At 36.6% G+C, this 72,089-nt stretch overlaps 1 protein-coding gene across 1 annotated transcript; it reads left to right on the plus strand.

Moving 5' to 3' along the window:
- Nucleotides 1-27,591: 27,591 nt before the first annotated feature.
- On the plus strand, nt 27,592-51,523 carry LOC149933934 (salivary peroxidase/catechol oxidase-like). The gene is made up of 14 exons (XM_090153367.1): nt 27,592-27,715; nt 27,910-28,377; nt 28,420-28,657; nt 38,863-39,041; nt 41,209-41,400; nt 43,976-44,140; nt 45,154-45,252; nt 45,938-46,042; nt 46,815-47,032; nt 48,934-49,191; nt 49,671-49,870; nt 49,974-50,158; nt 50,540-50,630; nt 51,367-51,523. The coding sequence occupies exons 1-14, from the start codon at nt 27,592-27,594 to the stop codon at nt 51,521-51,523; spliced, it is 2,679 nt and encodes an 892-aa protein (XP_090009493.1).
- The last annotated feature ends 20,566 nt before the right edge of the window (nt 51,524-72,089 follow it).

The following is a 72,089-nucleotide window of genomic DNA, read 5'->3' on the forward strand; positions in this document are numbered from 1 at the left end:
TGTTAATAAATTATGTTTAATAAACACAGTAAGTAAAGAGAAGGAAAGATCAGAAATGAAATGAAAGCAACATAGAAAACCAATTGCTAGTCAATACTGCGTTTTGTTTCTTTGAATTAAAATTAAATCAATGTTGGACCTTTTCTTTAACTTCTTCTATAAAATATTTCAGTATTCAAATCGCTTCATAAGTTTATTAAATAAAGTGAAGAGAAGATGAGTTAACGTTAACAAATAAGGTTGTTTAAAAGGGTTGGGAGATAAACAAAAACTACAAATATATGTCTTCAGTGCAACTACGTAAAATAAAATAAAATGTTTTTTATTCATTTACGAAAGATTCTTGACGTCGAATGGTGTATTGTTGTGATTGCAAGAAATAATATTTATGTCATGATTGGGAATGACCGATAACACGAAAACCAAGTAAGAGATGGCGCCACCGAAAACACTAGCAACGAAAGTTTTATCGATGGCAATACAATTTAGAAAACTTAAATGTATAAATACCGTGTTAATTTTGAGCAACAAATATATGTATTTCGAATGGATACACGGCGAACTGACAACGTTAGCAACTGTTCCGAATCTTTTGTTGATCCCACATATAAGAATAGAATTAATATCACTGATTAAAGCGACTGAAAACACCATAACGCTCGCACTGACGAATGGCAAAACTAATTGAAAAACATGAAACAGGGTTTCAAATAATGTAAAATCATCTTTAACTAAAACCGTAAAATTAAAACAAAAGGTAACGATCCATTCAGCAATCCATAACAAAATTATCCATCTAAATATCTCATCCATCTCTTTCACTTTTGAAAACAAGACGGTGTGTCTTCTACTAAAGTCGGTTTCGTCGCAAAGTCCGAGTTGGTAGGAGTTAGCCAAATCCACAGCGCCTAATCTTACGTACGCTGCAGTAAATGCCAACATAGTTTGCAACAAGTATTTTAGTAACATTATGTATAAGAACAGCAACTGATCCATAGCTATTACAACGTAAATGATGAAGAAGTGTTTGCTCAAAAATTCGTTGTTAAAAAAAAATTGTTTCAAATATTTCTGAGCTGAATCCCAATTATAAAAACCACTCGAGGGTAATATGAGTAAAATCGGGTTTAACACCACCGTCGCTACGGCGAAGAAGTTTCGAATCGTCATTCTGGGATTTTTCTCGATTTGCATTTCGTTTCGCAGCGATGAAAGAAGCTCGGAACAAAATTCCACCAAACGAAGATGAAATACCGACAAGTTAAACACTAAAACGGGGATCGCAACTTCGGTAAGAAGCAAAAGTTGGTACACTAAGGAGACGTTTTTGTTGGGGTGCAACGCGCCGCATATCGACATATGAAGAATGTAAAGAAAGTAAACATTGACAGCCATTAAAGTCAAGGCGGTAGATTTGCGTATTTTCTTTATCGAATTAAATCGGGCACAGTAGCTGGCCAAACCAAAGAATTTCAAACAATTTAAGACAAATCTTGATATATTGCAGTTGCCCAAGTGCTTCCTTATCCAACTAGATCGGATTTTTCTACCAACTTCCGGTGGCATACTTTATTACAAAACTGAAATAAAAGTAGATAACTATTTACTAAATTATTTATTTCATCAGAAAATGATAGATATTTTAAATTATGTTAATTTAAATATTTTGTAATTTGAGTCGCTTAAATTTCCTTAACGGGTGCGGGAGAATCCCTTGTAAGAAAACCGCTAGTACTAAAAACTCAAATTTGGGTAAATTCACAATTTTTTTTAAGAAAAACAAAACAATTACAATGTGAAATAGGAAATGTTTGCAGCGAGACCCTTCAGATGCGTGTTCATGTCACGTTTTTAGTAGTTCTGAGCAAGAGGGTTAAATTTTTCATCTTTTTGTAGTATTCGTTTCCCTTTCCTTGGACCATCTTTACCCTTACCCCCCCCCCCTCCCACTCAAAAGTGGTGATACGCGTCTGTTGCATACCCGATTTCATCCCTCTGGTATGTTTGTTTAAAATTTTAACACTATCTAAATCTACCAAACGGAGCTCAATTTTTTCCGGCTATGGTACGAGATATTCAAGGTTAAAGTGTATTAATTCGAAGACAAAGGGAAATAGATTTGCTAAATTTATACGAATGGTGTGACCTCGTTTCGGTGTGGGGTTGCTTGAGACACGAATACAGTAAAACAATAGTAATGGGACGGTTCTTTTGAAGAATATGCCTTCGAGGTGGTATTAAATTAATCCTTTTATTCTGATTAAATTAAACGGTCCTATTATCATTGCTTTACATTAATCATAATTCAATAACAGTTGGTGGTTTCTCGTCAATAGATATAAAATATAACATTACATTTAATTTTCATCGGATGTCTACGATCAATTTAGAAAAATTTCGATAACCCTTAAATTAAAAAAAACACATATAAAATGTGCAAAATTGCAAATGCATTTTTACATTTTGTAAGTCATTACTTCAAATAAAACATCTATTCTATTGACACCACCGACGGAAGTGAAAAATATTTTCGAATTTAGGTAATTGTACACATGTTTCCTAATAGTACTTACACGTAGGATTAGTTATTCTTGTGTTACCGAGAATGAAGTATTTTACCCAATACTGACGGTTTAGCTATACCTGTGTTTGGCGACCGCTTTAGTGTTATCCAGAATCTCAGGCAGCCACACCCTATTGAAATGAAAGAAAATCGATTTCCCAATACTTGGCTTTGTTATGCCTCTTAAGCACACACAAATTTTTGTAAACATAACAGATCTGAAAGAAAAAGGCCAAACGAAACATTATTACACGAATGCAAAAGTATATTTGATCCAACTGATGAATTTTAAGCTATCGTTGTCATCTTCTGTAAGGCATTGCAAAAATTAAAATCGTTTATCTAGGAAAGGAAAAAGTAATATCAGTTAATTTATTTTATTTCGATTTAATTAAATTCTAAATTTACTGAGGATCTATCGATATTGCTATGGCTCTATAATTAGATTTTTAAATGAAAATAAATAAAAAATAAGCTCGCTTTAATAAATAATTTAAGTTTAATATCCTGGGACCCAACAGATATTTTGGGACAAGAGTGGTTTCATGAAGAACGAATTACTAAAAGTTTGCGGGATCTAAACTCTAATACAAAAAGGAAATGTGAAACAGCTTTCCAGGAAGGAAGACCAAATCCAATTCTAATATTTTTATGATAGTTCGGCGATTCCAAGACTTGGCTAATGAATTTTAAATGTTTTTCAAGAATTAAAATTATTCAACTTATACAATAGATGGCGGAAATGAGTCAAATAACAATAAAATAAATTATAAATGAATTATGTTAGCACTTATTAATGATCACTTAAATCCATACTAAGAGTATTTTTTATTTCTATTTGTACGGTCGATTGTTAAGAGTCCTTGATATTTCATCCTGTTCGCATAAGTTAATAATAAAAAGCTTACCAGAAATTTTTTTAAATAATTATCTCGTGCTTGATTTTATCGATTTATACACAAAAGCAACAACCGAATATTTCTCACAAGGGTTGTGATTTGCGTAGACATTAAAATAGAAAGAGTGCTTCATGTTTTATGTGAGGCCTTCAGAATCAAGAGACATTAAACCATTACCTTGGAAGAATGAAAATAAAATGGAAAGCTATCGCAACGCAAATAGTTAATTAACCTTTTTTTCCGTTTCGATGTAAGAAAGTAGCCAATATCTCGGCCAGTTGATCGACTCGAACTGCAACTTTTCGTTAAAAGCGAACGTGCCGTTGCGATAAGTAGGCTCGATAAACGGCATTCCGAGTCTAGACAATAATAATCCCTTAACCATCTTTTCATTTCTATGTAAGAAAAAGGCAATATCGTCACCATCGAATGGACTCGAACCGCATAACCTTTCGGTTGACAGCCAAACACGCTAGCCATTGGGCCAAGAAGGCACGGGCCTTATAGTTTTGATATTAAAAAAAAATTCAATATATATATCTTTTTATTTCGAAGCAAGAAAGGTGCTAGTATCTTCGCCTTAAATCGACTCGAGCCACAACCTTTTGGTTAACAGAGGAACGCGCTAGCCATTGCGCCATGTAGGATCTTTAAAAGCTTCTTCGAGTCTATAAAATAGTCAATTAATCATCTTTTTATTAACAATAATAATAATAATCAGTTAGGCTAATACCTAAGGCACCACCTAAGGCCCAAGTCATCTAGCGACTTCTAATGCCTTTAAACAGTTGGCCGGGTAACTATGTGTTAGACGATGGTGGCAAGCCCTTCATACCACAACAACTCCCTACACCAACGGATAGATTTGATCCAAGGTTCGTAAATCATGCATGCACTAAATTTTATCCACACACTTTTGGTAAGAAGCAAAACTATCCACCTTTTAGCTAACTGTGCTACGTTCTTGCCATTGTTCCCTCTAGGGAAATGTTAGCTATTTAAAAAAAATTGGTGGGTGTGGCACTTTTAAATAAAAGTTCAAATTCTACAATAATTTTATCCACGGATACGTTTTTTAACCTTTAGCATTTCACTTCATTTTACCGTCAAATTTAATTTCCTTTTTTAACTTATTGTTATAATGTGCGATCAATTTAGCTTCCAGAATAAATTTCCGAACATTATATTTTGACGGATGAAACAGTTTTTAGATATTTTAATTGATTGCCACGAGTAATTTATCATTGATGCCTTTGCTATTGGGTACCACCAGTGACGATAGGGGATAAACACGCGTAGCCACTCAGCCAACCTGGATTCAGTTTTATTATTTCCCACAAACGGAAAATTGCGCTGCTTTCTAGATGAATTTTGGGGATTTCCTTTCTATATTAAAGGTGGATCAACGAATTTTCAATTTTTTTCCCATAGATTTAACAGAAGCTGGATGCTTTACTCTAGTTAAGTTAACAACAAGCCATAGCGCAAACAGACGATTTTTATTAGAATCATACTACTTTAAGTAGAACTATCTCGAGTCTACAAGTAGCAAATTTATAGTTCACTGCTTTAAAACCATTTCGTTCGACTGATCCAATGAAGGCTTTGTTCCAGGTGGAGCCCTAGGCAGATTTTAAGGGGCCCTTCTGTTGGTGGGGGCACATATAGGCCATTGCCTAATAGGCTTAGTCCTAAATCCGGCACTGAACTTCGTCGTGGCTCAGATGTTTCTGCTCAGTGTGCTTTTCTCTATATTCGCCAGTTGCGCTATGCAAAAGGTAAAACCTTCGTATCAGACACACGCAAACAAACTTTAATACTAAATTTGAGTTTAAATAATCGAGTTAACTTAGTTATTTAAATCTACTACTACTTTTAATACATTGGTTCTATCAACAACATTTTCATGATAGGAATTTCTGAGTCATGACTTCGTTTATTATTTTTCCAAAGGTTTAGACTAATAAGCCTTTGGATTTAGTTTTATAGCAGGTAAGAAATATTTAAGGGTGTAGACCTTAAGTCGCTATGAATATCAACGCATTTGGTAGGAAACTAAGCTTTAACAGAGAAACTAAACGTAATAGCTTATTGAATGAACATTGGCTTTTTCGTTCCGAAGAGAATGCCTTTGCAACTGGGCTGTTTGTTTTCGACCAAACCAGTCAAAAACATTTTCAGTTACCCAATACCGTCATCCTTACCAATAAAGTATTACGATTGGATTAACTAGTATAAGTATAATCGGGTAAAGCTCTAACATTTCTTACGAATATAACCTGAAAAACACGCCCTCAGTGTTGATTATAGCACCATCTTGGGCTGCATTTTGAAATGTGTATGTGGGAAGTTTTAGTGCTAGGGGGAGCATTTCCAAGAAATCGCACGAAGGGGCCCATTCGTTTACATTTTTACTTAACTATATAAAGGGAAATGTTGAATACTCGTGAGAAAATGAAACCTGGGCATAGATAAGGAGGTTAAGCAAAATTATAGATACTTATCCATAAACGCCATTTTCATAGAACCAAAATTATGGAGCGTTTTTTATAGACCCACCGTATTTATAGATCCAAAAAAATCAAGGAGCCCCGAATTTATAAATTCAAAATTATGCAGCCCTCTAACTTCGCTTGCCTTTTTTACAAATATTACTCGTATTAACTTCGCCTCTCTCACCTACCTCATTTTATGGATACCTTCACTTACCTATTTTACGGATACCTAATGTGTATTCGAAAAATAATTATACAAATATTCTACTAAATCATTTTTTATTTCACTGTTTTACATGGTTTATTAAAATGGGGTCTAAAACATTATTAATTATGGAGATTCTTCTTTTAAAATGAAAATGAGTAATTAAGGAATAGTTTTTTCGATTTTCTACATCGAGGAAAAGAAAGTTACAGGAAGCTCTTTGAAATTTACGAGACGCTGAGGAAACAATTTTTTAGAATACATTGCCGCAGTAAGGGTTTTTGGCGAATTTGCAGTTAGGATAAAGTCTCCCGTGTTCCCGAAACGGATAGTCTTCCACCCCCCAATTCCTTGTTTTCACCTCCGCAATTAAAACATTTGACGCAGTCCACAAAGTTGGTTTAGAAAAATCCTGCGTTGGTGAAATCTTCAGGGGGCGGCTTATATAACGGGAAACCGTCGGCGAAAGTCTTCAACCTCTGGGCTGAATAGTGCATCGGACCTAGTTGCAGCTTGGCGTAATCGCACTCGGGAAACGAGATGTGAGAATGAATGGGGTTAAACCCCATCACCCAATCCGACACTAAACCAACTAAACCATCACAACAAGAGCACATTGTGATTGCCATATGGCCGATGAAAATGAACCCCGCCTGGGCCAGCTCGAGAGAGTCCATATATTCCACCAGGATTTTTTTAAAACTGGTGACTCGCTTCACCAGGGTATTCATTTTTATTTTTAGTGGAAGCTATAAAATTTATGCGTCACCTTCGTGAACTAGCGATCGAATGATTCCTATCGAACTAAAATCCCCGGAAAATCTCTACCTGGGGGAAAGACAAAACCCCCATGAATAAAGGAATACCTCAAACCATGAGAAAGTTGGAAAAAAGAGATTCCCACGGCCTCCAAAATCTATTATACAATTGTACAAAAATGTCTAGACTCTTGTCGTTTCTTTTTTCCCTCAAGAGTGTCGACTACTTCCTTTATAGAACAATATATTACGGCTTTCTTGGCAGTCGAGGAATAAGGTGATTGATTAGTTTCTACAATATCCTCATCTGCTATAAAATGACTTACGTTACCGCATTCTTCGCCTAATAGAAATTTACAATGCTGGAAATATTTCCTATGTTCACCGAAAGAACTGTCATCTTTTTCCCAAACCATGAGTTCCCCCTCGCGAGCGTAACATTTAACCGAATCTTTGTAATTAGTATAATAAAACCCAGCGCGAGCTCAGGCTCTACCATCTACGTTATTATCCGGGAACCCCGTATTAAACTAGTGAATTCTCTCGAGCCCATGGCGCATAGGATTCAGCTCTACCTCTTCCATCTCTTCGGAGTCTTTCACCCGTTCTAGGACGGGGACATTAGCCGTATTCTCGTCATTTACGAATTTACATAAGCGATACTTTTCTATATGTTTCACTAGCGGGACGTCGTTAGTCATCCAAACTTTGACAACCCCCTCGCAGGAGAAGCACATAACGTTATCACTGTGCCCGTTGTAAAAGAAACCCGCTTTCGCTAGCTCCCTCACGTTTAAGAACTTACAGGGAAAACCTCTGAAACTAGCGATTCTATTTTTCTCAAATGCATAGTTAACTAAAGCTGGGTAAAACGTTGTCTATCACCTTCGTCCGTGACTGATCGAATGATCCTTAGAACTGTGGCGGGGTAAATCCCTCTCTCTCGCTGAGGGGTGAACGACCTCCTAAAAAAGACTATATTTTCCCCCAAATTCCTCAGGATAAAAAAAGCTATTGTCAAGGACGTATTGGAATGTCTAGATTCCCCACGCCGCCTAAGACTTCGACTATTTCGTCTAAACAATCGAAAATTAATCGTTTTTCGGGGATGCCTGAATAATCCCCTTGGTTTATTTCTACAATATCCTTAGCAGCTATAAAATGTCGTACGTTACCGCATTCTTCTCTTAAAAAAAATTTACAGTGAGGAAAATTTTCCCAATGTTCCTCTATAGGGCTCTCATCTTTCGTCCAGTCCATGAGTTCCCCTCCGCAGGAAACACAGTTAACGCAATCTCTAAAATTAATATAATAAAAACCAACTTTGGATAACCACGTAGCTTCTGTTAAACGATTAATCGGAAAGCCTTTAGTAAATGAGTGAAGTCGCGCGATCTCGTAACGCATCGGGTTTGACCCTGACTCTTCAATCGCTAGTGTTACTGCGGGGACATTCCCTGTAAAATATTTTTTCAAGAATTTGCAAAAGGAACAGGCTTTTTCATGTCTTAGTAACGGGACGTCGTTTGCCATCCAGTCCCTGACGACCCTCTCGCAGGGAAAGCACATAACGGAATCGAGGTGACCGGTGTAGAAGAAACCCGCTTTAGCTAGCTCGTTTATGTTTAAAAACTTAGACGGAAAACCTCTGAAACTAGCGATTCTATTTTTCTCGAAAGTCATGTCTAGGAAAAGAATAGTACGTCTTTCACTTTCGCCGACTTCGGGAATGAGTCGGGGCTAGACAGTTAAAAACCTCAACTCTCTTTCCCCACCCCTTACAAGTGTAGGCCCGTATGTTGAACAAGAAAACATAAATTTGAACGAAACATTTATTAATTCAATACATGAAGATATTTCAAAAATGATATGAAAGTACGCGCGCGAATGGAGAAAATTATGTAATGGTTTTTTTAAGGAGAAAAGTTTGAAAAGAATCCTTCGTCTTCCTCGAAGAGACGCGGGGGAGCCGCCCTGTGATGGGCCTTCAACCACTTGGCGAATCGCCAGGCTTTCTCCCGCGCGCAGAGAAGCGTCGCGCTTCCCCGTCGATGGAACCGATAGTTCTGGTCGATGACTATGTCCTTGGCCTTCAGACAGCCGCTTTCCCCGAGTTCGATCACCACTTGGGGGATGCGTTTTCGAAGGACGTGGCATATTTCCTCTCCCTTGCAGTAAACGAAGGCGGAGTCCTCGGTTAAGGCCTTGAGCCGTTGTCCTAGCTCGATGTAGGGGGTATCTCCGTGGTTCCACAGGTAACCGTTGATGTGGGCAAAGACCCATATATTGCTGGGTTACGTGATGAGAGAGACCGCTACCGTGGTACGGAGGTTTTATGAATAAACTTTTAACTAACGGAAACTCGCCGACGATGGCAACTTCTTTTACGACCGGTTCAAATTTCGCGCCAAGTAAGAATTCAAAATCGACAACTACCAGCGGTCCTTCCATGGTTCCTGTTTCTACTAGGTGATACCCCCTCTGACTCTAGTTAGGTTAGATCCGCTTCTTAAATAGGGTCTCCACGCGAATGTCATTTCTCCATTGGTTCCTAGTGAACCTATCAGCGAAGGAGGTCAAACTCCTCCACCTATAGCGATGTTTCAGATAGAGCGCGCAGTATTGTTCGCACACCTTGCTTCCCACGGCCTGCAGACGACGTCTATTGTAGGATATCTTCGAGGATTCTTTTAGCGTGGGATGGGTCACTGTACGACCCGCCGAGTCCAAGTATCCAGCCCTATCGAAAGCGTCTAGGTAAATCGCCACCCAATGAGTCCCGGGCCCGTCGTGGGGATCGAGGTTGACGACCAGGGAGGCGGGGAAGGAAGGGATATATTTGGTGAGTCTATCGGACGCAAAGGCGCCTTGGTACCCGGATAAATGCCCGAGGATCTCGTTAATTTCTAAAGTATTCATTTTAATATTCGATAACGATGTTACGATCCTTGTCTATTGGAATTAGACTATGGAATTCCCCGTAAATAATGACCGATACCGATTCCGTGAGTGGGGTTTGACTGAGAGACAAAACACGATTTAGAGGTGTTTGACATCGTTAGTTACTGAAGATGACAGGGAGTTTCGGCGTTTAGTGAGCTCAGATCTTGTGAGAACCACCCCATCACGAATGACCAATTCCTTTTCTCCCTTAGCCAGGCTTTGGAATGCTTAGCTTGCTGAAGTTAAGTGCTGTCAATTGAGAATGAGAGTGAATGGTTTGGATCAGAATTTCGTAGAGACTTCATGCCAGACAGGAATTTATATTTAAGTTTTAGCGATGAAAAAATTAGTTTGACGAGACGAGGAGTAGATCGTGGCTGTCCAAGTCGCTCAACCAAAACAGTCGCCAGTTCAGAGTGAACAAAACCAATGTCAGAAAGAAGTCCACGAACGTTAGAGGCATCATTATCTGGTGAGGATTCGGAAGATTACGTAGAATATCGTCCCTCTCTTTAAGCGACTCCTCAATCCGATAATCCAAATTGGAAGGAACAAACGTAGGACTTGAGTAACAATGTTCAAGTCTCTTTAGGTTAGCGGTAAGAGACGCAATCGACTCGTCCGTTTTCCTCATCGACGACTGGATGGTTGAGCAGTTGGAGTGTATTAATCAGAATTCATTATGTAACTTAAATTTTATTTCTTGGAACTCTTTTTGGGTATCCAAAATTTCTTGACCTTGATTAACAACATCTCCAGAGAGGGTATCGAGGAGGTCTTGGTGTTCGTTTAGTTTCGAAGAATCACTCTCACGTTGAGAAAGTAGGCAATCAACCTTCGTTTCAAGCGTTATAAAGCGAGTTTCCAAATATTCACATCGAATGCAATTTTTACAGCTGTCTACGTTCTTGTCTAGTGATGGAGCCGTGATTAATGTATTTACCTCGGACGGAGAACGATGAGGGAGATTATCGTTAAACCTTTCAGTGACATTTCCTCAGTTATTATCTCAAGATCGTTGGGTGGAGTACAATATTCTGATACTATGGATTCCGTATTATTGATCTTTAAGCGTCTTTTCGATTGACGATGCGAGCGAAGGTAAGGTAAAATGGACTGCGACATTTCACGAGATTTGAAAGTAAAATTACTCACTCGCGCGGAATTAAAAACTTTTAAATAAAACGGCCCTAAAAACCAAAACAAAAAACATTTTGGCGGCACCGAAAAAATCGGACCGATCGCAGAACCGAGACCAAAACCAGGTAGAGGGAACCTTCAGGAACCGGAATATTATAAACACTCGGACTGGGATACCCGAACAACTTGAAAAAATCGCAAAAGCACGGAGCGTAAAAAATCCGTGTATTTAATATAATGATAGCTCATATAATATTTGTCTATAAATTTTCGTTCTTATCTACGATATCCGCAAGAAGATAATTCCTTTTAGCATAAATTGATCTAAATGTCCAATGAGATGAGATTTCAACACTGAAAAGCGTCTCATTTTGCGACGTCCGTCTTCCGAAGAAAGTAGACGGAAAGGAAGAACCGGAGCTCCTTGTAAATACATAAGTAGTTTTCACGGTTCATTTGACACAACAACAAATAACACTAACAATTTTAAAGCAAAACCGCTCCTCGACATCAACGTTACCCGACGGCCATCAAGATAAAAGTATCCCACTTTAAAAAGCATCTAACTGACACGAATGCCAACGTGAAGCAGCATTATATTTTAAAAAACAAAATAAGTAAATCAGGGGTGGGCAATTTAAAGCGGGTCCATCGTTTGTTTGTAGCCAACTAATTCCGATTTTGTAATTGCTTGTTGGAAAACATTTTAAGAGAAATTTCCAGTTGTACAACAGATCGAACGCTTAAATTTATATGACAACGAAACACCAGTTGGAAAGTCTTGACTGAAAAAATTGGCACGAAATGGCACACTTGGCTTCTGGCGTTGAAAAATTAAATATCCAACAAAGCATATTTTACGAAGACCAAAATGACACGTTCTTTTCGATTAAAGTTACGAATGAACGATATATTCATGAAAACTCACAAACAATAAAAGCAATGAAATTATTTCTTCAGTTGAGGTTTCGCATCCTTCGTCCCTACATCCTTTTCCGAGGTATCCGCCGCTTTGGAGACAAACACAGAGGGCTTACTGACAAAACCATAAATATCATCGTTTTAAAATTGGATTCCTATATTAATTGAATGTGAACCGATTACTCCGAGGAAAACTACGGGTAATGTGTGGGTCTATGAAACAACATGCCGTTTTGGGTAAATTTTAATCTGCTGGTTAATACGTTTTACTATCATTGTTTCGCTGATCTCTATTTTCAATGTTGTAGTAAAATCACTGGTTAGCTTGCCCACGTTAACCTACGTTAGCTAGAAGATAACAAGTAGATAATTTCACTGTCAAATATTGGAAAAACTATTGGCCAAACTATCATCAAGTATTCACATCAAAGAGCAAAAGTCATATCATTTCAGTGTGGCTGTGTTCTTATGGGGTTAATTCGTATGTTGAATAATACATTTACTAATTATTACGGCCATAATGTTAACATATTTTAATTTTCACGCGAGCTAAGAATTGAATACCATTTTGAAACTACCAGAAATACATGAACCGAAATGATCAGCGACCTATTCCTCTAACACGGGAGGCAAGTTCTCCGTTTCCCCCACCTTAGTGGCCACGTTTCATCTTCCCCTCCTCAAAAAGAGAACCTCCCCACCTCCGCGGCGAAGGTTTGAATACGCTGCCTGGCGACGGCCGAGCGAAACTTTCTCGAAAAACAAATAAATTAAATATGATGCTGGGGAAAAATTACAAGTGCATCATGGGTCAGTGGAAGAAAGGCGGTCAATATTAGAAGAAACGTCCAAGGAAAGAATAGCTCAAACAAATATCATCGTAATCAGTTAATTGTTATTAATGAATGAAGCCCAGTTAACGACTAATAAAAACTAGTCTAACTTGACTACGTTAAGAATTATAAACCATAAATATTTGTACTATTTTTTTAAAATAATTGTACTTGCTTTATTTGAAATAAAAATCTGAATAGCAACGTAAAGGTAGCCTTACTCGTAAACGAAATCCTCATTTTTATTGATTATTTATACTAGTTCTTTTCTTGTGGTTTATTTCAGTTTCTTCTTCTTCCGTAGCCTTCGTTTTCTTTGGTCTTCCCATGTTCTTTGCTACTGCAGGCCTAAATATTTTTCTGTTGGTTTCATATATCTTAAGTTGCTCCATTAAAGAAATCCATCACTCACAACAGGGGGAGGCATCGGGGTAACATAAAATCCAGACTTGCAGTGTGCTTCAAAACCTGTTTTTTTGTGACCCCTATGCCTTCCCCTGTTTTGAGTGAGGGATGCCTTAAAGGCCTAGTATTTCTTTTGCCTGTTTTCCTTTAGGTTTTCTTCCCGCCGCGCAAATATCCTGGTGGTAGGCCAACCGCAGAACACGTTGGCCTACCACCAGGATATTTGCGCGGCGGGAAGAAAACTTAAAGGAAAACAGGCAGAAGAAATACTAGGCCTTTAAGCCTAGGTTTACAGACCACGTAACTCACTAACTTCTTTGGTGAAATAATTTATCTTAGCCTCACTAGATGGCGGTCTAGTTACCCGTGGTGCACTCGAAATTTTCCCTGTAGTCGCGGGAGGCGGAAAATTAACAAGGCCTCGCTTGTTAACCCTCCCCTTTCGCACGGGGAAATTGCCGTCCGACAAAAATATGCTCGCTGATAATTTCGGTTCATGTATTTCTGAAACTACTATTGCAAATAATATACAGCGTGGCTCAATTTCCTCCTACCAGACTTTTTCTCAAAAACTATTTGACATATCATTTTGAAATTTTCCGAGTATGCGTATTTAGTTCAGAACGCTCTAGCTCCCGCTGCAGAGACGTTTTTCAATTCCTGTTATTTTAGCGAGCTGTTTATAAGGATCGATAAAAAAACCAAGGCTTAGAATACACCCAAAGTAGTAATGTATAAGATTCGCTATTACAATTTAGTTTTACCTGAGAGTGGCTGGCTTATTTGTAGATTCGTAAATCGTGATTGTGGTTAGACCTTGGCTCTAACAATAATTTGACAAAAACATTTTTCGGAAAGCGATAATGAGCTAGAAAATTGAATTCTTATAATTTAAAAGATTCTGACTTATCGTGTTAAATTATTTATCTCATTAAAGTAGTTAAAAAGCATTTACTACAATTTATTTCCCGAGCTCCTTGCGTACCACAATCGATCATTGTTTTTGCTAGCTTTTCGGCAGCTAGCGACTGCCATGACCTTTTTTATTATGCGATAGTACCGTGTGATTATTCAGGGCGAGATATGTGTAACGGCCACGCCAACGGGGGGCTACGTGGTGACATTTATATCAAATTTATAGCCCGGTGTACCGCAAAGAGAGTTGGCACAGGGGTGGGAACACCCGTGGCGGAAGTATTCCGACCACCCGCTGGGGGATTGGGGGTCTTCCTCACACGGACACAGAGACACTCTGCCTCGCAGACGCTATAGATTACAGAAGTACGCCACTACTCCCGACTGCCCTAGACCTCTCGCAAAAGAAACCGAATGCTTTTGGGATCGACATGTCTTTGCACACTGATTTGGCTTGAAGTTCGCGATTTTCCGATACCACGCCCATTTTTTGTTAATTTGGCCTGCACCGGGCCGTGAAATTGCAATTTGCAGAAAACTCGAATACCTTTTCACGTTTGACTGATAGGTGGTATGGAACAATTTCCAAAGATAAATTTGTAGAGGATACTATTTTTTCGATCACCAACAAACAATTTTTCCCTTAGATAATGAAGTCAGAAAAAAACAAGTTTGCCATAGCAGGCCTAAGGGTTATTTTACTAAGCGTAGGGAAATAATTTGTTTTTTAGAAGAGAGAAAGATAAGCTGGTCTAATTAGAGCTACTTAATTTACAAAAGATGATGATTTTACAAAGGTTTAATTTAGCTTTAGTATTTAACCCAAAATGAAGCGCAGTCTGAGTCTTGCAAGTTTGCAAAGTTCAACAATGCCTGTCTATTCCGCTGAACACCGGCCTTTAATGGTCGAATTATTTTTGGTGAAGCCCATCGAAACGCTCGTAAAATATTGTCAACTTTTCAGTATGCGGTATCCTGACAGATTTCACAGTCACAACCTCGTTCACGGAGCTGTTCGAGATTTCCAGAATCATGGAGAGGTCAATCCAAGATACCGAGGAGCTGGTCGTCAAAACAGCGACGAAGAAGATACAGTTTAAGCTCACTTCGTGGCATATCCTCAAGCATCCGAAGCGCCAACGTAGAGTTAGGTTTGGCCAGAATCCGGAATTGTAGAGTCCTTCACGAGCGCAACTTCCTTCCTAATCAAGCAACAAATTGCGTTATCGCTAGCTCAACGTCACCGACGAAACGAACCGTGAGATATCTACGCGTGAAATTAAATTTTGAGTAGTCTTTGACACCATCATCATTGATTTCAAAATTGTGCTGGTAATTCCAATTGCACACCATCGTTTACGGCAATACCATCACCATGTTGTGGTTGCACCTGTGGCGATGGTGTGTGATTCGAACTATCACTAGATATACTTTCAATAGAGTATGAGAGACGGCGTTGAACGTCTTAAGGCGCGTACGGATTGCGATGCTAGATATGGCGCATCATCATAGTATACCGTCCATGTGGCCGAGCCAGGAATCACAAGATGCTGAGACGTGTTATGGTCTATATAAAAATCGAAACACATCGACGCGTTTATACTAATGAATCCGCTTATCGATTATGTATCCGCGTTAGATGTGGAACCTGTATCATGTCCTGACCACATTGTTTTCCGTTTCGCGTATGTGGCCGCGTTAAATTTCGAACCTGTAGGTTATGACCGATTTTCTTTTTACTTTCCGGAGACGTGTCATCGTTAGATGTGGAACTTGTAACATGGGCTGACCAAATTGTTTTTGTTATTTGATCGTTAAATTCCGACCGCCTTCTTTTGGTGCTAGATGGCGCAACCATCTCCGTAAACGAGTTTGAAATTTCTTCCTCGCTCGTAGAGGCGTTAATGGATGGCACGACCGTCTCCGTAAACGCGTCTTCTCGATTTATTTATTTTTCTCTCTCTCTCCCGCAATAGAGTAGTATCAGTGCTACATCACGCAACGTCACCCATGCTTTTTTCTATAGTGAAAAAAACGAGCATAAAATGGCGGCCGTGGCCAAAGCTACGAGGTGATATTGATTCATACGCGTTGGATTCTGGTTGCGTATTATCAGGCGTGGCAAAGTCTTGTCGCGAAAAGTCTGACTCTGACATGTCATAGATTGCGCGAGCAAGTGTCAGCCACTTACTTCCGGAAAATGGGAATTGATCAATATAATATGTTCGATTGGAATCGACCGTACCGCGCGCGGGGCCAGGACACACATCGTCGTTAACAGCAACGGGTGGCGTGATAAAATTATCAGTGTTGTATACGATTGGCAACTCAAAATCATCGTCTAGCAATTCAAAACCGGAGTTGTTAGAAGAGGGTCGTTCGTTACTGTTCCTATCGTCGGATTCCGCGAAATAATCCGCCTATAATAATCGATTGGTATCTCAAAATCTTCATCATCTCCCAATTCCGATAAAATGTCATTCCTTTCCTGACATTGCATTTCGAATTCGGGTCATAAGGCGTAGGTCGGGCTATTTTGAATTTAATTATTCAACTCGCAACGATTAATACATTTAATAGGTGATAGCGGGATTTTGCCGAGGTACTCAATTATTTCTTGAAACGCTTTACCTAAAATAGTATCGGCAACACAGTTCGATACGTAACAGGTCAAATCTTCATAGGAACGATTTAAAGACGCCAGATTAAAATAAAAATTGCACACAAAAGTAATACTAATAATAATAATAATAATATTTATTTCGCAACACAAAGTATGCAGGCAACCAAAGATGCAAAGCCTATACATGGTGATTACCAAAACAGTACAAACAATTAAAATAACGTTTTCCATTTGACTGATCTCGAGTGCTCTAGATCGCTCTGATCAATATTTTATGTTCCATTAGCGTGCTCGGATCTGCTCCGATCAAGTTTCGCGTGTGCCATTTACCGCGCTCGGGTGCTCCGAGATCGCCCAAAACCGGTCAGCCGATTTCGACAGATCAACGGTTCGAGTTCGAAGCAAATTTTTGCGTGTATCTTTTAGATTTTTGGCAACATGGCGGACCAAGACACGAAAATTCAAATTACTACGAAAAACAACAAAGCGCGGGAATAAGTTCATGGAATGTTCCATTTGCGGTTTTACTCTAGTCGATTGGGGCGAGATCTATGACGTCAGAGACAGATTCGGAGAGAATCTTGAGCAATCAAATGGCAACCGTTATTACTTTATTCAGATTAGACCAGTATCTCAAATCCGCTAGGGGCTGTATTATTATTACTTTTCTGGATCAGATTAAATGTTTAACACGCTCGGAACGCTAGTTTCCTTGTGGTCTGTAGCAGGATCTCGGCTGGCTCTTTTATCCCCAAACGTGTTGGCTTGTCAATGTAAATCCTCAAAAAAAAGTATGGCGTATGAAACATAATATAGGTATTTCTTTCATATGATATTTTATGAGTGATTTTAAACAGCCATATGCATGTTTTTTCGCATTAGATTTTTATTTTTTGATCGCTCTTTCAAGAATATTAAAAACATTACAGCTGTCTTAACCGCTTTTCGTATTTTAAAATTTTGATTAAAATTAAATACTTATGGTTTTTTAGGCTGGCATGTAAAAGAGACCCCCTTGAAGAAATGAATGTCTTGATACTATTTCCTTAACAACTCCCCCGACTCTGGTTTTAGGCTGGTATATATGGAAAAAAGGGACCCACTTGAAGAACAGCCAGACTTAATAATGTTTCCTAAACAACTCTTGTGTGGGAAATGGTTTTCCAAAATTCTCTGGGCCTCATTTAAATTAACCCCCGCAACTATAAGGCAACCCATACGTATAATAAACTGTTATTTTAATAACATGTTCTCCAACGGCTTGACTTGAAGATTTTTTTTCAATTTACTAGTTTTTCTTTAAGGGGTGACATCGGTCAGCATCTGTCAACATGTCTTGTAGATGCATCAAATGAAATTAGATATCCGCATTTTTACACTGTCTTAGAAAACCGTGTCTCCTGTGACCTGGACAAAAAAATGGCTACATAAGAAAATTTCTAGAGCACATACCCTGTGTTTGAAAAGTTTTCTCAATATTAAAAACGCCCTCATTGAAAAAAAAACTCCTACAAAACCAAACAGCTCGGTCTACCCGTGGTCATTCCGCTATTTCATTAAGACTCTCAAAATTCTAAAATGTACGCGAGAAGATCTTCTTCTCCAATGCCTGCGACTCCATCACCGGCTCCTTCGGAGGAGGAAATCCCGCAACGGTTTGGTACAGCGAGGTTTCTTATTATTATTAATGAAGGGGTGAAGGGCTAAGATAATGTCCGTTCGCACACGTCGACCAGAGGTCCATTGTGCAAACCCGAACCTTAAGACTTAAAAAGCCCAATATCCGACACAAAACGGAGAATCCTTTTGCCCGGCATATTATAGAAATCAGAAGTTTCCAGCTGATGCATACCAAGATGCTCGAATCTTTGGACTGCGTAATAATAGCACATGAGAGGCGGTTTCCTCCTCAGCCTGACACGCCCTACAGATTGGATCATAACTGATTCCAATCAGGTAAAGATGTTTGTTAAGGAGACAATGACCTGTTAGTAGGCCAAAGCTTGAGTTGACGGTCAGTCATGGAGTTAGAGATGAGGCCGCGAACTATGCTAGAGGGGATAGGAACGGCAGGTTCAGGACCAAAGAACCCAGCCTCTGCCCCCTTGGCTAAGACATCGGCCCTCTCATTACCATAGTACCCCCGATGGCCAGGAACCCAATAGAGCTGAACTTTATTTTTGGTGCCTAGCTCCAAGAGGAGGTTCTAACAGCTGTAAACCAGTTTAGAAGAGACCTGAAACTGGTTGAGGGCCTTTAGGGCTGCTTGACTATCCGAATAAATTGGGATAACCTTGCCATGAAGCTTCTTTTTAAGACAAAAGTCAACACAGAAGCAGATAGTGGCAATTTCCACCCGAAAAACACTAGCATAGACACCAAGGCTTTCAGAGAAGCCGAGATTGCTAGTAAGACAATACATCCCTGAACCAGAGCGGGTCTTAGACCCATCGGTAAACCAGACGATTTCTCCTCTGGCCCCGAGGGTACTATGATTGGCCCACTCTGTACGGCTTGGAAAATAAGTATTGAAAGACTTACTAAAATGTAGCTTCGTAGTCATCATATCAGAACCCATTAGGTAGACAGGTAACTGACTTGAAATTTCCAGAAAGATCTTGGTGTGGCTATTATCCCAAGTATTCGCCTTCCACCAACCATTCTGGTTGAGCCTATAGGCTCCCATAGCAGCAGCTTCCTCTATAAAAAGATGAAGAGGAAGAATGTTCAGGAGAATTTCTAGAGAAGCACTTGGGGCTGTTCTCATAGCTCCTGTGATGCTGACACAAGCCAGCCTTTGTAGGGTGCGCAGATCGCTCTGCACAGTCTTAATTCGGACTCTTGGCCACCAGACCACTGCAGCATAAGAGAGCAATGGTCTGATGATCATGGTGTACAGCCAGAAGACCACTTTAGGGCTAAGCCCCCATGACCTGCTAACTGCACTTCTGGTCCTCCAAAGTAACATCTTAGCCTTCTTAACTATAGAGTCAGGGTGAGGCTTCCACGTTAGTGTGTTGTCAAGAGTAACACCAAGGTACTTCACCTCCGTGCTTTCGCTCAAAATAGTCCCAAATAAGGAGATATCATTAAAAGAGTATTGCAACCTTTTGCGAGTAAAAGGAACAAGAACCGTTTTATTAGGATTAACCGTAAGACCAACTTCCCTGCACCAGTTTTCCACTGATGCAAGAACCCTTCTTACTAAATCGCTAATAGTGTTGGGGAACTTTCCCATAAAGATGATGGCGATATCGTCGGCATAGCCGAAGCAGCGGCACCCATCCCGGTCTAGCCTCACGAAAAGTTCATCCACAACCAGGCACTACAGCAGAGGTGATATAACACCACCTTGCGGGCAACCACAGCTGGTGGTGACCATAAAGGATTCACCGAGCAGGAAGGATACCACCACACGATTCGTCAGCATAGCTTTGATCCAGAGACACAGAGTGTCATTAATGCCAAAGCGCTTTTGCAGCCTTCATGACGACTGCGCTGGACACCTTATCAAAAGCGCCCTCAATATCAAGGAATACTGCTAACGCTATTTCCTTATAGTTAAGAACCCTTTCAATGCAATTAGTTATGCCATGAAGGGCAGTCTCAGTAGATTTGCCTTTTTGGTAGGCATACTGAGCCGTCGAGAGAGGTATATGAGAAATAACCTCCCCCCTAATATAGTTGTCTACCAATTTCTCCAAAATCTTTAGAAAAAATTAAGTCAAACTGATTGGCCTAAAGGCCTTAGCCTCGAGATAGTTAGATTTCCCTGGCTTCGGAATAAAGATCTCCCTAGAAAGTTTCCAGGTGCTAGGAATATATCCAAGGGCAATACAAGCCCTATGGATTCTACTTAACATTGGGCAGATAATATCAATGCCCTCCTGCAACAGAATGGGAATTATGTCATCCGGCCCCGGAGACTTATAGGGCTTAAAAGACTTTATTGCCCAAATAAGCCTGGAGTGCGTGACAATTTTATTCGCCATCGCCCAATCCTCCCTTTTGGTAGGAAGGGGGTTCGTAATTCTGGAGTCAGGAAAGTGTACATCTAACATATGAGTTAGAGTCTCCTTACCCGACGAAGAATGACTGCCATCTTTCAACTTAAAAGTGTTAAGATGGTTAGTCTTATCGTTGGCCATAATTTTCATTAACTTTGCCGTACTGGGAATATCTATTTTGGCTATAGATAGGGGATGATTCTCTCACCATAACAACATTCCTGATTCTAGAAGAAAATATTATCAATGTAGGTTTTAATATTAACACGGTTTTTGCTGGTTTCGTGCTATCCAATTCAGTCTGAAAGGAGTTAAACCTGTTTTGCGTTTCCCTAGTGGCTCTTTCGATGGTTTTTTTATATAATTCCTATGGTTTACGAGCCTCACGTGCACGATTAAGATAAAACGAAGTTCTACCAGTAGTCTCATGAGGACTGTTATTGTGCACGTGCTGGAAACTAGAGAGACAAGCGTCGTTGCCTACGTACATTAACAACAATATGCCTATTTCCTTTTGTACAACATTCCTCCAAAGGCGGGATGTCAATTGGCTGCCATTACCCGAAATAATAGCTTGAGAATCTCCCCAAAGAATAATTAATTCTTAAAGAGTTTGACATAGAGTAAGTTCAGTAAAGGTTTTATCTTTTTTTTTCTTTAAAAACGTTTTCAAAGACTAGTCTATTACATAACTGTTATTCTAATATATCCAGGTTGCCCTGTATGTGAGCAGTCCATTGCAAATTATAATGAAATTCTTCACCGTAATTATTGTTCTGGTAAAGGCCCTGTTAGCTCTACACTTACTAGATGCCATCTTGGATTAATTATGTACTGGATATAGCACTGGTACCTTCCACAAGGCATTCGCAGGCGTCTCTCAAAAGAAAAAAAACCCGGGGGGGGGGGGTCTGGTATGGCAAGCTCTTCTGCGCAGGCGCCAGATTCCAAAAAGAAACGGTTTATTTTTAATTGTGTTCTTCGCTGTCAGAAATTTTTCGTGTTTGGCCTTTAATTAAATATTTACTAAGGAATTTAAGATAAAGTTTATAAATCCTTAAACTTAATAGAATTGAAATGGGTAGAAAAAAAATTGCGCGTATCCCAAATGTAACAGCGATTCGAGATTTGACTATAAACCCCACATGTTAGGTGTAACATTTGTTCCATTTCCCAAAGCCAAAAGGAAACCGGAAATTTGCAGAAAAGGGTTAAATTGGTTAAGACAAGCGAGAACTGATTTTGAACTAGATAATATAACTAAAAACATATACCTATGTTCAAAAAATTTCATTGGAGGCAAGGGGCCATCAGCACAACATCCAGACCCTGTTCATTGTGAAGTAAGTAACAATGAAATCATATGAATAGTTAATGTATAGCTCACTGTAACTGCTATTGAGTTTCTCAGAGTGTGTTATCAACGTTGGAAACTCCTTGTTTATTAAATGCAGATGTAGATCTAGATATTTCTGGAACCATAAATCCTCACCAACAAACCCCAAGTAAGTGAACCTGTACCTTTAGCCAGCAATGTAAATTAACGCAATGATTTTTTATAGGACATAGAAGTACCTTCTTCATCTGCGGAAATTTTAGAACCAGCTCTGAATATATCAACCATTTCTGCCGAGAGTACTGAAACTAACTTGTCTCTTATCTCTGGAAATCATTCCCAAGTTGGTTTTAATGCACTTTCTTTAGCCAGCAAAACAATGTAAATTAACGCAATGATTCTTTATAGGCCATAGAAATACCTTCTTATCTGCGGCAATTCTAGATCAGAGTTTAAATATATCAGCGATTTCTAGCGGGAGATCAGAAAATTCAACAACCATAACTTGCTTGCTGTGCCATTTTACGTTTAGAATGAAGATGAGCTGCGTGACCTAGTAAAATAATTTATTTTTTGAAAGTGTGCAGTGGTGTAGCATGAGGAGAAATAGTAACTCTACTGAAAGAGAAGGAAATTTCAACTTAAATAGTGGAGCTATGCATCATGAAAAGTGTATAAAATTGTCCAACAAACTAACTTGTATATTTTGTTTGAAGCTACAAAGCAACGCATTGAAAACAAAGTCTATGAATGATAAGAAAAAAAGAAATTCAAAACCTTATCGAAGGAAGAGCTCATTTCGCTCATTAAAGCCTCCAAGGTGAAGGAATTGTTAACAAGAAGGAAGATGAAACGACTGCAAAAAAAATCAAGAAATTTATCACCGATGATGGACAACGACTAGATGAAGGCGATGATTCCTGCATACAGTCCCTTTTAAAGAATTCATTACCAAAAAAAAAGAAGATTCTTCATTTGCTGACCTCTTTCTTAGAACCCAGTTGAAAGTAATAAAACAAGGTTGTATAACTGGCCGCAGATGGCACCCACTAGTCATAAAGTGGTGTATTTTCCAATACCACAAATCGCCTAGTGCGTATCGACGTTTGGCAGATTCAAATATCCTGCAGTTACCATCCTACAGCACTTTATTCAGGAATACTCCAAAAGAAAAAAAGTACCCTAGGCTTCTCTGATGTCGTATTAAACCAAATGAAATAATTAAAACCGGAAACTCAGCCACTTTTCAAACAATATTTCAGCATTTTTCTAGACGAGATGAAAGTGAAAGAAGAATTGATATACAAAAAGACAACCGGAGAGATTATCGGCTACACGTAATAACCTCAATTCACCAGCATATTCTGAAAAAACGGTATCGACACACGTGCTAATGCTAATGCTTAGGGGAACGAAAAGTCACGTCAAATACCCGTTCGCCTATTTTGTGACAAACAGTCTAAGAGCTGACGATTTAAATTCCATAATATGGGAAGCGGTAGAAAAATTAGAATGCCTTGGGTTCAAAATTATATCTGTTATTGGAGATGGAGCAGCCACCAACAGGAATTTTTTTAAAATGAACACAGATTCTAGAGATGAAAATCCGTACAGTTCAAATGAAGATAGACCAACATTTTTTATTTTCGATGCTCCTCATTTGTTGAAAACTATACGTAATTGTCTATATTCGAGCCAAGAAGGTTGCAAAGTGCGTCTCATGTTCAAAAATGGACAAAACCTTACTTGTCACCCCATATGTGATCTTTACAAAAAAATGTTAAGTCCTGGAAACCTACGAAAAGTTCATAAAATAACGAAAGACCACATTTTCCTAAACTCGTACAGCAAAATGAAGGTACCTTTGGCGACTCAAGTGTTCAGCTCCTCGGTAGCGAATGCAATCGAATCAGTATTTGAAGTAGATAAAGAACAGTTTAGCGAAACAGTGAAATTCATTCGACTATTCGAAAAGTGGTTTGACATATCATAAAAGAAAACCGAACAAACTTCCCTTTACCACAATTAACGATTCACGCCTAAATTGGTTAGAAAATGACTTTTTGGGTTATTTGGAGGAATGGGAGGAAGAAGCAGAGCAGCGGCCAGGAAAATATGGATCAGATGAACGGAAAACAATGATACTTTCACAAGAAACCCTTTCGGGACTAAGACAAACGAGTAAGCCTTTTTTAATAGTCTAAAACGTGATTTGTTAATGATTTCAATTTTGCATTTACAGCTAAGGCTATGATAGATATTATTAAAATCCTATTAGCTAAAGGTGCCCAATTCGTTCTCACAGCCAACTATAATCAAGACCCACTTGAATTGGACTTTTCAAGACAACGAGCAGCAAATGGATCCAATGATAACCCCACTGTTGATACGATAGGTAACAACCGCGAAACCCTATGGATGCTCAAAAATTATAAAATACCTTGCCACAGTGCTTTAGGAAACACTTCAGTTGAGACAATAATGGAAATCTTTTTTAAATTTCAATTTATTTATTAGACAATTGTTGCGGTTGCTGTCTTTAGAATTAGCTTTCGATTTTACTGCCTTTATTCTTGCTTTGACTTAAATTCATCTTTAAGTTTTTTATGTGTCCATTCGCAATTGTATTTATGAAGTAGGATAAGCAGTGGTTCAATAATACCTTTTCTTCATTTTGGGAAATAGTGTTATCACAAAAACTGAGCCATTTTTTTAAAACCTTTTCATCCAGCTTTCAGTACACTATCTTCCATGGCAATTTTATTATAATATTTCGCTATACGCTGGTAGATTATTGCAAAAAAATTAAATGTTTCTTCTGTTGGGTAAAACAATCCACCCCTGTCTTGAAGTTCCATCCACTTTTTCAATTCAACTTGTATTTTTCTTGGTTGTGCAAAGTTTTTTTTTACTAGTTGTACACCGCCGTCTGATTTTCTTCCAATTGCCCTTACGAGGAGATAATCACCGATTTTGTTGAAACTAGGTGGGTATGTATACCTTATGGTAACATGAAATTTCACCAAGGGAAAAGTTGCAATGGGCATTAGTTTTGCCATGGCAACCGAAAATGTTTTTGAGAGACGGGAAAAAACGGAGTGCTATATACAGTTCATAGTTAATCCAAGTTCCCATGGTTCGTGGTAGATACAATGTTTACAGGGGCTATCCGATTTCTGCCCTTTCATGTTGGGCCAATAATATCGCCTGTGACAATGTTCATAAGTTTTATCTCTACCCAAGGTTCGTAAAATCGTGCAGGCACTAAGAGGTTGGCCGATAGAGCCCATTTTCGGAGAGAAAATCCTCAGGTGTTTGTAGGGAGGGTAGAGAGTACGCGCCCCTATAGAGTGACGTCAATGGGTTCTCGAAAACACGTTTCGCGAAAGGAGAGATTTGCAGCCCGCCTCGCATTATTTCGTAGTTCAATAGTTCGCGTTTGGCGTAAACACGCCGGTTTTTGCCTTTGGGCTTATGGGCAAGGCTTAACGATTCGACGTTAAATTTTGGTAAGTACGAGCTTTATTACAATATGAATATTATTAAGTAATACATTTCTTAATTAAATATTTTCGTCTTAGGTCTTGTCACCCATAATTGCTTCAAAATGCCTGGATATTCTTGCGCCGTATTTGGTTGCACTAACCATGTCAACAAAACCAACAATCAAGACATATCATATCATAGATTTCCTACCCAAGAACAAATTCGACAGATATGGATAGCGAAGTGTAATTCTAACGAAATTAATACGAAATATGCGCGTGTGTGTTCTCAACATTTCAAAACGGAGGATTTAAATCGCGATTTAAAAGCTGAACTGTTGAATTTAAAGCCAAGGAAAACGTTAACAAAGAATGCGATTCCATCCTTAATGTTATTTGATGAAGTTGGTAATAATAGTTCCTGTTTTAAAGAAAATAACGGTGCTAATTTATCTGATAAAAGTTCAAATATTAGTCATAGCGTTATATCATCACCTTGCAAATCATCATGGTCAGCCAATACGGAAACCTTAATAGAAGTTGATGAAAGTTCCAGTTTAAAGGAAAACAAATGTGCTCATTTATCTGATAAAAGCTCAAATATTGATGTTACGATATCGTCACCATGTAAATCATCGTATTTAGTAAATATGGAAACCGTAACTGATAGACCGATAAATTCCTTTCTTAATCATGATGAAAGTTCATTCGTGTCTAAAATATATGAATGCAATTTTCAAAGCACTCCCAAATTTAAAAAAAGGAAACTGTGCCAAATACCAAAGTTATCAAATCAAAGCCTAATTCTCCTTTCAGCAAAAAGGTAAAATACAGATTAATGTTTAATGATTCTCCAAAAAAACAGTCACCTATAAAGTCGCCAAACAAAACCCATTTATTACAATTAATTGAAAATTCGGAAACAATTAATAAGGAAGATTCTGGTATTAACTCCATATATGATAATCCAAATGTCAATTCATTAAATAATCAGTCTCCTCTAAGTCATCGTCGGAAATCGAATAGATTATCGTGTAACTGCAATTTCAAAGAAGTTTTGACAAAGAATGGAAAGCTCCTTTCAGCACGCAGAGCAAATGCTATAAAAGTAAAAAATTATGTGACAGACTTTCGAAAAGGGATAAAAAAATTCGTACGTTAGTGTGGAATAATTCTAGTCAATCCATCGAACTAAGAAAGTTGAGGAAAGATGTTAAAAGGTTGCAAAAAGAAAATAAAAACCTGAGAGAGAGCTACAGGAAGTATGAACAAGTTATTCAAAAGGTTTTTACGAAAAGTCAGATAAAAATTTTAAAAGGTGCCAAAAAAGTTAGGTGGAATAATAAAGATATAGCCAGAGCTTTTGCACTACGATATCTTAGCAAACGGGCCTATATATATCTCAGAGAACAACGAAATATTCCAATGCCAAGCATTTCAACATTGAAAAAATACGCTTCCCAACTAGACTTCAGTTCAGGCATTCTACATGATGTTTTAAATATTATGAAAGCCAATGCAACACACATGCCAATTGTTGAAAAATTAGTAGTATTAACTTTTGATGAGGTGAAAGTTAGATCAGTTCTAGAATACGATGTCAAAAATGACAAAATTATGGGTGAGCACAGTCAGCAAGTCATAATGGCTCGTGGATTATTTTCAAGTTGGAAACAACCAATTTACCTTGGCTTTGATGAAAAAATGACGGCTTATATATTATATAAGGCCATTGAAGAATTGAGCAAAGCCGGGTTCACCGTGGTAGCGTGTGTGAATGATATGGGTGCTGGCAATCAAGGGTTATGGAAAGAGCTTGGGATTTCCATTAATAGAACATCATTCTCAAATCCAGTCAACCCTCAAGAACCAATTTATTGTTTTGCAGACGCTCCTCACTTACTAAAACTCATTCGAAACTGGTTCCTTGATAATGGGTTTGTTTACAATGGCAAGCTAATAAACAAAGAACCTGTATTTTTGATATTCAACCAAGACCGTAGGGAATTGAGATTACAAAACTTCACTTAGAATGCGAAGGTACACAACGGCAGAATGTGAGAATGGCTGCGCAATTAATGTCACACACCGTGGCTACAGCTGTGCAAAGATTGAAATTAGGTGATTTAGGAAACAATACAGCAGACTTTATCGAAACTGTGAACCAATGGTTTGATATTATGAATAGTAACAATAAAATTGATAGCGAAATTACAAAATGTGGTTTTGGCACTCATATTGAGGAGCAAACTGAAGTGTTATTAAAGATGTCCGATCTTATGAAAAACACACTACCTCTTAAAAAAACACAATTCAAGTTTTTCATAAAGGTGTTTTAATAAGTATTGACTCCTTATTAAATCTCTATCGTCTCCTCAAAGATAAATACGGAATCAAGTATATTTGGACTCATCATTTAAATCAGGATTATTTGGAGAATTTCTTTTCTCAACTTCGAACAAGAGGAGGTCTCGATGATCATCCGACTCCTCTCAACGCGCTGTACAGGATACGTATGATCATCTTGGGGAAAAACCCCAGTATTGTCCAAAAAAATACCAATACAATAAGCAGTTCACAAGACAAGTATTTTGTCACTAATATTTTCAAAAGGTCTGAGATCACTCCAGAGGACATTGAGAAGACTGATTTTATCTGTGATATTTTTGAAATAAATGTCAACAGTGATGTAGGAAATATGTGCAGCCCACCGATGTTGCGTAAAACAACATACAGTTCTTCTAACAAGGATTATAACAAGAAAATTGTTAAAACGCAAGCGACGTTAACTATAGAAACCAACCAAAATCTTACAGACCATGAAGAAGGAGGACTGGAATATCTAGCCGGTTGGGTAGCAAATAAATTTTTTAAACAATTTCCTAACTTAGATCTTAAAAATCAAGATAACTCGGTACTTGACCATTGCTATTCAACACCAACATGGGTATCCCAGCTAAGTTATGGTGGCCTGATAAAACCGTCTAATACTTTCCTAAATGATATACATTCCTTTAATGATGAATTCGTAAATTATCATGAATCGAATGAGGTCAACACGATTAGGATTCGTAAAGACAAAGGCATTGTAATCGCTGTTACAAATTTAATTTTAAGTAAAGAAGAAAAGTACCCAAAGGAACTAGTTTTTGCATTTGTTAAAATGCGAACAATAATAAGGCTGAACTATATAAATGAAATGAAAAGGTCCAGTCACAAGATAGGAAAAAACAAAAAAAAATGAAAAAACTTACAACCTGAATATTAAATGTAAAATTGTGATATTTAGGATCTCAAACTCAGGGCTGTTCCTAATTTAAATGTTTTAAAATTAGTTTTTAGGTTATTGGTTCAAGGATATCATTTTTTTAACTGCGTAAAGTTTATGAATTTCAAACGCCAAATTGTGATATTTAGGATTTCAAACTCAGGGCTGTTCCTAATTTAAATGTTTTAAAATTTGTTTTTAGGTTATTGGTTCAAGGATATAATTTGTTTAACTGCGTAAGAGCTTAAAGAATTTCAAACGCCAAATTGTGATATTTAAGATCTCAAACTCAGGGCTGTTCCTAATGTAAATGTTTGTAAGGGTTTATATTTTTTAATTTAATTTTTTTTAATATTTTTAAAACAAAATTTAGTCATTTGTTATTACAGTTTAATAATTTGTTTTTAAAAGCTAGGAAACAAAATTAAAGAGTGATATTAATGTTTTCTTGGTAATTCACAATTTTATATATCTTTTAGCCAATTATTCAGATTCAGTCATATCACATGCAGCAATAAAATTTCTCTTGAAAAGTATATTGCCGCTAACCATAAAACAAATAAAAAGGGGGGCCTTATAGAGATTTTTGCGGGGGGGCCTCTGAGTTCTCAGCTACGCCACTGCTTCAACTTGCGTGAACATTTTGACGCCCCTCTCAGCGTCGGTCTCGGACGTCACTACATTCCTACTTATTTTATCCATACGGGAAAAGGGGTACACTAGATTTTCCCGCCAAAAAGAGAGATTGCATAACGCCACGAAATACGTGGATATGTTTTCTTTTTGTTGAATTTTATTATTATCAGCCGGCTTATATTGTGGCAGATATTTTTGAAAAATGAGGGGCGCGAAAATGCAATGAACGGTGAAAATGACTGTGATAGTTTAAATTGGCATGAAAAATGTATTTATTTTCATTACAAAGGCCTAAAACATTTTCGTAAAATATATTTAACCATTTAATAACCCGGTTTTTTTCATACTTATAATATAATAAACCTACTTTAAAATTCTAAAATATCACAAAATTATTATATTTAAAGAGAATAATGATTTGAGGTTGGCGGAACAAATAAATTAACCGCAAAAATTTCAATTAATCATTAAAATTAGTATTATTTGTTTTATACGAATAAATTATACACAACGATTTAACATGCAAAATTAATATTTTTTTTCGAATATTTCTGAATAATTTTTGGTTATGGATATATATAAACAATCGTATAATTTCTTATTCAAACGCCGACCCCTAATAATGATAAATGAAATCAAAATAGCTATACGAAATGATATTTATGCCCGTGCGACCGACACGACGGATATCAAAACAAACGACTGCGCGCGCATCCGATGGTGTTCCTGTTTTCTAAAGTAGCGACCTGCTAGTGTGCGATTCGCCGAAAATGAAGCCAACGTCAGCGCCAGCGTTCTTTTGCGCGGACGACAAAAACGTGTTTTGAAAAAAATAGATAAACGGCGCCAGCGTCAACTTGAAGAAATGTGTTTCCAGTGTGCGGCGGGCTTTACTTAAATTAATTTTAAATGTTGTTGAATCGCTGTTGAAGTCGCGTTATTAATAATCGCTTGATGAATTATAGGTTTGTCCTAATTTCGACGAAAGTTTGGAAACGCGATAGCTTCTCAACCGTTGGTTGAAGAGGGATAAACTTTCTAAAAATGAACCGACCATTGCGAATTGAAAAACGCACGGTTCAGTGCCATAGCACCAATATTTAAAAAACTTGTCAAAAATATGTTTTGACGGTTCCCGCCAAACTATTAATTTTTGGTGGACGAAGCCGATGAATAACGAAAGATATTGGAAAATAAATAATAGTTGTATTTAGTTTTCTAGCACAATTAAAAAGTGTGCAACAATTTGACTTGTCGAAGACTTTTTGAACAGAGTGTACATTAAATCGATTGATCGGTCGACTTGCTATACCTTTTCTATTTTATTCCAAAATTTGTTACATATATTGGGACAATAGAATCAAACTATCAGAAATTTTTTATATTAATTTTATAGAGACCTAACTACCGCGATAAGCTCATCAATCGATGTTATAAGCTAGTTCTGTAGGTAAGTTTTTCTGGCAGTCTTAAGCTAAATTTTAGATTCGCTGTTTCTCCTCGTATCGTGTCGAGGTATGAGCGTAGATGTTATCTCTGAAACACCTGTTAGCGAAATAAGGTACGTTGAAAAATGTGCTTTACGGGCAATCATTTCTGATTCACAGTAAGTGGAACGGAACCCGTCTAAAGAACACTAAGCTAAGATAAGACAAGAGTGTGCCATGTGCGGGTGAGTGAGAGAGTTTTGTTTCGTTATTAATTTTTGGATGTGACTTCTTGGCCACTGCCAGATTACAACCTTCAATGCTATTCTCCTACTCTAGTTTTAAGTGATAAGTCTTCAAAATCTGTTTTCGCAACTTACCACCAGGAACGAAAAATATCTCTTTGGTACAGATAGACGCGAAAAAGAAAAATTATTGGAGGATAAGTTAGTTTTAACAATTTTCTCCAGCTACTAGCGAGCGTAGTTATTCAAATAAGAGTAGTAAAAAATGTGTTTATACTAATTTCATATTAATGGATGCGTCCATTTATGGTTTTCCCCTAGAAAAATGGAGTGCGATATAAAATGGTTGATTCACGAAACCAATACCTTCCCACATCGTTTTCGACAACCATTGATAAGTAAATACAATGCTAATAGCTAGTAGTAAGTCCCCTGTCGGTATAGGGCCGGACTTTCGTCGAAAAGTCGCTTTTGGGTCCTGGTCCAAATGCCGGCTGAAAAGGTTTTTGTGGTAATTCTTCGTTTTGGATCCCATTTAAAATCTGCATAGTGACGTTACTTGTTTTTTGATTCGGCCAGTGGTCCAAAATGTAAATGTTTAATATTAACTCGTAAGAGTTACGAAATTCAGATAGTTGAATCCTTTTAATTTTGTGCTAATTTACTAAATATTAATACCTAATTACCTTAAATACAATTAATGGATCGCCATTGCGAAAAATATCTTGAATATTTAATTACATTTTGTTGTTAATATTTTGAGTAACAATCGTTTTTACTATCCGCTAGTTGCTAGAAGACGTAGGCATATCGTACACCTTTTTAATCTACCACGATTTTTTACATTTTGACCGTCAAGCTAGCGCTAGTTTCGTTAAAATCAGACCGTAACGCGAGCTAGCAGACGAATTTTCGATTTATTAATTTTTTTATCACATAAGTCATCGTATAAATTCCGAAATGAAGTGGTCAAACAAAGAAAACCATTATATTCGTTCCTTCAGCTCAAAAGTAAAGCAAACAATCCGTCACCCTTGGAAAATGTGTAGGGAAAACTTAAATAAGTGTATAAGATGTCCTATTTGTCGAATGTATAGCACAAAACTTCGAATGGTATTGTAGGTTTATACCCTTTCGTGAAACTCCCCCTTAAACCTCCCAATTAAAACCCTAGCGCCACCACTAGCCATCGCTTAAAATTTTAATTTTCTCATGGCTACAAGTGTTTTGCCACAGCAACGCTTGTAACGAAGAGTGTGTCATAAAAATGGAGCACAGCATGTCGTATAGGATACGGTACTGGTAGTTGAGTGTGATAGTCGTGGTAATCTGACAGTCGGAAAGCGTTCTGTCTAACGGGCAACATAATTGCGGAGCTTCACTCATTTCGAGGACGCAAAGCCTCGCTTTCGATCTGCTTTTTGTGCGCGAAAATGATAAATGCCTGGTATTTACAGACGATGTTTTCTATTAATTTATCTTTAATTATTATTATGAAGCATATTTGTAAGAAAATCGAGTGGTCAGATTTCAAGAAATATTAAGCCCGTACCAAAAGACGTGTACGCCGAACGAGTACTTTGTTTAATTTGTGCACCGAAATTATTTGAATGAGGGGAGGGGGATGGAAGGCTCAGATTAAAACTAAAAAGGCAGAGTCTACATGATACATCGTTTTCCAAAATTCTATTTCTAGCTTGGGCTTAATCTACCTACTAAGGTACCATTGTTTAAATATGCCACTCATGTATATTGTAATAGTGTCATATTTGAAAACCGTGCCTAGTCTACTACCGCCATCTAGCATGTGATAAGTTAGCATGTGATAAGTTATCATCGGGAATAATAAATGATGTGGGTATTATTAACCTAATGTCTTTTAATTATCATACCTGAAGGCATTACATATATAACGCACAAGTAGACTTTCTTTAGAAAATTACGACCACGATCTTCCAAATGTGGCTCTTAAAAAATATATTCAAATCTAACAATACTGTATAAACACTTTTAAATTAACGATCCTTTAAATTGGAAATTTGGGCATTATTGCAGACCACTGGTCCTAGGTCCCAAGGCTCGTACTCCTATCATCTCTAATTTGATTTAAAATGTGGCACAGACAAGGTTTCATTATTATAAGCCCGTGGGTTGCTAAAGGGAAAACTAACTTAATACCGACCCTTGTACGTTATGATACGTGTAATTTACCTTGTCAGCGCCTTGACAAAATGTGCTTCTACCCTTACTCAGAGCATTCGGTGATAACGCTGAGCTAAAGCAGCAGCCACGAAACGCTCGGTCTATCTCTCTTCGGCCCTGCCTTTCTACGGATACACTTTCAATGAATGGAACTACATTTACTACTATTACTTCTTTTCAGTGGTAGATAACGCGATTCTAAATTGTGAAACCTGAACATTTTCGGCTTATGTTTAAACCATGTATGAGAGTCTTTGGGCAGAATCTTTTTCCTTGTAAACTTTTAACTATATTTAAAAGAATATTTAGCAGTTTGACCTACGCTAACGTCCAGTGTCCCGACATCCACTTATTTAGTGGGACCCCTCGGATGGCACTACCGGTCTACAACTCATTTGGCTGGAGAAGAAAGCCTGCCATGAAAACCTAGCGGACTCACTCTGGTGCAATTAAAAGCATAACCGATGACTTAACCCTGCTCTTAAGCTTTCGGGTCAAAGGTCACCACTTTCGGAGAATTCTGAAGGGGGAAAACACGAACGACGAGGAGTCATCTTTGCCTTAATCAGCTGCGTTGGCCCAAAATCACGAGATTACTCTCTGAAATAAAGGGAAAGGCTGTTAGGGACAGAGCCTATATTTTCAATGGAAAATGCGGACTTAACAATTTGTTTAGGGTATCATTTAAAATAAATAAACCAATAAAGACGTTGACCTTAATAACCTTCCCGCGATAATTTGGATCAGTTGGTAAAATGGAATTTTTGAGAAAACCTTTGGTTTCGAAAATAATTCTAAGAAACATTTGGCAAAGGCCTCGAAAAAATTAGGATTAAATCGGCATTATAAAATCAACCCCTCTCTTGAACTCAAACCCTCCCCCTTCGTTACGCCATTGTTTATAGCACTCCTCACAATGGGCATGTCTGTCGTTATCCTACCATTTTACAATTAAGAAAATACGACGTCAAATAATAGATGGCCAGGTGGAAAAATTATCATAATGAAGGTCTAACTCAATTTATTTGAAACACAAGTAAACATTTATTAAAACGATTTACCAAGTTTGCTATTATATTTGAAATGTAATATATCTTCCAAAGCATTATGTACAGGTAGGGATAGCTCTATCATACAAAATTTGACAAAACATTCTATGTCTGCTATCTAATGGTAGTTATTATTACTAAGAATTTCCAGAATAAGAAAACCATAGAAAACTTGCTGAGTAATATACTAGTAGGATGGCGAAATGGTTAGCACTCTCGTCTCGCAGTAAGAGGGCGGGTTCGATTCAGCTTGTGGCACTAGGTGAAAACTCGGAACCACTTCTTCTGCGTTGAGCTCTTCAATTTCCCCTTTCCATCAAATCTTGCTGAGGTTATCGGTAATAGTAAGTGTAGCAAGCTGTTGGCAGTAGCCCCACCAGGAATTTTCTGCCCGTAGGCCTAGCTTGATTTAGAGGCCCCACCTATAATGCTTATTTCAAATATTCCCGACTTTCAAGGATTGTTTTTAACATTTTAAAATTTTTAAATTTTGTCATGATTTCTAAAAGTTTAAAGTCATTTTAATCAAGGAATGACACTCATCGATTCGATTTTTTCCAAATTCTTCGACCACTAAAATTGGGTTTTCTTTTAACCAATTCGACAAATCACGATTTATCGACATTGTAGCCTGATTTGTCAGCCTAAATTATCCCATTGTAAAATGCTGCGAAGAAGAAAAAGACGTATCTGTTACTTTCTTTCGTAGAAAAGATCTTAAGCTTTATTGGCCAAGAAGAGAAGACGTATGTTGGGTGCCGTTTCAAAATCCTGAAATATGTTCTGATGGTAAAACGTATGTTCTTAGCACATTAGATCACAAGAAAATTTTGCTATTGAAAGACGTTGGAAAATAATTTATTTTCATTGTTTTGATCTAAATTTCGCAGATAAAATTTTTATTTCTTGTTTAGTTCCTTAATTATTTAAGTATTTACCCATAGTTATAATAGAACTCCCAAAAACCAAACAAAAATGAAAATATTTTGCTCTAAAGTTTTTTGTTCTGTATTATAAAATGTAAAATAACTATTGGTTTTAAGATAAAATAGCATTAATGTTATTGTTTGGGTTGAAGGTCTCTCATATACATATTTTTTATTTATGCATTTTGAAGCTTGAAAACTAAGCTTTCTAACGGTACTATTATTTTTCTGTATATTTTTGTCCTTTATACCGTAATTGCCCCTAAAACCCTACCATGTTTTGCAGTTTTTCAAAAAATGGATCGGTTCTAGTAGCTATATTTCAGAAACAGAATTTTTTCAACGCAATTTTCATGTTTATTGGGTCCATTGCACTATTATAAACTTCAATATTTATTTTAGATTTAATACCTTCGCGACAGAAACCTTTTTAGTTTACCTCAGTTAGCGAAATTTGAGTAAAAATCGTCGTTTTCAACAATTTTTAATTTAAAACCAAATTGCAGAAATTGTATAATATTTATTCTAGTTACTCTCTACCACCCATATCAGGAATCCATAACGCTACTGGGAATGAATAACGGATTTGATTCCCCGCCGTTGTGACGGAACATAACAGGCGGAGTTTATATGCCGCAAGGCATTTCACGTCACCGAATTTTACGTCGTTTAAGGCGGTATAAGCGTTTTTGGCCCCACCCAGAATGTTCCGCCACAAAATACCATAGGGGATATGGGGAGATATTCATTCCAAGTAGCGTTATGGATTCCTGCCCATATGTATAGCGAAAAAAGTTTTATGGGGCTAACTTTAATACTTTTAGAATTATTTGTACGAAAATACCGGGACTTTCGGCGTTTTGAAAATGAACACTTTATACAAAAATCTTTTAAAAAATCATATTTTAACAACTACGATGAATTAAGGGCTAACAATTTGAATTTCCCAGAAAAATTATCTAAATTACTAACGTGTAAATTTTCGTCGAAATCGAGCATGTTGCCATGGGGCATTGTTTTCAAAAACGGGACATTTAACATGGAATGACCCCATAACCTTCTAACGTCAGAATATATAATGTTATTTTCTCTAATTGTAAGTTTGGGCTTTGTTATTGGATAAAGTAACATAATTCTTTCCAGGATCGTCAAGTTTCTATATTTTCTTGGTTTTGATTTTCTTACAGTTAAACTCAAACTCACCTCCCCTCACCCAACACCGCAAACTAACTTTTTAGCGGCTCTCCTCTCATCGCATTTCTCTAATTAAATTAACCTCGCTCACACTCCAAATACATTCTTTGAAAAATCTTATTTCTTCTTACTCTCCTCTCCCTTAAATTCATAGCTTGGAAACTCATCTCACGCTCCTCTCCATTGGATGCTTAGAGCATCTCACCTCCTCTCACTGATCTCACGGTGAGAGGAGAGTGCCCATCACTGCTTAGCAGCCTCGTCAGGTTTTCCGTCTTCAGTTAGATTATCTAAAGTTAAAACTACGGAATCGAGTCTATTTCTAAAATAACTAACACCTTGTTTTTTACTCCACCACCGATGGTCGCAGCTTTGTAGCATTTTCAATATTTAATAGCCCAGATCTTTCTGGGAGTTTTCAAAACATTCGCTTCGAACAACCGAATTGCTTTGCAAATTGTATTTGGCCGGAACCAAACCAAGTAGTTCCCTAACTGGCGATATTTTGGAGCAACAGTCAACTAAAACTAAATTTAAAGGGGAACGGCCAAGCTTTTCCAAATATGGCCTTATTTCCGTATCAAAAGATTAACAAGACGTTCAATATACCAACACGTACCTTTTTTGTCTTGAAAAAAATCTTAGGGGCTGCCGCCAGCGCCCCTAACCCCGTATGAGCGATTTGCGAAATATCCTAACTTTTAAAATCCCGCAATTTAGGATTAGGTCTCTTATAACTGGAACGCGCCGCGCGTACAAAACAAATTTTTTACGTCTTCAGTAGCGCGCGCGTTTACGTTGTTTTTCTGTCTCACCGACTTCTCACCAGGTGTCGCGGCGGATGCGTGCTTTTCGATTTCCCGAAATTTCTTTATTTTATTAAAAATTAACCACTCAATATATTTTGATGCGGGTTTCACCATAAATTTTTGTTTTTAATTGGCTATAGGGCTATCTAACTGGTTTAAGCTTGACCGTTCCCCTTTAAGCGATCCGCGTAGCAATGCACGTACGGACAATGACGGTCAACTTTCACCCTCTCTCCTTTTACGTGTCCACTCATTACACTTTCCCCGTCATAAGTCTGTCCAACGCAGTTCTCCAGTTTTAAACCACGACCAAAGATTTATAATTGCTAAGCTATTACTCGCAGAATCGAACTTGTGTAAATCTGTGAACCCTAGAAATCTTTCTACGACACCTTTTTATATTCTAGTATATAGCTGTTCTACCCCTGCATTGTCTCGGGTTTCATCGGCAGTTACAGAGTAAAACCCACCGGATTCGATGACCTCTTTGACAATCATTATCCATACTTAATTTGCCCAAATGCCAATTATTTCTTTTTGCACCGTGCTTTGGATATATTTGACATACTCTCGCACTTGGCTTTAAAATCGGGACATTTTCGTTTCAAAAGTTCTAAAATGTCAATAAAATTTCCTGTTTCCAATTTTGTCGGCAGATGCATTCCCTTAAAGTACTAAATCTTGATGAGAACATAAAATTATGACTTCCACGTGATCAGATAGTACCTCTCTATTTCTAATTACGATAAGTCTATGGTGGTCAAAAACCTGCCACACTATTGATCCACGAGGTTTGGATTCAGTGTAGTCTAAATACATTTTATAGGCTAGTTGGTGAGAAGATTTATTCGAAGGGAAGTGTTTTTAATTTACCCGTTCACAAATCCATTAGTTCTACTGCCTACAAATGACGGAAACAAAAGCAATAAACTGCATTCTTTGCAACTGAATATTCAAACATTTGATATTTGTCGTGCCAAGTAGAAAATAAATCGTGATTTTTACAACCAATTAAATTCTTAGAAAAAGGGTTGAGTTTAGGCTGAACTGGAAGGCAATTCTTATCTAAACTAATAGCCGATGCGAAAAAGCGCACTTCTTTTAAATTGCATAAATTTTGCACATTGGCAGATACAGTATTGTTTCTAATAGTTTCGGATTTATTACAAACGCTTCCACACTAAAACCACCGCATAATGGAGATATAATAGTTATGTGAACGACTGAAACGTAATAGTAAAATTCGAATTTGGTTGCGAACTTAAAATATGGTCCGAGTTGGCTGAGTTTTTGGCAACATGTATATCAGTCAGAGGAACAAAGCCAAGCTTGAGGAAAAAAGAAAATTCGGAAAATATTTTTTTGCCTCTTTCTTTGGACCACCCTAAAGAATATAGAACACATTTGACAGATAATTTTATCTCTTGAGTTCCAAAAGAAGAAACGTTCAGGGATCTTAATCATGATAAAATTTAACTTTTTCCGGAACAGCCTGAAGCGGAATCTTTCTAATTTTCATTCAAAATCGTTCCCTTTTTAAACAAAAACTAGTTGCTAATAGATTTCTCTTATTTTCAGGCTTCATTTTCAAGCCGTGGTATTGTTCTTGCTGTATCTCACTTTAGCTGGTTCCCAGAACTGCGACCCAAATGGCAAGTACAGGCCTTTGGACGGAGTGTGCAACAACCTGGAGAATCCATTCTGGGGCAGTTCGCCTCGATCACACGATTCACTCGTGACTGTTGATTACAGTGATGGTATGACTTTTACGATTCAAAAAGATATCAGAAACCGAAATGTTGCTATTAATAGAGATATTTAGCAAACCACTTAAGTAAAGTAGTCACAATTAACACCAAACTAACTTGACTGTGCTTGGAGTGCGGGGCTTACGTATGTTCTAAGTGTGCTGCAGCACAGGGCCTCGTTATTTGAAGGAAGCTCACCGGGGAAAGGTTTCCACTCTACTCCAAAAGGTTTTACATTAAGTAATAGAGAATTGCCTCCTTCAAAATGTTTATAGCAATTTGCACAATTTTCCTCTCCCCTCCTTGGTGAAGTTATTTCATAGACCGGCTCGTAGTTTTTTGTCTTCGTTGTACCGGCTTCAAAAATAAAGTCGTTACTAAGGGAAAAACTGCTTTCCCAGTTTTTCCCTTTGAGTGACGAGTTGCGGTGTCAAAATTCAGTTTCTGGTAAGTGACACTTTTCAGTATAAAATTTGCAGAAGTAAATTTGTTAAATATATTATTGAATATAAGATTTTAATTCCATTTAGACAATTATAAATAATAAAAAGATAAATCTACAATCTTCACAAAAGGGCAAATCACAATTTAAACAAGCCTTGAAATTGTTTCTTTTGGTTCAGTGACTGTTAAATATACTAATTTTTTTGAAGGGCGGCTCCGCCATGGACCACTCTTTCAGATAAAATTGCGGAACCATCTACCCAAGGACAGTTTAAACTAAAATTACGTGATTATCTTAAATTTAAAAGTTTCGTTGATAATGGGGAATTATGTCACTCGTGACCCATCGCCCTTTTAAAACAAGGACAAAGAAAGAAAAATAAAATAAGGAAGTAATGCAAAAGCTACGTAAAGTCGGACTAAAACTCTTAGTAGATAGAGAATAATGACGACCAATTAGGGCTGTGCTAGTACTCGAACATCATCGAATACTGGCATTGTTTGAGGCCGAGTACTCGAACTCGACCTCGAATAAGTAATTAGAAAATACTCGTAGATTATCGAGTACCAAAAAAATGCATAGTTGGGTACCAAAACTTTGAGGAAGCCCCACGGTTGAAGTACTTGGCTTGCCCCTACTTTGGTGACAAACGTTAGACAATGCCAAGGGGCGCCAATTTTTCTGTGCCTAGAGGCGCCGAAAGGGTTAATCTGCCCCTGGGTAGTGCGCCTGTGCGGTTGTTCTTCCAACAATATTTTTCAGTGTTGGTTTGCAGTGTGATTTCACGAGTTCGGATGTCGGCCGGCGTGAGGACTCAGGAGTCTTAACTTCCTAAGAAATAAACGGACAGACGGTTTATTAATTTAAAAAAAAATTGTATTGTTATTTTAATATTAATTACTATTATTAGGCTAGTGGGCTAGTATACTAGTCTTTTATACCCCACTAGTTACTCTAATGTTACTAAAGTCGGAGAAACTGTGGTTAATCTAAATAAAATAAATATTTTTCAGAATGGAAAGTTAGTTTACACTCATTTTAAATTTAATTTCCTAATTACTCGAATAAAACCAGCTCTTAATCAAGTATTCTCGATAACCCAACTTGTAACAAATATTACTCGAGGTTTTTTCTGAGTTATTTGACTCGAATAAGACAAAAATAGCTATTAATCACGTACTCGATTACTCGACTCGACTTCAATATTACTCGACTCGAATACTCGATGAAAAAAAACATTCGTATTCGATACCCGTCTCGATTGCCTAAAACCCCTACTCGCACAGTCCTACGACCAATAAATGTTTAAAAGGAGACTTTTATGTAAGTTTAAAAATTCTGATTTTTAATATTTACAAATATTTATAATTAATTTGATTTTGAAGATTAAATCAAGTTTATGTTAAACTCCGAAGGGGCACCTGTGGCTGTGGGCCAGGTGGTCCCTGGTTACGAGTGTGTACAAGCTAGTGAGCAGGAACAATTCGTTTAAACACCGTTTTTGCTGATAGAATAAAATGTACATAACGAGAAAACGGGTTTGGGCCAAACTAAACATTTATACATATTTTGGCAGAAACAATTTTCTTTTAAATGGAATCGGTTTCGATCCAATGAAAACAAGCCTTCATTTTATTTTTAAATTCCAGTTTTATAAAATGGGGGAAACTGGTTTTCGTAAGACCATATTTTTGATGAGCTGCATTAAGTTTGCGTTTCAATTTTTTCTAGGCAAGATTTGCCCCCGAGAAGCCGTGAAAGGAACACCAAGTTTGCCCCTGTCGAGGGATCTGAGTTACAACATCATGTTCAAAGCGGACAAACAGGATGACCCCAACGATCTGACGGAGGCTCACATTTACTTTGGGATGTTTCTCACGCACGATTTCTCGCTTTCGAACCCGGTTGATTCTAACGATACTTGTAAGTGCGACCATATGTAACATAATGACTCATAAGTATGCCATAAAATCATTTTCGTTAATGAAACCTTGTTCACGGGATATGACGTAAATTACGTCACTTACAACTCCGTGACGAAATACGCGTCATCAACTTTACTGATGGGAAACGGAAGTTAGTGATAATTCCTCGCGCGTTTCTGACTTTGCCCATGTCAAGTTAAGTTCGTGCCAAGCGATCACATGATTTAATTTCCATGGTGACCTTTTCAATAGCGGAAGGATTATAAGCGTTTTTGGGTCCGCTTAATGTATGTTCCGCGTGAAACAAGGTCTCATTCAATTTTTTTTCAATGGAAATGTTATACAGAGGCATACTTATGAGTAATTATGTTACAAATGGTGCGAATTTAGGAATAGTTCTTCAACATATCTTACACAGGAGTAACCTTCTCACGGGACGAGGGAAATAAATAAATAGCAGGAAATAAATACGCTATGAATCAAACCTTTCATTTTCTTCCATAATCTGACACAAAATAGTTTTTTTATTTTAAAATGTTAAAAGAAATTAACAAAAACTTACAAAATACTCTTAACAATATAAAATAAAAAATATCTATTTAGTTCGTGTTTTGCGAATTAATTTAGTGCTCGAAGAATTATTGGAACGAGTAATTCGTAAGTGTTTTAATATCTTTAAATTTGTTTAGAGTTTATTTTTTGCCACCTTTTCATTATGGACATTTTTATATTCTTGCGTAATTTTTCATTCTTTATCTAACCAAATTGAGACAACTAGAGCACTGTATCTTTAACCAGTCAAATTGGAAATTACATAAATAAGTATTGATATTTTTTCTCAATTTGTAGTTTCTAAGGTTTCAACTGACAAGGAGACGAACCCGAGGGATTTTTTTAGTAGATGTAACATAAAAAAGCTAAAGGGAAAAGTTACGCTGGGCTTCCGATTTAGAATGGCAATCAAAGATGTTTCGAACAACTTAAAATGAAAACAATTCCACGTACTATAGATTTTCATACATGTCCGACGCCATTTTGCAAAATGGCGGATATCACTAAAACTCATGGTGCGATTAGTTCCGTAATTATATTCGTCGATCAATCTGAATTTTTCTTAGTTAATAAGCCCTGCGTTTTCCATAATAATCCGATATAATAAATTATGATGTGATGTCTGCCGAAATTATTCGCTGACATATGTGAAATTTTGTACGTTAGATAATCTTATCGAATTAATAAGCCCCCTTTGTTTTGGTAGAAATATGACGCCATTTTGTAAAATGGCGGATATCAATATCTCACAATGCGATAGCTGCCGAAATTATTTGCCGATTAATTTGAAATTTTCTACTTTACATAATCTATTATAGATAATTAGTCCTACTATTTTTATTAAAAATCCGAAGCCATTTTGCAAAATTGCGAATGTCACGATATCTCACGGTCATATAATTTCCGTAATTATTCGTAAACCTTTCTGAAATTTTCTACGTTTCAATCTCTTAAAGAGTAAATCAGACCTATATCTTTTAAAAGAAATCATGGACCGTTTTGCAAAATAGCGCATATTAATGTATCTCTTGGTGCGATAAATTTCGTATTATTATTGTTGTTAGAAAAATTATGGGCAAATTCATATAAAATGGGTAGGTTGGAATTTATTTCGGCAAATTCAAATATTATTCTGTAAGTTCTTTTATTATTGGGTTAACTGAAATAATTATGTTTCAATTCTTATTAAATTGGTAAATTTCGAATACATCTAGGTAAACTCGTATCCTTTGGGTAATTTGAAATAATATTAATTTAGTTCAAATGGCATAGTTTTTAATCCTCCTTATTAATGAAAAGTAATCCAAAAATGTAAAATTTAATTTTTTTCATTCAAACATTTATTTGAATTTCCACTGGTTAGGACTCTTAGAATTGTAATTTTCCCATGTTATTTAACGTTGAATTTTTTTCATTTTAAGTTATCAGATACATTTTTGTTTGCCATGGCAAAACGGAAGCCCAGAGCAACTTTTGACTTTAGCTTTTCTCATGTTACATCTTGGGCTAACAACACCCAACTTTGATCAAAATCGGAGATAACCACCTCGGATCGTCTCCTTCTGAATATCGGAAAAGATGCGGACTCGTACATATAATCGTCTCCTTCTGAATATCGGAAAAGATGCGGACTCGTACATATAATCTACGTGTTCATAATATGGATTATTATGTCAATCTATAACGAACACTTATACTCGTAACTCGTGTGGCCGAAAGTGGTGGCTTTGAGAGATCATTTCGGGCATATGAGCGTTACGGTATTTTGTTGTTCTTTTTCCTGGTGTTCTTTAGGAAACCTACAAATATGCTTAATCGTTGTCCTGCGATTGTGACATGCGGACTGCGTAACAATCATTGTCGGGAAGTGATAAAATTCAATCGCTGTTGTAGACATCAAATTGGCGACATTAGACCATCCTTATAAATAAATGAGAATATTCATTCTTATAACATAAATTTCTATGACAACGTTCGTGTTCTCTAGGATAATTTATCAAAATTTAAACTTATTTTGGCAGATAAGTGTCCAGGAATGCAGACTAAATGTGCACCTTACGAAATCTACACCGGAAGTCATCAGAAGCCTCCTTTTAAGGATGCTTGCATTGAACTGGGCATTATTGAAGGACGCTACTGCAAAGAAACGAACACGAAGCATTGCGGCTGTAAAACATGTTCCAAAGGTAGAACACCTTCACACATTTCATTTATATTTTATTTTATATTATTTTTTTTTTCTTTTTCGTATTTTTTTTTCAAACCGAAAATATTTCATTTAGTAATTTGTCGTATACAAACCGTACCAACAATTTCCAGTGCATTTTAAACTCCTTGTAAATAAATCACCCGACTAACGGGCAATCAACACGCGGATTTTGCCTGGACACTGGAATAAACAATTCTTCAATGCAATTCTGATGCAAGTAGGCAGTTGCCGAGCTCTTTTAGTATTAGAACGAATCCTGGTTTTACTCCTATCGTCACGGTGACCGGTTTCGTGGTAACATCCTCCCACTGTAAGCTGGCCGTGGCACCGCTATATATTGCTCGTATATGTTTTATTTTTTTTAATAGAGCTAATACCCAAGGCACCACCTTCGACCACATAAGCAATGTTGCTTGTGCGTGATCAAGTAACAGGTGGCCGGGTTACAATGCGTAGGAGGGTGGTGGCAAGCCCTTCATGCCACGCGAGCCAACAGCTCCCTACACTAACTATTACCGTTAACCTCAGCAAGTTTTTATAGGAAGGGGAAACCGAAGATCTCGGTGGAAAACCCCGTTAACCAGTGGGGAGAGAACTTACAAACTCTACGCGGAATGAGTCGTTCCGGATTTTCACCCAGTGCCACTAGCTGGGATCGAACCTGGCTCCTCTTGCTGCGAGGCTAACCACTCAGCCACCCCATAACATCTTCTGGGATATTAACACGGCGCATGAGTTCCCACAGTACCGGGTATTGCTGAAAGATCTTACGCCATTTGGTGACAGAAAATGTTAATAATCATTCGAAGCGTTAACAACAAGCGAAGGAAAAATTTCAATATTTAATCCGATCTTAAAAAGATAATAAATCAGGGTTCAGGGTGGATTTTGTTCGGGAAATGCTGATCTATTTTATCACATTTTTCGACATTGATTATGTTTTACTTGTAAAATTCGTAATCATACAGCAAGAACGTGTGAACATTGCAGGTCAATTTCAGCAGACGAATTTCATGACTTCGGCCATTGATTTGTCGAACATCTATGGCATTGACAGTAAGAGGAATAAAGAAGTGAGGAGGCCAGGAAGTGAGTAGTTTTCGGGTATTCCCTATTTGTGGACTCTTTAAGGCGGATATATTGGTGGGGGTGGCCATGGGAGGGCACTTGTTTTGAGGGAAATTGCTGGAAGAGTAACTATGAGAGTAGTCGTAGCTTTCACTAATGACATCATTCCAAGTCATTTTATTCCGGAAACGAAAAGCATTGAGAGGAGCAAGCTGTAGTGACATAGCATTGGCGTTGTCACTGATTTGTTTAATTTGGAAGCTCTTTTAAATTCCCGAGAAATAGCTTAATTTAGCTAAATAATTCGTTCACACAATTGTCAATGATTTAAAATAAGAAATATATTTCTTTCTAGCGAAATATATTGGCACTCATATAATTTAAAAGCCCCACCAATGTTGTAAAATTATTTATAAATTTTCTAGAGTGATAAACTTTATCGCTCGTTTAAATGCACAGATCCTATTAGCTCTGGCTCTAAACATTCAATTTTTTTGTCTCTAAGCACTTAATCAAATTTCGTAAATGAGCAAATTTAAAACACAGTTGAGGCATTTAAAATTCCATATATTTTAAATTTATTTATTAAGGTGAGCTTTACCTCAAATGTTTACGAAAAAATTCAAATAAGTTTTCAATTTTCTTTCCCCAATTACTTCAAATATGAAATGAAAATTTCCAATTATAACAATGTTGTCAAATACAGGTGCTAAATTCCGACTGACATCCGATGACCTGTTACCTTTCTCTTCGAACGATTCACTACATTGTAAACAACCAAATAATTCAGTTGGATTTTGTTTGGACACTGGTACGTTTACACCGTTAATTTCCCTTAGAACTATTCTAAAATGAACCTTTCATGTGGAGAGTGTTAAGCATGAACATTTTGAGGGAGGGGATGGACTTGAACGAGGATTATGTCTTGGGTTAATTCAAATAAATTATATGAAGTAAACTGTAAATCGGATTTAGTCTAATAAACTTTGAGCGTTTCTATATGATAATATATTCCATGAAATATATCCATTTGTTTTTCGTGAAGGGTGGGGAAAAGGACGACGGCAGATGTGGTCCATCAGCAGTCAATTCTAAGGACTGTCTTTGCTACCATTTCATAAAGGAGGAAAATGGAAAACATTTTCCGCTGAAGGAACATCAGAAATAGATTAACTTAAATTATCAGCGACCTATTAATCTATCATTAGAGAAAATCACTTATTTTGCGTCTTATAAAATATATGTTGCCAAAAGATCGTTTTCAAAAATCTATGTGTGGAAATCCCTTCCACCCTATGTTGCGAAGACGTAATTCACAAAGTGGTCTGTTCATTCGTCTATACTGGAGCTTGGGAGAGGGTGAAATTAATAGGAATGAACTGACATTAGGAATTCACCATTACACATAGGGATACAACACTCATCACAAACACTAATTTCAACAGACAAACTAAGATTATATAGATAACTATCTCATAAAAGAGGGAAAGTAGGAAAGAATCTCTGAAGAATGAAATCGATGGAAAAGTAAAATTTTGATCATTTTAAATTAAAATATAAAACAATTCTTTGCATTTTTACAGCTGATTCACTAGGAAATATAGCGCCAGAACTGCAAGTTATTCACACAGTATTTGTCCGATTTCACAATTACCTAGTCGATAATTTGAAAGGAATTTTCACTGACCAAGATATATTATTCGAAGAAGCGCGTAGAATCAATATTGCCATCATGCAACACATCGTCTATCGAGATTACCTTCCAACTATTTTTGGATCGTGCATGAAAGAAGACTTAAGGGTCAGTTGTGACTAATTTGATGATTTTCCCTTTCTTAAGTCACGATTCTGTAACATCGTAATGTGGATTACATTTTTATGAAATTACCGGTCATGTGTCCTTGATATACTTTAATCCAGTAGTACAGGACAAATATTGACTATATTTCACGGCTTTATACAAACTTGACTTAAGGGTTTGAACAGATTGCCTTACCTGCCCATTCGAACGCAGGTATTTAAGCTTGTATAGGTTAGCGGTAATAATTAGTGTCGGGAGCTGTTGGCTCGCGTGGCATAAAGGGCTTGCCACCAACCTCCTACGTATCATAACCCAGCCACCTGTTTAAGGCATTATAAGTCTTAAGATTACTTGGGCCTAAGGTGGTGCCTTGGGTATATATTAGCCTATCTGATTCTTTTAGCCGCAAAATCATGATGAGGACTTCCATCACGGATGATTTTCCCTAGTATTCCAAACCCCGAAAAAATAATCTTCACAGTCATTATTACTGCAGGTGCTGTGGTTCTGTGCATAAGCTGAGCTTCAATAGATTTCGATAGGTTCTCGACGATAAGGAGATAAAGTTCCCCTTTGTTTGAAATAATTACGTCCAAGCTTTTTCCAAAGCCTGGTGGGTAGATCACGATCCTCTAAACCCTCGCGTTGATTTTTTCGCTGATATGTTGGATAGAAATTCCCATTTTCTGGAACTCTTCTAGGATCTGTCTTTGGCGTTTAAAGTGCCTGTAACTCCGTTATGTTTTTCTCGATTTATGATCCCCAAACCTTGAACCTCCCCGAGAGACGACACGCTTTTCGCTCCTTGGTTCGTTCATGTCATTGCTTGAGCTTTGGATAATTTAGCCACGTAACAGTCGCTTACAATGTCATCTAGCGTCTTGGCTTTCTTTCCGGTTTCTTTGAGAAGTCTTTCTAGTAAGCCCTCGATTTGTAAGCCATGTACCAGCTTTTCCTACAAAACACTTTCCGTGGCGTTGTTCTTTTCGCATTCATCAATATCAAAACGTAATTGAAAAGAAAATTCTTGAATTGGCTAGCCTTTGTTTCTTGCTTGATTTCCAAAGCGAAAAATGACGTGGAAATTTCGTTAGCCAAATTCACCGAGTGTCTGCTTCAAGGTGATTTCTGTACCTTGCTGCAAAGACTGCCAAATAAATAGGAGATATTGCAGGTTCAATTCGTCCCCGCCTATACGTATCTGAACAACCCATACTTAGTAGCTTATTCTTATATAAAGGGTGAGAGAGGGTTTGTACAATCCTGATGACAAAATTTCCACGTTTCGGTCGAGTTGGTTCCCTCGTGAAAAACTTTATAACTGCGAATTTTATTTTCTCATATTCGAAAAATCAGTTAATCAGTTAATCAGGTAATCAAGAACACTGGGACTGAAACACTAAATCAATTGATTATAATAAATGGGCGCAACATGTTCAGAATTCTGATAACTTGATATGTTGTTTTTTTTAAAACCAGTATAAAGTCAAGAGGCGCAACTGGACCTCATAATAACCAGCTAGGCTAATACCCAAAGCACCACCTTAGGCCTAACTCATCGATTTTTAAAGCCTTTAATTCAGGTGGCCGGGTTACTATGCGTAGGAGGCTGGTGGCAAGCCCTGCGAGCCAACAGCTCCTTACACTAACTATTACCGTCAACCTCAACACGTATTTATGGAAGGGGAAACCGAAGATCTCGGTGGAAAACCCTTTAAACCAGTGAGGAGAGAGCTTGCAAACTCAACGGAGAAGGAGAACGAAACAGGCTTGTTATTTGAATGCCAAATAATCACAAACAATCTAGAACCTACCAAGAGCGAGAATTGGCGATTAAAAATAAGAAAATTGATATCCAGCATTTCTGTTATTTAAAAGAGGTTATTTGGTCTTCAACGTAGGTTCCTTCGAAAAATTACACATACGACCCTAAAATGGACTTAACGGTTACGAAAGAGTTCATCAGTGGTGCGTTCCGATTTGGCCACACTCAACCGAAGAACTTCGCCACCGTGGGATTCGACAACGAAAAAATGTCCTTAGGTATCCTCTATTCGGTAAACACGTACGTCACATCTGGGGCAGATGTGATTGAAAAAATGATCTACGGGACGTTGAAAGACCGCGCGAAGATAAGCGACATCTACTACGTGGATCAAGTGAGTATCCATTTTCTGTCAAACTAAATAAGTCAATAAAATAAACCCGTTTTCGACATTCAAATATCTATAAAATTATTTAATTTTAACCGTCATTCTTTTTTCTGACCAAATTGGTAATCCATTTTTTTTATTCGTTCTTGGATCTATAGTAATTAAATCCTACGCTCAAATGACGAAAAATTATAAACATGTATTTAAAAACTAGTGGTACTAACAATCTCTTAATAATATTTATCAATCAAGTCCCTCAAAGTAAAATCAAACCAACATATATATATTTGTTCCGTTAGGCTCCTTGTTAACTAGAATTTTCTTGATATTATTTTTGTTAACGAAACGTTGTTCCAAAAATCAGCGTGAACCTGCGGAGGGACATGCTTTAAGCAATTACGGATTTGGATAGTTTTATCTTAATAATCTGTACTTGGGCATTCCAGTAAGCCTAACCTTCCTAAAGAGTGCGTCATTTATTTCAGTCGGTGAATAATTTGACGTTCAGCGTCTTACCACAACCCGGTGATCTGGCTGCCGTCGACGTCGAAAGAGGGCGCTTCGACGGATTAAACCCGTATGGAGTTATCAGACAGCATTTAGGATTAACGGTTCCAAAAACGTACGATGATTTGGTCAAGCTGATTCCAGAAGACGTGGTACAGAAAATAAAAAAATATTACGGGTATGAGATGTTGTTAAAATTAGCCTTTATAATTGGCGTGCTGTAATCGAAAATTATGTTTAATTATACTTTTTTTATATTATGTGTAATCCGTCAATTACAGGGATGATGGTATTGTGAATTTGGACATGTTTTTGGCTGGTTTGGCCGAAACCAAAGAGCCGAATTGCAAGGGCATTCTCTTCGGAGAGACATTTAGAACCATCATCGACGGGCAATTCCGGAAAGCCAAGTCTGGCGACAGATTTTGGTACGAAAGAATGGACCAGCCTTGGTCTTTCACCAAAGGTCTGTAGGATATGAATTAGATATTTTAGTGTCAAGCTTGGGGTTACGAAATTTCAACGCGTTATGTTTTAGAAAATGTCTGTGTTTTTTTGGTAGGACTTACAACCCAAACTTAATTTATAAAGAAAAATTTAAAATTTTTAAAGGCAATTATGTTTGCACAATGAAATTTGCATTATCGGCCGAAATTTCATAATAATGCATAGATTCCTTCAAATACACTTATCCTTTTTGTTTCGCCTCGTTTTTCAAATATTTAACAGCTAAAACGTTGTTGATGCGATAAATATAACGAAAAATTAGTTCAAACTTTAATTAACTGTAGCACTGAAGTTTGTTTGCTTCCGGGTGTCTAATACCAAGGTTTTTCCCTTTGCGTAGATCAACTGGCCGAGATAGAGAAAAGCACACTGAGCGGAATCATCTGTGCCACGACGAAGTTAAAGAGTGTCCTGGAACAAGCCTTTATTGGGTAAGTGGAACGAAATGGGGTTGAGCAGTTAACTCTCAATTTGCTACAAGTCGATTTGAGATGCGCTTTAACTTCAAATTAATGGCAAGAAAATGATAAAAACACAGCTTAGCTAATAACCAAGGGATCACCATAAGCCCGAATCAGCTAACGACTTTTAATACCTTTCTTAATTTAGGTAGCCTAATTATAATGTGTGGATTCGTAGTTTGTTTATGGAAATAAGGCGTTGGCTCCAGAATAAAATGACCAACATAAATTTTTAATTCGATCCTTATCTTAAAGGTGTTAACAGTGATTACCTAAGTACGTCGCTTTTTTGGCCCATATCTTAAAGGTCTTAACAATAAATACCAAAGTATTTTGTTATTTCAACCCAATTTAAAAGGTGCGAACTGTGATTACCAAAGTATATCACTTTTTTGACCCGTATCTTAAAGGTCTCAACAATGATAACTAAAGTATCTCGCTTTTTGATCCGTATCTTAGAAATCACCACAATGATTACTTACTTAGCTTGCTATTTTACCAGCATCTTAAAAAGTTCAACAATTATTAAATGTAATTAAGGACTAAATAGGAAAAATTATGGTTTCTACTTCAATCCTTATGAAATTATATATTTATACATATACAATGGATTGTGAAAACCAATAAAATAATCATAACCGGCAGTTTTTACGGCCAAAAATAAAACCAAAATTATTAATCTGTCAAAATTTTGGTTTCTATATAGAACAAGTGCCATGATGTCATGCGACGATATTCGACAGAAAACGACGCTTAACTTCGATCTTTGGAAACAGAATGGCAAGAATTCTAAGGAAAAAAGGGATAATAAATGCAACTTTTATGATTTTCCGTGCTACATAATGAATATTTTTAATGTTTAGACATGAATATGGCTATAAGTAGAAAACCGCTGTTCGAGTTAAAAGAAAGACCTTTTTGTTTAATAAAGTGGCATTGACGGCGATATTCTGTTGTTGAAATAAAACAAAACCCGAAGAACGTACGTATGTATGTTGAGCTTGTGATTCGAGTCTTTACATATTTTAGACTCTTAAGCACTTGATTTCATTTAACAAAGAAAAAAAAACAACTATTGGTAGTACGAACACAAAAATTTGTTCCTGAGTTTACGGTTTATTTTTAAATGTTTTGGAACTTGAATTCAATTAATTCACAGAAAAACAACTATTTTTTAATTTATATTAACATTTATATGTGGTAAATTCACCACGGATTTATGTACCACTAACTGAATTTTGAGTTAATGTGACTCTTTGTTGAGTAGGTATAATCTCTTTAACAAATTCTTTCTACGGGAATTGCTCGCTTACTCATCGAGCGGTAATAAATTTGACGTAAAAAGAGTATGAAGAACTTGCTATGATACATCCTACATACTGAAGTAAGATATGATCCTTTTGGGGATACGCAAAGCTCTTGAGACGTCTCAACCACTGTCGTCGATATGTTTTCTACATATTTATATGTTCGTGCATAAAGCAAATAACGAGAAAACTAGATAATTTATGCAAAGGACGTAAGAGAAATGTACTAGAGGCAGACATTAATGTTTCCATAGAATTTAACGACAACGATTAAAACCATGTTTTTATATACATGGTGTTTAGCATGTCAAAAAATTAAGTGACGTGTTAGTTGGGTCATAAGTAGTCGAAAATGTCAATGAACATGGTTCCCAAAATGTATTGCTTCCGAGTAATTGGCCCCCCAAAATCGGCCTCCAAAACGTCAAAAAACTGCCAAATATGCAACTTCCATTATCTCTTGGACCCAATTGTTGTCTTAAACAAAACATTGGTTTTCTTGTGAAAAAGATAATAAAACGATCACTATATCAAAATTGCGATATTAAATTAGAATAAGTAGGATAAGTTTGTTAAGTACATATTACGTAAATCGATCACTAGCATCAAATGTGCGATATTAAATTAGAATAGGTAGGATAAGTTTGGTAAGTACATATTACGTAAATCGAAGGTGTTTCAAAGTGTGACCGTTGTTTAAATGAAAGGTTAATTGAATTGGGACATTTTTAATCTTCAAATGTCCAAAAACACGTAAAAATTTCATTTAATTACATTTCTTTTTCAAAATGACCATCGTGCTTAAACCGCATGCGCCTCAACTTTACTAATTGTACGTTTTCCAGTAATTCTGGCAAAGTATCTCATCTAAACCGTAAATACTCCTGACCATTTAGCCTGGGAGGAAAAAAGATCGTTCCAAGTAAAGTGCTATCAACAATTATTCCACACCAGACATTAGGGCTAAATTGCTGTTGGGATGATCTAACAGTTAACGCGTGAGCATTTCTTTGACTCCACTGATAGTTTTTGTGCAGATTGATAATGCTGTCACGGGAAAAATTGGCTTCATCAGCCGTTAGGATTATAGGCAGAAACTGCGGATCTTTAGCGACTCTGTCCATAAACCACTGGTAAAACTCAACTCGCCTAGGATAGCCTTCTTCGATTCAGAGAATGGACCTTTTGCAGAGGGAAAGGGTGATACTGATGACCAAAAAGTATTCACCAACACTATGACGTGAATCACACCCATTTGCCTTCCCACTTGCCGGGTACTTCTTTCGGGGTCATAGTCGAAATTGGTAAGCACCTACGTATATTTAATTATTAACTCTATATATTTTTATCAATAAATGGAAGTAAGTACTACTTTTGGTAGATTCAAAGCGATGAAGAAATGATTAAAAGAAAAGGTCTGGAACATCTTCCGTCGTTTCACGATTACTTGCTGGTTGAATATGACCACGCTCTCGTAAATGTCAATCGACGGCTTCGAACGTGCGTCTATCTGTTAATCTTCTATCGGGGTATTGCTCCTAGTTTAACTGCCTCGCTTCTAAACTATTACTATGGGCCCATCCGTACATCAAATGCCTATCCGCGTTTTCAGAGTTAAGGAAATTCGCCATAGCTGTTATCATTTAGACTCCAAGTAATTGTTTTTCGAAGCAGCACGTTATTTTATACTTAAAAATTTAGCCAGCGCTGCTGTGTGGTCGAGAATGAAACTATATTGGGAAGAGCTAATTTTACTAGACGGAGCATAGTGGGGTGGAAGGGAAAAGAGGGTTCTTTACGATAATTTTAGGAAGTTATATTGAAAGGGAATTAAAGAGCCAAAACTATGGATGAGAGATTAAAGAAAGTGTTTAATGCTATATATCATTAAGGAAAGTTTACTTACCAGTTATAAGCCTTGGCTCTACAAACTTTACCGCAAGCGTTTGAGTGGCTTTCGTTAAAGATCAACCGAGGATGATTTTTCTAACGCTTCCAACTCAATATAAATCCTCTTTCAGCTGCAAGATTGCACTGATTGTGTTTAACACACATATTAGCCATAGTAAAATTATTATAACTTGAGAAACATCGCTCCCATTCGCACGCTAAAAATGTCGGCAATTTTCATTAGTCAATATCCATGACGTTATAGTTAATCACATGAGAAAAATAAACCAATAGAAAAACCTGTTTTTCCCTATGTTTTTTCTCTTTTGTGGCAGTTCAAGCTAGCCTTGCCCCAAATGGTATTAGAGAAACGTCGGCTTCGGAAGTTCAGGTTTAAACTAAGGCTACGTTGACCGACAGTGCGAAGATAGTATAGGTATGGACAAGCATATCCGACATAGGCAGCATTTGACTACTTAGAAGTATCATAAACTTATGCTTTTACCAGAAGATGACCGTCTAAAATATTTTTGGGCGACTTTACGAATTGTTTTAGTGAACCAGCTCTCATTATCCGTATAATTTAAGTAATACTTTACTATTCACAATTGTGTCTATAATTTTTCCATTTTACCCTAGTTTGGGGTATAACTGTAGATGTGTTTTCAAGCTTAAGTAACCTATTGTTATTTATTTCACAAGTCATTGTCTGAATGTAAGTCAAACCCCGTGAAAGGGAAACAACATTGCATTACTGAAAAATATTTTTAACCATTAATCATTAAAAACAATTTTTAACAAGATATTCCTTTAACAATCCAATCGATTTTCATTTAAAAATTACAAAATTGCATGGAGTCCTGTAGTTTGAGGTTTCGTGTTCGTCCATTTCGGATGCCATTGAAATTTAAAACGTTACTAATTAATTGGGTTTTTGAACGTTCATTTATACTCAAGTGTATTTGTGTAAGATATGAATTTAGGGGAAAGTTTAAAATTCACGATGGTGGTAAATATCACGAAACTAGCTACCTTAAATAGCATTTAGTCGGTGATTTCGGTATTTTGAATATAAATAATACAATAGAAAGCGTTAAAGAAGAATTAATTTGATTCTGAAACCTTAAATTCACAAGTACTGGCGGGAGTATTTAAACTAGATATAAAACCAATATTTGGCTTATCGTCCAATCAACACCAAATCTGCATCAGTCAAAGTTACCTTCTATTGGTGAAGTATTACGTTTATTTTTTTTACTACAAAAACTAAGAAAATAAAACCGTTCGAGATTCTGCGACTGCGGCTCCATGTGAAGTGATGAATTTGTGGGTCAAAGCTAGTATACCAACAAGACTGAAAAAACATGTAATTAGTAACATAGAAAAACACTTCAAAGAGTGGCAAAATCTGAAAAAAAAATAAAGATAACAAGAAAAAACGTTCGGAAGCAGTAAAGAAAAAAGAACAAGAGTGGCAAAACAAATTTAGAAGATTTGTTTGTTGAAATTGCCCATTCTGAAGCTTTAAACATTATGACTATAGAAGAAGACAAAGTTTTTATTAGCACAACGACAGAAAGATCACCAGGGTTAAATTGGTTCAGCAGATAAAAATAGTTTAAGAAAAAGTGATCAATTGAAAAAGAAAGCAGAACGCCTCCAAAAAATGCGCGAAATTGAAAACAGAATTATGTCGGCTATGACAGAAAAGTGCTTACTTTCTTCATCGTTCAGCAGCGAAGAAAATAGTGGATCTGATTTCGAAGTCTTATTAGAAGTTTCAAAAGTGCAACCGCCACAAAAACGAGCTCGAAAAGACATAATTAATAGCCACTTAGCTGCTAGCCTTGATGTTTCTAAATTAAGTGATAGAAAAACTGCTGTGGTTGTAGCATCTACTTTGAAAAGTGCAGGTTGTGACCCTTAAGAGTTTAATGTTAATAGATCTTCTATTCGTCGACAGCGTTTGGAAAATCGAAAATCAATAGCAGAGTCTCTTTAAAAGGAGTTCAAACCTGATTTGCCCTTAACGATTCATTGGGATGGCAAGTTAAATGAAGATATAAGTGGTCATGAAACTGTAGATCGTCTGCCAATTTTAGTATAAGGACTTAGAATCGATCAGCTTCTAGCGGTTCGAAAATTGGATCGTGGAACCGGTGAAGCATGTGCGTCAGCTGTTTACGAAACAAAAAATTCATGGGGCTTGAGCTATAAAGTGAAATGTTTATGTTTTGACACAACAGCTCTAAACACAGGTTTGAGAAATGGAGCTTGTGTTCTTCTGGAGCAAAAATTGAATAAGACATGCTTTGGTTGGCTTGTCGCCATCATATATTGGTAATTATGTTAGAAGCTGTAGTGAGTCAATCGCTCGGTCCGTCTAGTGGTCCTGATATCCAATTGTTTAAAAGGTTTAAGAAGAACTGGCATAAAATTGATCAAAGTGACTATAAAACCGTAAATTATGATACCACGTCTTCAAAAATCATAGAAAATTTCGCTGCAGACCGGATTTCCTTTGCTCAAAAACAACTTCTAGTATATCAACCTCGAGATGACTATAAAGAGTTGCTGAATCTTTCGATCGTTTATTTGGGAGGAATTCCCGAAAAAGGAGTTTCATTTAGGAGACCTGCTGGTCTTCACAGTGCTAGATGGATGGCTAAAGCTATGTATTGCTTGAAGATTTTCCTATTTAAACATCAGTTTGAACCGATGAAAAGGGAAGAGAAAGCAGTGAAAGATATGTATTTTCACAGTCATCATATATATAAAATACTGGTTTCAAGCCCCTGTTGGGTATTCGGCACCGAGAAACGACTTACAATTATTAAAAGACCTTGCATCCTTTGAAAGTATAAACCAAACTATAGCCAAAGTCGCCATGAAAACAATACTTGGCCATTTATGGTACTTGTATGAAGAGTTGGTGTCATTTGCACTTTTTGACGACGAACTTACAGTTCAAGATAAAACAAATATGGTAGATGCACAAAGAATCGAAAGTTTAGACTCCTACACATCCAGAAGTATTATCGCACAGCCTATACAAAAAACCGCAAACAGGTTAGAAACAAGATAAATGAGCACACCAAGAGCCAAAACCAAACTCCACTCTTAATGTACATTACATTAAAGTACAAGCTTTGACCCATAGACGAGAGTGGGTCGATGCTCTTCACCGTCTTGGTATTTGCAGGTTTTATGATAAACTGAATCAAACGTCTTCTCCTATCGGTAACGCCGTTTGTACTCTTTTTGAGGAAGAGCATGCAGGTTGTGTATACTCCGAAACGGAAAAAAGGGTTATTTACCACAGCTGGGGTGGATTCTACTGAACACAGTCGTAGTTCAACGACTGCAAAATACTTGTTTCACGGAACAGCGATGTACTTAATGCAGCACCCATCGAAATAGCGAAAGTAATCTGGTGAAAAAGGCCAATTATATTTGGGGAAGACTATTTTGTTGTTCTGTTTGGTGGTCTTCATACCGAACTTGCTTTTGATAAAGCTCTTGACTGTTGAAGTAACAGTGGGTGGACATCTGCACTTCTTAAAGTGGAATTTGCCGGGACTGCTATTCATTTTTAAATGGATCCTCCATAGTTCGTACGACGCACGCGCAGTAGGTTACAATAGCAGCTCTACAAAGAACTCAAATGAAGTGCTTATCTAAGTGAACTTCTGTGAGATAGTCCAACTATAAGTTTGAAAAATGGGCGTGTCCTCAAAACGAAGGGTTGTGTACGATTTTCATTAGACGAGCGTCACGAGCCTTTACGCTGAACGTTTTACGGGTGGGGGGGAGACCATTTCCGAATTTTCCCCTTCCGACGGCAGCAGGCGCTAAAATGTCTAGCCAATGAAAAACGTACACAAGAAAATCCACGACTTTTGACGGGTTGCGTTCTCCTTGTGTGGGGTGTTGTGTTTGTTGCTCCTAGCTGTAATATAGTAATGGATCTTGAATTAATATTACTGGCGTTTGTTCGCGCTCTTCGTGGAAGCTCTTTTAACTTTTACATTGAAGCCCTGATCTGTATGGTAAATTGGATTTTTGCATAGGACCAAACTCATTACGCAATTAGGCTTAGCCCTTTAAAATTCAAGAAAAATAGTTTCAAATAGTGTTATTAATTTTCCAGAAAAATAAAATGCTGAAAATTTTCCGCCAATCGGAAAAATAAATAATTGAAACAAATTACTTTTATAGGGTTTTTAATTTTTAAACTTTTTATCGATATAAAATGTCTAATAACAGTAAATATACTAAAAACAGGAGTGAATCACAAAGGAGTCTGGTTCGCTACCTTTCGCTGTCTTACGGTCAGTGGGATTCTGTGACGCGCCTAAAATTTCAATTTTTCCGTTTATAGCGCCGCTAAATGCCCGAATTTGTACTAAACATTTAAGCCAATCGAAGCACGAGAATTTCTACCGTTGCATTCTGGGACATCATTAGACTCCTCCCCTTAGTTAGTTCGAGCATCGTCTGCTTATAGTTGGCTTATATCTCCCATATCAATCATAAAATGGATTTAGATGTAGTTTTAACATATTTGGAGAGGGAAATTGAAAAAGAAAAACGAAATGAGGCTCGCGAAGTGATCAAGTGTATAAAAGACCGTACCTCACCCCAAATTTTGGAATTCATTCTCAAGTTAATATGCAATTACAAAAAAATAAAAAGTGAGACGATCAAGGATGAACTTCCAGAACCAAAGATAAAGAAGAAAAATTCTTCGAAAACGGCTACTGTCTGTGATACTCAACAACCCATTAAACGGACTAAATTTGCAATGGCTAAGTTCCTATTTACTTATCACGAAAAATCATCATCATTGTTAGAAGCCTACTGCGAAGCCTTCAAAAACAATTTCTCCCATGTTCCATTTAAAGAGGTACAATCTGTGTTGTATTTTATTAAAAGCAAGGTATTTGAATGTGGCCAACTTGTTGATCAACAACAACAGTGGACTGACACAAAAATTGATACGCAAACTCATCTTGAAAATGAAAGTCGGAGCGCTTTATTGAGGCTTGGTGGTGGAGGTCTTGGTGGTATTCGTAGAGCGGCTTTTAAAGGCAAGAAAAAAACCTCTCAACACTTCAAGTCATTGAGCAGCATCAGCTGTTTAAAATGACCATTTTACTTAGAATGACCAAAGATGAGAAAGGAAAACATCTTCCGACAGAACAGAAAACACGAGATGAAGGTGGGTCACTATTCCCTAAGCTCGGCTTTTTACCCTTAATAACAAAAGTAAACGATGAAACGAGAAAATACACCAATGAAAAGGGCCTTAAACAATATGGGGTGAATTTGATTAAAATTGCGAGTGACCATGTGTTCGGGTTAGCAGATGAGTTAAGAGATTTATATGAAGAAGGCATTATTAAAGAAAAGGTACAAGTGAGTCCTGAAATTTCTGAAATGTTTTTTAAAATCTGGCTTCGTAAAATGGTCCACTGCAGAATCCAAGAATTTGTTAATAGCCATTTCAAAATGCAGAAAGTGAAAAAAACAGACATTAGTTTACGAGACAATTTATTGGCTCTTTCAACAAGACAAGCCCATGCTAAAAATAGAGTGGAAGGGGTATCAAAAAGAGAGACATTTTATAAAAGCCTGGAGTTAGAAGATAGTCAACCAGAATCTAGTCAAAAAAATGTGAAAGGTGTACTTCAAAGTAAAGCCAAACCTACCAGAAAAAGAAAAGCTACAGAAAGTGAGATACTTTATGAAAGCTCGAATTTAGAAGATCACTCTCCAAGACCCAGTCAAGTCAACCGTGAAGCAAGGAAGTGTGGAATAAGAAAAACTAGTCGTAGATTATCTAAGAGAGTCCTCATAAAGGAGTTTTAGTCAGAGAATAAGTATTAATTTAAAAATAGTAAAAAGTGATATAGCTTGTGAAATTACAATATCATTTGAAATAATTTAGGTCACAGTTCCTAAAAAAATCTTAGTGATATTTCTTACTTTAATTTTGATTTTTTTCAATTTGAAATAGTTTGTGTATATAAGGTTCCTATTTTGCAATACAGCTCTTTAAAAAAATTTAAAGCCGTAAGTTCACAGTTAATAGATCAATATTTTTAATATAGTCAGAGAATAAGAATAAAATTAAAACTAGTAAAAAGTTAAAATAGCTTGTGAAGTTGCAATACCTCTGACAAAGTATTTTGTACATAAAGTACGAAACTTAATTTTTTTTAATTTGAAATAGTTTGTGTATATAAGCAATAGAGCCTCAAGTACAAATTTAATAGACCATCTTTTGTGATATAATAAGTATTTTGTTCAAATTAATTAGCAAAAAAAATATTTCCAGAGAGAAAATTAACAAATTTATTAAGACATTTTATACACAGTTCAGTGTTGCCAATGTGTGGGATTTTGGGTGATTTATTGGGCTGTGTGGGCTAAAGGGTTTTTAAATTAAAAATTAAAATTATTTCCGAAAAAGTGAAAAATGTTTTGCGCTGAAATTTGGTAGGGGGCTTGCCTTAAACGTTTTGAGGTGGTATAGCTGAAAATTTTGTAACTGGACCATGGGATATTTGCTCCTCAAACATTGGCAACACTGAAATCTTTAAGTTTAAACCAAAAACACTAAGCTTTAAAAAATTTCATAATTCCCCCATTCGAATATACAAAGGAGCATCCCTGTAATCTTTGTTTGTCGAGTGTCTTCCTGATATGTTAACTCTAGTTGCAACAGCTTTACGTGCGTGAGAATAGTTAATACTAGAAAGTTTGCTGCCAGTAGCATATTTAAATTGGGAAAATAAACTTTCCACGGCACTTCCATTTATTCGAGAGGCAGATATAAAATAATCTGGGTTTCTTGAAAGAAAATCTGAAAGCATGCCTTCCAATCCAAAGACCGCAATTCTAGTTAGATCCCAGGTTTGATACGAGATGAATTCCGTTTGGGTAGATTTATTTGGTTGAAATTTAGGATTACCATTTAAAATTTCAATGAGCCACTTCTCGAAAATTATGTACCCTTTTCTTATGGATTTCAAAATTTCTGAATCTTCATTTTAAATTTTCCCCTTATTTAAAAAACCCGTTTCGTATAGTTTATTGCATGCGTTTAAGTAGCGGTAACATTCCAAAGCACTTGATTGACTTTCTTTCGTACCAGCCTGGGATTCATAGAAGTCAAGTAATTCTGCTAATACTTCAGGTTGCTACATAATTTTTGAGGGTCGAACACTTAATTTTGTCCAATTGTCTCTAATTATGTAACTCTTTAATAGCCTAGGTACGGAGCGCATAATCCCTTTTTTTACTCTCTTCCTCTCTCTCGTACAGATCTTCTAATTGTTTCCACCCAAATTCAGACCCGTTACGAACAAATTTCTTTGGTCCATCTTTGCGAGACACGTACAATTGTCCAATGTGATTTTTACAATCGTGAGTGGGACATGTGATCCAGTATATATGTCTTCCTTGGGAAAATGGGTGTTTAAATTTAGGTTCAATATTAAAGTCATAAAACTTTCCGTCTTTTTTATAGCCAAAGGCCCCTTTACAGCCCATGGCTAGTTTAATTAGCGAGAGGTTTGAAGCTGCTCCATCACAAACCGAACTGTTCAAAAACTCTGAGAACTTCATACAGACACGTCATACTAAAGAAAATATTAACAGAATGACTTGAGGTATAGTATGGTCCAATAACATCGAAGTTAGAAGTCATATCTCGCCACAAAAATTGCATTACATATTGGGCAGGTGTTGGTGTTTTCTTGTTAACATTTGAAAAAATATCACGTAAGCTTGGATGTTCTTCTTCGGTCATCGCTAAGCCCATGAAAGCATGGGACTTCGAATTCCAAATAACTTGATCTATAACCTTTACTTCGTCAAATACAATAATACCTTCACCAATAGGCACTTTTTCTCCTTTTGTTTTTTTTTCGTCTTTAAACTTTTCATATTTTTCGGCTTGGTCTTTCATGTAGTCAAAATCAATACCGGGATCACTATCATATTTATTTGCCTTAACTCTTAAAGTATCGATACTGGGAAGCTGTAAAATATTGAAATCACGAATAGCATCAAAAGCAGCTTTGCTACGGGTGTAGATGGCCAACGCTATCCTATATGTTATCGTATTCCACCGGTTCTGTTTTGATCCAGTTCTACATCTCATTTGATCTTCAAAAAATTTTCACGTATCGTCATTGTGTTGTATCGCTGAGTCTCTATTCCAAATTTTCTTTAACGCTTCGCCACTGGATGATAGACCATTGCAAGTTTCAGCTATTAGTTCATCTACCTTCTCAGGGGTTTTGGAATTTATCGTGACTACTAGTTGTTTCATCTCAGCTGATTGATCTTCATTTAGAGTGACATCTTTTTCTTTAATTACAGCCTCCAGCTTTTTAACTTTATCAGCCAGAAATCTACTTTGGGCCTTACTCAATCGTGTTCTTCTACTTTTAGGTGTTAACTTTGAAATTGGGTAGTTGCTACTTATTCGCATTCGTTTTAAATTCCTTGTTGGTGTTTCTTCACTTTTTCGTTTCAGAATCCTAGAAATATTTCTTTGCAAAGACTGACAATTTTCACACTTGGCCAAATAATTTTCACCTTTAACTGGGGCAATTTTTTTAAATAATACTGTACAGTCAATAGATTGAAATCTTAGAGTTGGAGTTGTCAATTTCAAAAGTTTAGGATTGTTCAGATTTGTTAACTGTAGCTCGTTGCTAGCAGCTTTTAAGCCAGAGCAAAATACCATATTGTAAGAGCTCGAATTGAAGAGTAAGAGGTCTATATTGTCTTTGACTTTGTTTTCATCAACAATGCCACAATTCACAATGTTACCAATTTTATCAGCTTTAAAAACCAGTGACACACACTTTTCCAGTTTCACTAATTGTAACACTTAAGGGGTCACGTTCATCATCAAATATTCCACATACTTTTGGAGAAGTTATTTCTATGGCAAATACACCCCTGATGAGTTTCTTTACCTGAAAAATTAATCAAAATTAATTTCAGTTCTTTAAATCTCATTGGTAAATAAAAAGATGTATTCAAAGACATTAAATAATACAAAATATAGACCTTAAATCTTAATTGAAAAAAAATTACCTTGAAAGTTAAATTTGAGTATTTGGGTGTCTTTAGAATTTCAATAACTTTTCTTATGACTGGTTTAGAATTTGATAAATCAATTTCGGTATTCATTGGAATAGTTTGTACTGCACAGTCAGATTTTTTGGCTTTTCCTTGCGTGATTCTATCTGATATGCTGTCAACCACTTCACTTGGTGGTTTTCGTTTGGTTGTTTCTTCCAATATTAAGTTACACTGTGTATGAACAGAATGCACTTCAACTTGAGGAATGTCTTTTAGAGATGGTAAAATGTAGCTCTGAGTTTTGGCATCCTTAACAACAGGCTTGTTAGGTTCAACAGCTGACAATATCAAAGGCGTAGGGTTTTCTTTTAATGGTTTAAGAATTTTCAAACCGTCTGTATCTGTTGAAACGCTTTTAATAATTTTTTTAGTTACTTTAAAATTGCACCTGACTGATTTTTCTTTCTTTAAAACCGTATTTTGAAGATAGAAATTACATTGAGTTGATTTGTTATTAAGACGAAAACACACTGTACGCTCCAGCCCGGCCATTTTAGAAATACCCAGCATGCCTCGGGAGTAGCTGAAGCCTACGATATTATAACGACCAAATCTCTCCCTCTTTTTTGCTTTTTGTCACGAGATGGCGCTTTTTTTTCGCGCGAGTTACAACGTCACAGAATCCCACTGGCCGTAGTACAGCGAAAGGTAGCGAACCAGACTCCTTTGTGATTCACTCCTGCTAAAAACATTAATATTAGTGTTACATTTTTAATCAGTTTAAAGCTAGTCTAGAGTTTTAGGTTTTTTTAGATTCGAAAAAATGAGGCGAATATGCCACTAAATTTAAATTTGTAAACAATATTAGACTAATCATTGAATGGAAATGTTTTTCGGAAAAATACGGAATATTTTCCGGATTAAAGGACTCGGTCATTTTCCACGGAAAATTTTCCGACTTACAACACTAGTTTCAAAGTAATGCAGAGGGTGGGCATATTTTTAACAAATCAGTCATTCCGAAATATTCACGGTTTTTTGTAAACTGATTGTTTTTTTAATAATATTTAATTTATTTGTAATACTCCCACCACGGAAATCGTGAATCAAAGCAGCTCGTGACTGACGGAGGCCACGTCGGGGCTCTTCAAAGAAAATGTCTCTGAGACAAAACTGTTTGAGCACTCAGTCGAGACGAGCGGTGTTTCTTCCGCTCTCCAAAAAGTCGATATATTTTTGGTCGCTCGTGTGTGGCGGGAAAGTAGTTGAGCCCTCACCGCGACCGATACAGCAAACTTTGCCCGCACTCTGGACGTTTCTCACGAAGTTCGTTTTTCCGGTCGTATTTGTACCCTATATGTTCACAATGAACTGTAAAATAACCCTGAAATTTGTTAAGTGCGTTCCAATTCTTATCATTCTGTTCATTGTCTTTTCTACGGGTAAGTTTAACAGCTTAATATATTTAACCTATCTAAAAATTATATCGTAACTTGAAAGTCCTGGTTTTCTGAAAAGAAGAAGAATTCAGGAAAAATTAAAAAATGTACTTATGTGAAAAACTCTGTTGAACGTTTAAGGGAATTCAGGAAAAATTAAAAAATGTACTTATGTGAAAAACTCTGTTGAACGTTTAAGGAAATAGTTTATTATAATTATGACAACTCCGTTTTCCTAAAGCAAATGTTTAAAATATAAAAGTTAAATTTACGATAATATTATATGGTTATAATATTCTCTGAAGTAAAATCTCAATGAACGAAAATGACTATAGTTTGAAGAAGAGGTTAACATTTATTTCGCTCTAGAGCTGAAGACAATTTGATAGCAGTTAAGCAATCAATTTTTTTTAATAATTAAATTCTTAATTTCTACCCTGGATAATTATGAATTACTTACCCGTAAATTAGACGCATTAGGCCACAATGAATGATAACTAAGCCCTATTAGAATATTACGTAACAAGTTTTCACATAAATGAAGTCGACATATTAATTACATTTGTATTTAGTTTTGAGATGCAGTATTTCAGATAACTTAATAGACGCTTTTCTTTCAAAAGAAGAACGGAATTGTTTTATTCTGAGGAGCAGATCACTTCCTTCATTATAATAACACCCTTGAATGGTAAAATATTATCAAATCGGAGTTAACGTTTTCTATTGACATGTAGTTTCGTTGGGGAGTTATACAATTTATTATAAAATTTCAAGACAATTACAGAATAGTGGTATTTTTGGGCATACGCATATTTCTGATATCACATTTCTACCGAAATATATGGCCATGAATACTGAAGATTTTCCTGCCCATTTTCGTTTTGAACTTTAAATGACTATAGAAAGAACTTAAAAAAAAAGACCGGGTTTTCAACAAGAGGGTGGCTGAAGCTAAATGCGTGACACTTTTCAATAACAGTGAAAAAGAGAGTCATCCCCTTTATAGTCAAATTACAGCCGACTTTTACGAGCGCGCTCTGGTTTTGCCACGGTTAGCTGAAACAGTAAAAGCTATTAGAAAATTGATTTTGATGGAAGCTAAAAAATAAATTTGAGACCACCAAACGAAAACGGTGTACTAGACCATTATTAATGCATTAAAGTTATTTATTTTCCTAACCTGCTTTTAAGAAAACAACGAAATGGAAAAATTTACAGCCTGTTTGAAACTTAAATTATGCAATATCAAAATTCTGAATATAATAGTGTTCATTCATATTTTGGTTAGCCCTAATTGGTTTCAAAAACGAACATAATACATTTTATTTTTGTGGTACATTCCTTCGACGAAAACTTTAGCAAGATTGTTTACATCGAACACTATTCTTTTCGAGAATACCTTTGACCTAAGCATTTCTTATTTCAATTTGTAACCAGCCGAACGATTTTTAAATTTACACTTAAAATATGATATTTGGAAACACCGCAACAGTTCTCTTTCTTTCTTATAAAATTTTATCTAAATGGTATTTAACATATTTTTTTAAATACTTCTTGACCAAATTTATCAAATACTTTAAAATGTAAAATTTTTCTAGTTAGTGTTTTTATCTCCACAATGGAGCAATGAAATCAATTAGGTATAGTTGTACTATTAACTAATAGATAATCGGTAACGGTGGGTCATTACACTTATAAGTTACTGGTTCTCCGTACAGCTTATACAATGTTTTTGGTCATTGAATTACCATTATTTTCTTTATAATAAGAAATAAAAAATAACAAAATACATAAGGTATCATAAATAATCCAGTAGCAAATTATTTATATCGTTACTTAATTACATCGGTTTTAAGGTAATAATATTCAGACTGTCAGATATATAGTGCTCGTATTTCAAACAGTACACCCTCTACCAACGTTCGCCGAAACCAAATTTAGGTTAAAGGCAAAAATCAACCCAAAATACAGTAGAAAATTTTCATAACCGAGTTTCGATAAAACCAGAATTTACAATATTTTCAACTCGGATATTGACTTACTATTATAATTAAATCAACAATTTAAGTGTTTTATATAAATAAACAGATTTGTCGTTATTGTATGAAATAAATAGTTGCGTAATCTATTAATCCATCGCTTTGCGGTATACAAACCCGCTTGTTCATTACTTAATGCTTTTAGATAAGGTTGATAAATCGGTGCACGGTATAGGTCGTGGCAAACGCATCTCAAACAACAACCAGTGAAATAAAGAAATGCATAAGAAGAAAGGGAAACAATTTGCATCTATCAGTTGAGCCATAAAGATAGCACTATTTAAATTTGACGGAATATTTTATTTGAAATGAATCGTCAGTAAATCATTTATATTGGTAATGACAGAAATATATTTACGGTCCCATGTTTTCGTTTTTACCCGTGCCTACGTGTTCTTCCTTTTTCAACTTTATATTGTCGAAACAAAACCCTTTGGAAAGAGTGACCTCTTTTAGTGGCGCTGTATTCGCTAGCCTGTTAAAAAGACCAAAGGCTATTAGTCATCACCTTGTAACGATGTAGCCACTGTTTACTCCGCGAACGAAATTTTTTAAACGAGGTAGAGCGCCGTCAAATATTTCCAAGTGCACGGTCACGCAGACACAACCACGAACAAGGTGGTTACATTCAAAAACAGAGTTGCACTCAGAACTGCATGGAGCAACAAGCAATCATTAGAATTGAGATGGAAGGGTTTTACTGAGGGGTTATGTCACACGCAACCTCGAATTGACACACGTATTATTATATGGAAGAACGATTATTATTCTAAATGAAATCCTGCTTAAGTATTATCAGTAACACTCTATTGTTTTGAACAGCTCTTCAAATTTAGCTGTAGAAACACTCGGTATCACTCTAGAAGCATAAACGTTTACGTCAGTAAAGTGAAATGCTTAACTGTCCAATCTGTTTACAAACTCCGTGCTTTCGTAGTAGGCCGTTTTAATATCCTTCAATTATTTATTGTGTTTTTGTACATATTTGCCCATAATTTTGGGTGAATTTTTAAAGGTTATTTTTGCTTAAGCGTTATGGCAGTGGTGTAGCATATGTGATCTTGGAGGAGGATAATAATTGAGCTGTTTTTAGCTTAATAAGAACCAAATACCGAAGCTTTTTATAAACCCGGGTGTAGAATGTTAAATAATTTAATCCACAATAATTACATATTTTTATATTCCTATAACTGATGGAAAAGATAATTCAAAAGAATACGTTATTTCTATTCACTGCTTAGAAGAAGCAAAGATAATATAGAACTACGTACCCTTGATTGGAATTCTTAGAGGTTTCTGATTGACGATTTTATAACGAAGCGTTTACCTACTTCCGGCACGTGACCTCCAAAAAGTCAGCATCCAGCGGTCGCTGTATTTTCCTATCACCGCGAACTTTGATGACGCGCTGTTGTGCGTCATCAAAGTTGGCCGTGGTCTCATCAATAATTGCTTACCACGGTAAGTATGGAGTTAATGTTTTCGGAGTTCCAGCAAGGCAGATAATTTGAAAATAGAAGTACGACCATAAAATGTATGAAAGTTCATTTTAGGATCCAAATAAGTAAAGGAAACTATTGATTTCAGGAAATGGTGCACTTGAAATTATGTAAAATTAGGATTTAATTTAATTTTTTATAAGATTTTTAACGCAAAAATATCATATTTTGATAGGACGAATCTAAATGGTTAATTTTGTCCTGTGCAATTGCTAATGGAGATTTCTACTAACCTCTTAGTGGCCTTAAAATAATTACCAAAACGAAACAAAATTTATGAGAAAAATGCTCTTTTGCCATCATAATTTCGGGGTACGCATAAAGAAATGATGTGAATTTTAATAAATTATGAGGCTACAAAATGGACGTGCGTGACAGGTGCATGGATCTTTAATAATGGAGTAGACCTATTTAGTTAATGTGGTGCTAAATAGGAGCCGATTAATTAAATGCGTAGACAGAACAAACTCTTAATTAGGCTACGGCCAATTACTGCTCATTCTGGGTAGCTGTGTTAGCTTATACCTTATTCCTAAATTAATATATTTATAAATCTGTAGACGTTCGCGTATTTTTCGAAAAAGACCGCCATCACTCTTTAACTAGTGCACGTTTTGAGAGGAGCACAGGTTTGATTCCAGCTTGTGGCATCGGCCGCGTACCTGTAAAAACTCTTTCTTAGGCGAAGCCGTTAGTAAAAGTAGGGCAAAATTTTAATCTGCAGTAAATTTCCCAAAACTGATGATTGACCAAACCTACTAAAGCCATCCCGTTTAGTACAGTTGTGGCGATTGAATTATGAAAACTAAGTGCTTATTAGTTATATCAGAATGGGCCAATATTTCCTGCTTTTCTTAAGAAGATAGTTATCAAAATAAAACACACAAAACCGCTTTAAAACGGAACCAAGCTAGGACAGCTGTCATATTGCTACGGACTACGGTTCTCAATTTAACGTGATTCGGATTAATCTGACTTGGGCTGGTTACAGACAACCTACATGTTAATGTTAAGATGTGGAACGAAGCCGGATCTTTTCCACGCGTTCCTTCGAATTACTACAGAATTGTCACATAAGCATTAGCTTCGCTAAAGAATGTAGCTCAACATAAAATTTGATTAGGTTTTTTCCCTCTCCACTTCCATCCTCCCCAAATAAAAACCACTGATCCATGTCAATAATCAATACTAACGTCACCTTGACACCAAACGTAAATGAAAGGCATCATTTTGAATACACTTTAGGGGAATAAAATCCACCTAATTCTGGTATCCTTTTTTTCACGACCGGCTTAGTTCTGAAAAACGACTAGAAGCAATCTTATGTTTTCGTAGATACGTTTAAGCCTATTTTAACTAAATCAATGCTCCATTTTAGAAAAAAACCTACTGAATATTAAATAAATATTACTATCCATAATGTTCATGTATTATAAGTTGTTTTTCTTTTTGATACATACATCGAATGTTTTCAAATTAACCTATATTGGGAGCCATTTTCTAATATGGTGGATAATTCCTTGCCAAAAACCAATATATATATATATATATATATATATATATATATGATCATTCATAGCTTCATAATTGTTATTTCTTTTAGGTCATTTCCCGCCATTTTTTTTATTAAGCCTCGCATTCGGTCCTAATTGTAATCTTCCGGTTGGATATATTATAAATAACCATAGAAAAGGAATTATCAGGTTTGATCTAATAAATTTTTGAAGCCATAGTAAAACTCGGAACAACTCCTTCCGCGTTGAGTTTGCAAGTTCTCTCCCCACTGGTTTGAGGGGTTTTCCCCCGAGTTCTTCGGTTTCCCCTTCCATAAAAACTGGTCTATGTTAACGGTAATAGTTAGTGTAGGGAGCTGTTGGCTCGATCTCGTGGCATGTAGGGCTTGCCACCACCCTCCTACGCATTGTAACCCGGCCACCTGAATTAAGGGCTTCAAAAGTCGCATGATGACTTAGGCCTAAGGTGGTGCCTTGGGTATTAGCCTAGCTGATTATTATTTTATAATACTCTTAAAAGGAAGGCGAGAATTATAGGCGTTTTTATTGATTTTGACTGCCATTTTCCAAGGTGGCGGATTTTTATTAACTTGGAAAACGAGGAACGCTATACTACTTGAAATAAAATCGGCTTCGAATTTTTTAACAAGCAAAATTTTGTACAGCTTGAAATTTGTTTGCAGTTAAGTAAAAGGAAGCTTAATAGCGGAACACTAATCAATATCAACACTCTGAGATTTCGCAGTCAAATTTAGGATATTCTGGTGCTAGAGTAATTTCCTCTACGGCGACTACGGAAACCATAGTGGTACTTTTGCGTGGCGCTCTTTCCAGGTGAAGGATCGATGAAATCTGAGAGATTGATACGAGTGGACTTCTCATTTTTAGCGATAGGCGGAGATCTTTCTTGGAAGAAAACTTTGGACCAAGAAGAAGGAGGCGTATTTAGATCCTAAGAGATCGAGTAAACGGTTACTTGACAACGTTAACAAGACCGAGACTAATATAGGTCCTAGCTTAGCCTACAGTATCGGGTTTCCCCCTGGCTCGCCGACAGACAATACGTCGGGCTATAACGGCCTCTTTCGCGGTGAAAATGTCGAAATCGCGTGACCACAGGCCCTCGTTTTAAGCCCCTTCATCACGCCTCCAGTTTTCTTCGTCGTCTTCAACGCAACTCGCGTAGCGTCCGTCATTTTTGCTATCAAACCGAACTATGGATTAACAAAGTTTTAAGCTGATAGGACTTGTCAGGACGGCTGGGCGGCTAGTTATTTAATAAATACGTTTACTCCTTAAATAACAGTTATTTAGCGAGTCTGAGTAAATGGAGTTGGTGTTTTGTTAAAAATGACGAGGCTTCTTTGAATATATTTCTAGAAGCAGGTCGTTTAATGAAAGAACTTGGTACGAAAGAAACATCTTATAAAATGTTTCAGCTACCAAAAATATAATATTTAACAAGCATTCGTTTTGGGTTTGAAGGTGATATTTTTTACTTTTAGCTAAAAACACGTTTCGTATTTATCTCATCAGCCTCAAGCCACCCGGTCAGTTAAATTAGGTCCCAAATTCATGAGGGGAAAATGCTTCCCAAGTCTATATTTGTGACAAAAACAGTTCCCACGTCATAACGTACGGTTAAGTCTTTGGCCCCTAAAATTAATGCGGACACCAATACACTCTTTGTCCTAGTTACGCCACTTATAACGAGGTATATAATCCTTGGCTGTTATTGAAACCAAAGTAGCTCTAAATAATGGGTAACTATACCATTTTCCGCATAGGTTAATTTTTAAGTATTGAAAGAAAATGTTTTCAAAATATGTAAAAAATATTTGATGATAATAAGTTAAAAGGTTTTATGAAAATTTAAAGAAAATAAATAGCCTTTAGTTTTTAAGGTATTTTCAAACTTTTAATGTTTGAAAAATAATACGTAAAAATTTTGATTCAAAAGAGTAATATATTTTTCCCATCTTGTAAAGAAATCAGGCATTTGGGAAAAGATAAAAAAATTTAGACGATTAAATGTTTAATTTCTCATTTGCTTCCCCAATGATGTCTTTTAACTTCTTTTCGTCAATATTACATTACTTTCTATTTGATATTTCACAGTTGAAGTGACGCAGGCGTTAAAGTGTTACCAATGTGGAAGTTATCCGCGGGGCGGCGGCACCGGATCAATATCACCTTGTTCCTCGCAGGACGAAAAGAACATAATGACCTGTTCTCCGTTGGACAAACTTTGTCTGGTATATTAATGACGACATACATTTTAGGGAGTTGCACCTTTGCTTAGTATTTCAAGCTGGGTTCTTTTGTATCCTTCTCAATTTTTTTCGTCATACGTCATTTGCTCTCGAAGACCTTTCAAGACTAGTATATGCTAATTCTTATAAATTATTTATTTCGGTTGAGCTCTTTTATGTTTCTAAGTTCTTAAATTTTAATGCTCAACCGTAAAGTAGCACCAATTTTAATGTATTTGATAAAAATAATTAAAATGTTTGGACGTTTTTTAATTTAAAAAATATCTGTTCTAAAAGCTCTCAAAACTTATCTTGTTGAAATTTTCGAAAACACTAATAGTATTTGAAATAGTTTAAATCGTGTTTATCGAGCTGAAACTGTTC

Source organism: Leiobunum rupestre, chromosome 7, assembly GCF_980474605.1.
Source record: "Leiobunum rupestre chromosome 7, qqLeiRupe1.1.hap1, whole genome shotgun sequence".
In the NCBI taxonomy this organism is placed as follows: domain Eukaryota; kingdom Metazoa; phylum Arthropoda; class Arachnida; order Opiliones; family Sclerosomatidae; genus Leiobunum; species Leiobunum rupestre.

What these genes read in the sequence shown, in the direction of transcription:
- LOC149933934 (XM_090153367.1), top strand. Translation starts at nt 27,592, where the DNA reads ATGGCTGCGCAATTAATGTCACACACCGTGGCTACAGCTGTGCAAAGA. An exon ending in TGGATTTTGTTTGGACACTG is followed by an intron (nt 46,043 to 46,814) that starts GTACGTTTACAC and finishes GCATTTTTACAG; the next exon opens with CTGATTCACTAGGAAATATA. An exon ending in AAAATAAAAAAATATTACGG is followed by an intron (nt 49,871 to 49,973) that starts GTATGAGATGTT and finishes CGTCAATTACAG; the next exon opens with GGATGATGGTATTGTGAATT.